The sequence below is a fragment of the Podarcis liolepis genome (genome assembly GCF_965112155.1).
Source record: "Podarcis liolepis genome assembly, chromosome: 14".
In the NCBI taxonomy this organism is placed as follows: Eukaryota; Metazoa; Chordata; class Lepidosauria; order Squamata; family Lacertidae; genus Podarcis; species Podarcis liolepis.
In genome coordinates, this window is record NC_139569.1 from 661330 (window position 1) to 732842 (window position 71513).

The window sequence follows — 71513 nt, forward strand, 5'->3', positions numbered from 1 at the left end:
GATTCTTCTTGCGGCGCCTGGCAGCTCTCTGAGTGTACTAACGGCCAGGCAAACTGGGACAGGGACGGAAGGCTTTCCCGGTCTACCGCTGGAAGGTCTGTCTGCTGCCTGGTCCCCACGACCGGCGTGCGTGTGGGTGGATGGTCCTTCCCAGTCTACATGCCGGAGGACCACCGACCGCCCGGTCTACTGGCGAGGGCTCAGATCTTCCCAGCGGCGGGCGGGACTGCGGACGATGTCCCACAGTCTACCGGCAGGGGAGGCTGGGCCTCGCTGGCCCCCTTCAGAGAATAGGGGACCTCCCGGTCTACCCACCAAAGGGCCAGTATGCTTCTCGCGTCCACGGTCCCCCCGGTCTAGCACGCCACCAAGGGGGCTGGCAGCGGTGCCCGGTCTCCCGACCCTCGGCCCCCCCTCCGGTCTACCGGTGCGCCTGGGAGGGGACACCGCGCCTGGATCGGGTCGCTAAACGAAGGCAACAGAACGCGGGACGGACGCGGGGAAGGGGAGGATTCCACTCCGCCTGAACACCGGTCGCTGGCCGGCCCGCCGAGGGCCCTCCCCGACGCAACCGTGAGGACGGGGGGATAGCGACGTGGGCCCTGTCCCCACTACCAAGCGCGGGGTCCGCCCCACCGCGGGGCAGTCCCCACCCTCACTCCCGCGAGAAGCTGGGAAACGCTGCCGCGGCCACGGGAGCACAGGGGCCGCTCGAGGGTCGCAGGTCCTGGAGCCGGGATCGCAGCCCACCGCCAGCCGCTCTCCCACCTCGCCGCCCCTTTCCCGGCAGAGACCCGAGGGCCAGTGGCACGGGATCGGAGAAGGAGGCTGCTCGCCGCTGCTCCGAGGGAACCGGGTCGGACGCCGCGCCTGCCCCGCGCCGTGGGTCTACACTGACCAGGGAGCGCGGTTGGGTCGTCTTCGGTTCCCCCCGGAAGAACCGCGTCGGACGCCACGCCTACCCCCGCCGTGGGTCCACACTGGCCGGGGAGCGCGGTTGGGTCGTCTTCGGTTCAACCAGAAGTACCGCGTCAGACGCCGCGCCTGCCCCCGCCGTGGGTCCACACTGGCCGGGGAGCGCGGTTGGGTCGTCTGCGGTTCTCCAGAGGGTCCTGAAAACCCTGTCGCCAGAAATCTCCGCGCGCATGCCGTCCTTGCCCGCCGGGAGCGGACGGCGTCTCGGGCACCGGCGCCGGCGCCGCGACAGGCCGGCGTCTCGGAAGCCTCTGGCGGCCAGATGCGGCAGACTCACTCCGGCAAGAGGCTCCGTGGCTCCCCTGTCGTGCCGGTCTACCCATGCGTCGGGGCGGCGGTAAACCGTTCCCGGCGCCCGCCCTTTCTTCTGGGTGACGGACGGAGGCGAGGCGAGAGCGGTTGGCGGAGGGTAGGAAGGACGGAGAAGGGCAGGCTTCCGGGCGTCTGTGTGGGTCTGGCCCCTGCCCGGTCCAGGGGAGGTTGCCGGTGGCCCCAGTCTACCGGCCGGCAAGCGGGGTGGCTCAGCCGGTCTTCCCGGAAGAAGGAGCAAAGCGCTGGCCGTTTTCCTGGGGGGCGGCCGGGTCTAGCTCCCCGCTGGAGGGGCCGGCAGCGTGGCCCGTTCTTCCTGCGGCCGCTGGCGGCTCTCCTCCGGTCCACTACTGGCCAGCAAAGCTGGGACGTGGCGATCCCCTTCCGAGGACGGAAGGCTTTCCCGGTCTACCGCTGGGAGGTCTGTCCGCTGCCCGGTCCCCCCTGAAAGTCAAGCTGACGGCGGGGCTGGAAGCAGCGGCCGTTCTCCGCCTGGCCGAGGCGCCTGGGGCTTTCCGTTCCACTTCGGAGGACGGACGGACTGATGGAAGGCTTACCGGTTCCCCTGGCGGGTGTGGTTGGTCCTCCACGCTCTTCTCGCCGGACGCCCGCCAACCGCCCAGTCTACACGCGAGGGCCCCGGTTTTTCCAGCGGCGGGCCTGCGACCGCTGCCTCCCGGTCTGCCTGCCTCCCTGGAGCCTGCCCGTCACTCCTAAACAAAGGGAAAGGCTTCTGCCCGGTCTACCTGGAAGGAAGGCAGGGGACGGTCGGCCTGCCTGCTCGCCTTCCTGCCTGCCTCCCTGCATGCCTGCTCGCTGGAGGTTCTGGGGCTTCCAGGTCCAGGTCTGCCGGCCGGCCTGCTTCCCGATCTACCCACCTTAAAGCGCGGCTCTGCCGGACTACCTGGGATACGGCGCGGAACCGCTGCCCGGTCTACTGGGCGCCGGCCCTCGGGAAGCCCGGTCTACCCGCCGGAGGGGCTGACAGCGTTGCCCGGTCTCCCTGCCCTTGGCGCCCCTCCGGTCTACTGTCCCGAAGGCTGGGGCTTGCCGGTCTACCTCCGAGATGGGTGGGGGTTTCCGGGTCGGACCAATTTGCTCGCCGGGCCCCCGGTCAACCCGCCGGAGAGGCTGCGGCTTGCCGGTCTACTATGGAGGGCTGAGGGCTTCCCGGTCTACCCGCCCGCGCCCCCATGGGGCCTCCAGGTCTACCCGGTCGCTGTAACCCGACGACATCGCCAAGGGTGGCTGCGGTTCGTGGCGACAGCTGCCGTAGAACTCGGTGACTTTGTAGACCGCCGCTTGGCAGCAGAGCAGCAGGTAGGCGATGGAGGAGACGGGTGAGGGTGTGCGTGCGTTCGTCCTTGCAGGGACGGCAAGGGAGAAAAGTCTTGGCGTGCGTGCGTTCCTTTGCGGGAGGGGGAGCATGCAGAGACATGGGGATACAGAAAGACAAGCACAAAAGCGCTCGTGCGCTCTCACGCACACTTGATTGTTTGGGGGGGAGGGAGGGGGAGAGAGGGGGACAGGCAGGCAGGCGGGCAGGCAGAAACAAAATCTCTATCTCTCTCTCACACACTCAAAAACACTCGTTTGCGGGGGAGGGAGACAGAAGGGCACAAAATTTCTCTCTCACAGTAGCATACACTCAAAGACAGCATGTGCTTGTGTGCAGGGGAGAGAGACAGGGACAGAGAGATGGACACAAAACATCACTCCAAAGCGCACACACGCACACCCAAAAAACCACCCCGCCCCCCCCCAGGTGGGGGAGAGAGACAGACGCATCCCCCATTTCGACCGAACGAACGCACGCACGGACGATAATGACAACAATAGGGATACGACGAAGGAGGAGGAGGAGGAGGAGGAGGAGGAGGAGGAGGAGGAGGAGGAGAAGAAGAAGAAGAAGAAGAAGAAGAAGAAGAAGAAGAAGAAGAAGAAGAAGAAGAAGAAGAAGAAGAAGAAGAAGAAGAAGAAGAAGAAAACGGCTACCCTGCCCTTACCATGCTGACCACACGAGGGCGCTCCTAAAGCAAGGAACCGGCGCCTACCCGGTCTACCTGGGAGAAGGCAGGCAAGGAACGGCCGCCCTGCCCTGCTCCGGCCACACTAAAGAGCTCCTAAAGAGAGGGAGGGGTGCCTAGCCGGTCTACCGGGGGGGGGGTGGAGAGGCAGGCAGCGGACAGCCGCCCTGACGCCCTAGCTGCTGTTCGGCCCTGCTAAACAGGCTCCTGCCCGGTCTACCTGGGGGAAGGCAGGCAGGCAGGCACGGGGGTGCTGCTAAAGCAAGGAACTGCTGGAACTCAAGCTGCCTTTGAGCCAGCACAGACGAGACTCCTCGCATGCTCAGAGACTATTTCTTTTTTGTTACCGGAAACTCAAGTTGTAAAGAGTGGAATGGACACCAGGCTGACCCCTCTCGCCCCCCGATGCATGAGTATCACTTTCGGCCGCCCCGGCTTAACAATGCCTTCATGTGAGAAGCAGCACCGGGCTGCTGGAAGCAGTTCTGCAGACCCTTGCGCTCGTGGCCAGGGGGTGTCAGGAAGGAAACTGTGGAGACTCAGGGACACTGCGAGAGGAGCTGAAATGCAGAACCTAAAGGGATGGAAGTAGGAGCAGCAGTGTCGGCAGAAAAGGAGGTTTGGGGCGGGGGTGGTGGTAGGAGAGACAAACTGATTGGGGAAAACAGGTGCCTTCAGGTGGGGGAATCTTTAGGGATGCAGGAAAGCCTGGAGGCGGAGCTGCAGAGCGGAAGGGAGTTGGGTGAGGAAGGTTCCCTGTCATGTTGGGGGGGTGTATGGCTCTGGAGGGTGCAGACTCCTCCTTCTCCTTAAAGGTTATGGGCCTTAGGACATCTGTTCCTTGCCAGTTTCAGCTCCTTCTGTGCCCCCTCCCTTGCCCTCAGGGCTGCCAAGAGATTAGCAAATCGATTAACAGTCCAGCATCTAACTGATTAATCAATAAACCAACCAACACACTTTAAATGCATTTACATGCTGCAGCACCTCAACTTTATAATGATGCTGTGAGAAAGGAGCGGTTTAGTAACCAACGCTTTCTCTTCTTAAAAAAATCTAACAAAAAACTTTCACTTCTTGTTGTTAGAAATAGTGGTCTCTCCTCGCCTCCCACTTTTTGAATAGAAACCCGGTACTTTCCTGCTATTATCTGAACCGAGTCCCTGGCTGGGATAGAGGAGGCTATGGAGGGAAATAGATGGCTAAGCGGAAGAGGCAACGGAGCCTGCTGGCTACTGCAGACCACGGGTGCCAACTTGAATAAATATGGAGGGGGGGAGGCATGGGCGTGGCCAGGATTTATGTTGGGGGGGGCTGAATCATCTGCGACGCAGTTGGTCAGTTAGTTAAACATTTTTTCTTTTCTTGATTTAGGGGGGCATCTGCTCCCTGTCCTCCCTTGGCTACTCACGGGGACAAGTAAGTCCCGCCCCGCCTAATAGATCACAAGACATGGCGCGCGCGCACCATTGGAACAGCAATGAATGACCATCAACTTTTTGGGACGGGCAGCCCCCGCAAATATTTTACTGGGGGGCGAAGGGACCTCGGTCCCAGGAATTAGCTCCTACTCTGCAGACCGCCCCTCCGACCACCATGATGAAGGTGTCCCTGAGCCCGTGCAGAGTAAATTTCCATTCCATAAATGAAAGGAGACGCCACTCTGTGGAGATTGGTTAATTTTATTTATTCAATTACTGTACGTGTACACCCCGCTTGATTGTAGAAAACCTCGAAGCAGTTTGTAAAAAGAATAAAGCAGTAAGATTATTGGTAAAATCCATTTTTTAAAAACTAAAAGCCAGCGACGAACAAAAAACAGCCTAGCACGGCTACCTCGCTTTAGGAGCGCACCCGTGTGGTCGGCGCAGGGCAGGGCGGCCGTTCCTTGCCTGCCTTCAGTATAACACCACAGCTTCCATTTTTTAAAAAAAAAATCATCATGGGGCGCCACGCCCCTCTGACATTACTTCTGATTATCCGCAGAAGTACGGAATATTTTTTCCTAGCAGTCCCGTGGAAGCCTGGGCAATTTCCTTTGCGCTCACAACACAGCATTAAGGGAAGCCGTTGTTTTGTTAAAGATGTTCTGCCCATAGATTCCTCCGATCAACACCCGCGACGAGAGAACCTTGAGGTCTTGTTTCCGGACAATACCCCGGGCTAACAGGTCCTCCGCCGAGCGATCACTCCACACTCCTCTGCAGGAGAGCGTTGCAGACGTGGTGCTCAGGTCTTCCACTTAGTAGCGCTCTTATTTTTTTATTTTAAATATATCTTTATTAATTTAAAATAAATACATTTATGAGAAAACAGACGTACATACAAGTAAACAAACACAATCAAACAAACAAATAACAGAAAAATCAAACCAACCACCACACTATAAGATACAAGAAGATTAATATAATTATCATCATATATACTCCTGATACTGAACGCAATTATAAAACTTATAGAGAAGAAATTTAAAACTGGCTTCCAATTAATCTCACTGTACTTTATCTATCCATTACTTTATACCGCACAGTTACATATTTCTTATATAATTTCTTTTTACCTCCCTACAAATTTATATTTATACAATACAGGGATCAGTCTAATTCTGTCAAGATGTTTCCTTTTAGTCCATAGTTTTCTAAATTTTCTTTAAAGATTCCCCAATCCTTATAGACTTTTTGTTTTGGTTGGCCTCTTACTCTTCCTGTCGCTTTCGCTACCTGCAGATATTCTACCATTTTTTGTTGTTTAGTCGTGTCCGACTCTTCGTGCCCCATGGACCAGAGCACGCCAGGCACTCCTGTCTTCCACTGCCTCCCACAGTTTGGTCAAACTCATGCTGGTAGCTTTGAGAACAGTGTCCAACCATCTCATCCTCTGTCGTCCCCTTCTCCTTGTGCCCTCCATCTTTCCCAGCATCAGGGTCTTTTCCAGGGAGTCTTCTCTTCTCAAGAGGTGGCCAAAGTATTGGAGCCTCAGCTTCACGATCTGTCCTTCCAATGAGCACTCAGGGCTGATTTCCTTAAGAATGGATAGGTTGAATCCTCTTGCAGTCCATGAGACTCTCAAGAGTCTCCTCCAGCACCAGAATTCAAAAGCATCAGTTCTTCAGCAATCAGCCTTCTTCCAGCTCTCACTTCCATACATCACTACTGGGGAAACCATAGCTTGAACTATAGAGACCTTTGTTGGCAAGGTGATGTCTCTGCTTTTTAAGATGCTGTCTAGGTTTGCCATCGCCTTTCTCCCAAGGAGCAGGCGACTTTTAATTTCGTGACTGCTGTCACCATCTGCAGTGATCATGGAGCCCAAGAAAGTAAAATCTCTCACTGCCTCCATTTCTTCCCATTCTCTTTGCCAGGAGGTGATGGGACCAGTGGCCATGATCTTTGTTTTTTTGATGTTGAGCTTCAGACCATATTTTGCACTCTCCTCTTTCACCCTCATTAAAAGGTTCTTTAATTCCTCCTCACTTTCTGCCAGTTGTTCTGTCAGTTTCTGTCAGTTGTTCCATATCCAGTTCTAACCGTAGCTTCTTGTCCCACATAGAGATTTCTCAGGAGACAGATGAGGTGATCAGACACTCCCATTTCTTTAAGAACTTGCCATAGTTTGCTGTGTTCGACACAGTCAAAGGCTTTTGCATAGTCAATGAAGCAGAAGTAGATTACGATTTGCCAATCTTCCGTGTTGGGTATTATTGTGTTTTTTCAATTTCTTGCTACTAAAATTCTGGCCATTGTTATTCCGTACATGAACAATGTTCTTTTCAGTTTCCCTATTTCTTTTGGCAAAATGCTTAATAAAAATATTTCTGGCCTCTTTTTGAATGTTGATTAAGTTCTTCAGATATATTATTCAAAAAAACACAAATTCCTGTACATTTCTACCACATATGCAAATAAGACCCAATTTCTTTATTAACATCTCCAACATATAGGAGATCTGTTCTTATACATTTTAGCAAGTTTTTCTGGAGTTTGATGCCATCTATACATCATATTAATTGTGTTTTCCCTGAGATTGTAGCAGGCCGTGAATTTTATGTCTTTCCGCTATAATGTTTCCCATTGTTCCACGTAAATATCATAACCCAAATCTTGTGCCCATCTCACCATTACAGCTTTCACTTGTTTTTCCTTTACCTCCCATTCCAATTTGAGGTCATATACCCGTGAGATATATTTTTCCTTTACTTCTTTTTCAAATTTCTAATTTTGATGTTTCTTTTGCAAGTCCTACTTTATCAATGGTTAATCTTTGATGTAATTGAAAATATTGCAGCCAGTCTGTTAAATGCCCTTTAATTTCTTCATATTTTTTTCAGTATATGTTCATCCTGTTGTCCTTCTAATAATAATTGGTATATGACCCATTCCCCTTCCATATTCTTTTTCTTAACTGCCTGTGCTTCTGTAGGTGAGGTCCACAGGGGGTTCTTGGGTTCTAGTATTCCTTTATATTTTGACCAGATCTTATATAATTATTTCCTTATTAAATGATTCAGGAAGCCCCTGCGGACCTTTACCTTCTCATATATTAAATAGGCATGCCACCCATACTGATGATCATATCTTTCCAAATCTAATACATCAAAATCCCTTAATGTTATCCAATCTTTAATCCACAGTAGTGCTGCAGCTGCACGACATAACTCTAGATCAGGGAGCGTGAAGCCTCCTCTCTTTTTTAATCACTTGGTAGCGCTCTTTAACCAACTCCAGGAGACTACTGTTGCCGGTGTAGTAGTGGACTTTCTGAGCATGAGCCCTCCGCAGGTCCACCACAGGTATGTCTGGGCCTAATATCCCCAGGAGGAAAGCCTCCATTTTTTAAAATGAAGGATACCTTAATAATTCTTTTGAGCTCATTATAAATTACATTGCAAAATCCCTTTATTTTCTTACAGGTCCACCACATATGTAACATTGAGCCTTCCGCTTCCCCACATCTCCAGCATTTACTTGAAATGTTCTTAGACATTTTGGATAATTTTAGTGGTGTTAAGTACCAGCGGAATTGCATCTACATAAAATTTTCTTTCAAGGTGTAGCATGCGGTGAACTTCAGAGATTTCCCCAGGCTTTCATTGGGATACTATAGCCAAAATCTTGAGCCCACTTGACCATTACAGATTGTTATCTAATTTCTTCAAAGCTTTTTCCTTCCTCTTCCTTTCATATTTTTTCATTTTCACTGCTCGTGCTTCAAGGGGAGATATCCACCACAGAGTTTTAGGTTCAAGCAAATCTTTGTATGTTCCCAAACCATATAGAGAGGTTTCCTTATAATATGATTGTTGTTGGTTGTTGTTGTTTTTTGTGGATCTTAACTTTATCATAACCTAAGCAGGCATGCCAGCCATAATGGTTGTAATGTCCTTCCAGATCTAGAAGGTCTGTGTTTTGTAGTGTGTGGCGCCTATGGGCTTTTATAGCCTCTGCTGTTCTTTCTGGGAATTTTTCCATCAGGGCTAGGTTCATATGGCATGCCCCAGAGGTTAGGAGTCTAGCCTCCTCTCTAGCCAACAGTGCTGTTTCCTCAGGGGTCCATCTCCTTTTCACCTGATGTGCATTTTGTTGCGCATCATACCAGTCTGGGTGGGCTCGTCGGTGATGAACACCGCGTCTGGTCTTGGTATTGAAGGCTCTCTCGTAATCCTGGCATTCGCACACAAAAACTGGGATTTCCACTGCAGGAACTACACCAGGCCCAGCAGCACAGGAGCTGCTCCTCACCTGGGTGGTACAGTCCGAGGTCCCACCACCTCTCTTTGTGTTTCCACAACGATTCATGTTTGGTTTCCCGAATCTGGGTGAGGATGAACTGAACCTCTCTGGTAAGGACCCAGAGTCTCAGATAAGCCTTCCCTGTTAGCCGCCAGAAGAGTTGCCCAACTCTCACCACGAGGAGGCAGGGATAGGCACGTGGAAAAGACCACTGAAGATCGATCATATAACACCACAGATCATCAGCTTCCTTTTTTATTTTAATCATCATCGGGGCACCACGCCCCTCAGACATTACTTCTGATTATCTGCAGAAGTATGGAATATTTTACTAGCAGCCCTGTGCTATTCCTGGGCAATTTCCTGGGTGCTCACAACCCAGCACTAGTGGAGGACGTTGTTTTATTAAAGATGTTGTGTGCGTAAATTCCTCCAATTTACTACGGGTTTCCCCAGACTCCTTCAATGCACAGCCATCCACCGATTGGTACAGGAAACTGGCCCATCGGCGATCTTGAGCCAGAGCTGTAAACAGGCAGTTTTCCCTCTCTAGTAGCTGCCCTTCTACCAGAGAGAGCTCGCGCCTCAGAAAGGTCCCAGACATAGACTGCTCCATCCTTAGCAGTGGCAGTCGTAGGAGCTGATCCCTACGAAGTTGTGGCATCATCCAGCGCATTGCCGGAATTCCTAGGCCTCCATCACTGACCTTAGTGTGGAAGTACGCCACGGGCGTACTCTCCGGGAGACCTAGCCACTTTCTCACCGCCGTCCTCACACAGCGGTCCACTCTGGGGGTTTTTTGTGTTTTTTAAGATTATTTTTATTGAGATTTTCAGTTAAACAGAAAACAAACCAGAACAAACAATCAAAAACTAAAAGAAACACTCTTGACAATCATTATTTGGTACCATCATCTTATTTACATTGCGTTGGATCACGCCTTGACTTCCTTCCTATCCCCTTGCGGTTTTCTTGGTATACTTCTACTCTTACAGTTTCTGTTCCACTTATGTACACGTCACAAGGTTTATGTTAAGCCTACTGTAGTTTTTAAAGTTCTACAATTACTTTCAATATATGTCACAAATTTACTCCATTCTTCAATAAACTTTGTACCTTCTTGGTGTCTGATTTTATGTGTCATTCTTGCTAATTCTGCGTATTCAAATAATTTTACTTGCTAATCCATAACCGTAGGGATCTCTGCTGATTTCCATTTTTGAGCTATCAATACCCTGGCTGCCACCATCGCATATTGAAACAATATCTGATCTTCCTTTTTAATTTCGTCACCTATTATTCCTAACAAAAATGCCTCCCTTTTTTTGAAAAAGTATATCTGAAAAATTTCTTTAATTCGTTATATATAAGCTCCCATTTTTTTTTCATTTCCTCACAAACCCACCACATATGGTAAAGGTCCCCATCCTTCTGCTTACATTTCCAGCATGCTTTGTTTCCAATTTTATACATTTCCCCCAATTTTACCATTTTCTCCAGGTTTTTCCTTAATGTGACGCATGCCGTGAACTTCATTCCTTTATTCCATAGCCTCACCCACTTGTCGTACTCTATGTTATATCAAAAATAAATTGCCCATTTTACCATCACCTCCTTTATCAACTCATCTTTTGTATCCCATTATAACAAAAAATTATACATCTTAGATAAAAGTTTGGTTTTTCCTTCTAGAATTTCTATCTGATATTTAGATTTTTTCTCATTCATCCCCAATTTTTTATCTTCATTCCAAAGTGCATTTATCTGGTGGTATTGTAGCCAACCTGTCAATCTATCTTTCAAATCCTCATGAGTTCTAATCTTCCAACCTTTTTCTGTTTTTACCAATATATCTTCATATGTTAACCTTTTCCTCTCCATGTTCAAATTTTTTAATTGTTAAAATATCTACCGGGGATAACCACCAGGGGGTGTTTCTTGGTCCACTCTGTTAAGCAATCCTACTGTGCTTGAGCTCATAGAGAGCTGGTGGTACAGCGACGGCAGGAGGACGGTACGCAAGCCAAACATCTGTTGCTCAGGCTTCAAGGCAGCTTTGCCAATGGTGTCCAGAAGCGCCTTCCCTTCAGATAAGCCTTACCTCTTAGCTGCCTAAAGACGTTGCTGCCTAGAGATGTAGCCCGACTCTCACCACGAGGAGGTTGGGATAGGCATGTGGAAAAGACCGCTGAAGATCGATCAGTATAACATCACAGATCATCAGCTGCCATTTTCCTTAAGAGAGTCATAGTTACTCCCGCTGTTTACCCGCGCTTCATTGAATTTCTTCACTTTGACATTCAGAGCACTGGGCAGAAATCACATCCCATCAACACCCGCCGCGGGCCTTTGCGATGCTTTGTTTTAATTAAACAGTCGGATTGCCCTGGTCCGCACCAGTTCTAAGTCAGCTGCTAGGCGCCGGCCGAGGCGGGATGAGGCATTAGGCTATTTTTTAAAAAAAATATTGTTTGGGGAGTTAACTAGTTTATTTTGTATTATGGTGTGTTTTGTAGCACTAGTTTTTACTCCTGCTCTCTTCTATCTGTTTGGGTGGAGGCTGTTTGTTTGACAAATCTGTAAGCATACAGCATACAGTCCTCTGATCACAACCCATGGTGATGGAGCCTGGAGATATTTCTTTCCTATTATTCCTAAAGGCAAGAGTTCTTTTAGGCTCACTCCATGGCAGTCTTACTGAAGTGACATGTAACTTGCACTTTCTGTTGCACAGTGTCTGTAGACTACTGTAACACCCTTGTATTGGTTCAGGGTCTCAGATGTATGGCATCCACCTCTGCAGAGTCTGTCAAGTCTTCTGCCTCTGGCTAGACGTTTTCATACTGGGAGCACATTGATCCAGAGTTTTATGGAATTAAAGTAATCCCCTCCTGACAGAAAACACGTGCAACCATGCCTCTTGGTTTGATGTTTTTTATTCTTCTTCTAACCCCCACCATCAATGTGCTCCCCTGCTTCATCAATCCATCTTTCACTCAGGGCCCCTGTTGTATGCAGGAAGCTTCCTCTGTTTCTGAAGTGACATTCCATTACCGTCAGTTCCTTTGCCAGGAAGTTCCCAGCTAAGGACTGCTCGCCGACCTGCTTAAAGGCAATTTATGAAGGTGTTCTCTATGCAGGCTCCCTATGCTCCATCTCAGCCATTGCAAACAGGGACCTCCATCATTTACCTTGATGTGAAACTACGCCACAAGTCTGGATGCCGGGAGACCAAGCCAGGTTCTAATTGTCCTTGAGCAGTGGTCCATGCAGGTAAGCATTTGCACCCCTCCAACTCTAATGACTAACTCTAACTTGGAGCAGGAACCGGCAAGCCACTCCAGTATCCCTGCCAAGAAAACTCCATGGACAAAGACAACAGGCATATAAAAGTTATGATGCTGGAAGATGAGCCCCTCAGGTCGGAAGGCGTCCAACATGCTACTGAGGAAGAGCGGAGGACAAGTACAAGTAGATTCAGAGCTGATGAAGCAGCTGGGCCAAAGCCGAAAGGACGCTCAGTTGCGGAAATGCCTGGAAGCGAAAGGAAAGTCCAATGCTGTAAAGAAAAATATTGCATAGGAACCTGGAATGTAAGAACCATGAACCTTGGTAAGTTGGATGTGGTCAAAAATGAGGTGACAAGAATAAATATTGACATCCTGGGCATCAGTGAACTAAAATGGACGGGAATGGGCGAATTCAGTTCGGATGACCATCACATCTACTACTGTGGGCAAGAATCCCGTAAAAGAAATGGAGTGGCCCTCATAGTCAACAAAAGAGTGGCAAAAGCTGTACTGGGATGCAATCTCAAAAATGACAGAATGATCTCGATACGAATTCAAGGCAGACCTTTTAACATCATAGTAATCCAAGTTTATGCACCAACTACTGGTGCTGAAGAAACTGAAATTGACCAATTCTATGAAGACTTACAACACCTTATAGAAATGACACCAAAGAAGGATGTTCTTCTCATTATAGGGGATTGGAATGCTAAAGTAGGTAATCAAGAGATAAAAGGAACAACTGGCAAGTTTGGCCTTGGAGTTCAAAACGAAGCAGGGCAAAGGCTAATAGAGTTCTGCCAAGAGAACAAGCTGGTCATCACAAACACGCTTTTCCAACAACACAAGAGACGACTCTACACATGGACATCACCAGATGGGCAGCATCGAAATCAGATTGATTATATTCTCTGCAGCCAAAGATGGAGAAGCTCTATACAGTCAGCAAAAACAAGACCTGGAGCTGACTGTGGCTCAGATCATCAGCTTCTTATAGCAAAATTCAAGCTTAAACTGAAGAAAGTAGGAAAAACCACTGGGCCGGTAAGATACAATCTAAGTCAAATCCCTTATGAATACACAGTGGAAGTGAGGAACAGGTTTAAGGATTTAGATTTGGTGGACAGAGTGCCTGAAGAACTATGGATGGAGGCTCGTAGCATTATACAAGGGGCAGCAACTAAAACCATCCCAATGAAAAGGAAATGCAAGAAAGCAAAGTGGCTGTCCAACGAGGCCTTACAAATAGCGAGGGAGAGAAGGCAAGCAAAATGCGAGGGAGATTGTGAAAGATACAGGAAATTGAATGCAGATTTCCAAAAAATAGCAAGGAGAGACAAGAAGGCCTTCTTAAACGAGCAATGCAAAGAAATAGAAGAAAACAATAGAATGGGAAAAACCAGAGATCTGTTCAAGAAAATTGGAGATATAAAAGGAACATTTCGTACAAAGATTTCCATAATAAAAGACAAAAGTGGAAAGGACCTAACAGAAGCAGAAGACATCAAGAAGAGGTGGCAAGAATACACAGAGGAACTATACCAGAAAGAAATGGATGTCTCGTATACCCCAGGTAGTGTGGTTGCTGACCTTGAGCCAGACATCCTGGAAAGTGAAGTCAAATGGGCCTTAGAAAGCATTGCTAATAACAAGGCCAGTGGAAGTGATGATATTCCAGCTGAACTATTTAAAATTTTAAAAGATGATGCTGTTAAGGTGCTACACTCAATATGCCAGCCAATTTGGAAAACTCAGCAGTGGCCAGAGGATTGGAGAAGATCAGTCTACATCCCAATCCCAAAGAAGGGCAGTGCCAAAGAATGCTCCAACTACCGCACAATTGCACTCATTTCACACGCTAGCAAGGTTATGCTTAAAATTCTACAAGGAAGGCTCAAGCAGTATGTGGACCGAGAACTCCCAGAAGTGCAACCTGGATTTAGAAGAGGCAGAGGAACCAGAGACCAAATTGCAAACATGTGCTGGATTATGGAGAAAGCTAGAGAGTTCCAGAAAGACATCTACTTCTGCTTCATTGACTATGCAAAAGCCTTTGATTGTGTCGACCACAGCAAACTATGGCAAGTTCTTAAAAAAATGGGAGTGCCTGATCACCTCATCTGTCTCCTGAGAAATCTCTATGTGGGACAAGAAGCTACAGTTAGAACAGGATATGGAACAACTGATTGGTTCAAAATTGGGAAAGGAGTACGGCAAGGCTGTATATTGTCCCCCTGATTATTTAATTTATATGCAGAATTCATCATGCGAAAGGCTGGGCTGGATGAATCCCAAGCCAGAATTAAGATCGCCGGAAGAAATACCAACAACCTCAGATATGCAGATGACACAACCTTGATGGCAGAAAGTGAGGAGGAATTAAAGAACCTTTTAATGAGGGTGAAAGAGGAGAGGGCAAAATATGGTCTGAAGCTCAACATCAAAAAACGAAGATCATGGCCACTGGCCCCATCACCTCCTGGCAAATAGAAGGGGAAGAAATGGAGGCAGTGAGAGATTTTACTTTCTTGGGCTCCATGATCACTGCAGATGGTGACAGCAGTCACCTCTGGTCAGTTGACTGGGTGGCCCCACTCCTCAGCTGAGTATACCAGGCAGCCTTTGGCTCTGGGTAGACTGGGTTTTTGATCCCCTTCAGGTAGACCACCTACCAACTAGACCACAAAGCTGTTCAGTCTACCTAGTGGAGAACTGAAGGCTGTCAGCTGTCATGTCTACCAGCTGGAGTGAGAAAGCACCCAGTGCTGAACTCTGCACATGCCCCAAATTGGTAAGACTTTCTTTACGGAAAGGTTCAGCCTTGCTGGTATCCTCTACATATTAACAACCAGCACCCACCTTCCGGCGTGTTGGTGGTCTGGTCGCGGGTGGGGCGGGCTGGGGACGGTGGCGCCTGGGAGCTGCTGTTTCTCACCCAGGAGAGGTTCTGGTTGGCATCCGCTGCCCACCTGCACCAGCCCTCCTCGAAGAAGCATGAGAGGAAGGTCTCTGGGGGAGAAAGGCAGGTGGGGGGGTCCCAGGGGTGCCTTTTCCGCCCTTTCCCCTTCCGGTGGTGCCCACATCCCCTGGCCTCGAATGCCCCCCCCCCCGCCTGCTCACTGCAACCCCATCTGCCGCCGCCATCGCCACAGTCCTTGGTGCCATCACAATGGGGGCAGGGGTCACGCAGCCGCTTGGCAGGCATGGGTGCTCGTCTGGGGCGCAGCTCCGGGGACCTGGAAACGTTGGGACGGTGAATGGGGAGCCTCCAAGCCCAGAGGCAGTCTATCTGGTTGGCTGCGTTAGGGGGGAGGCAGAAAAGAAAGCCTGCCTTTGGGGGCCACAGTTCCTGAACTGCACATCATCCAGCGCCACACTCGCCACTGAGGAGAAGGTCACCTGTGGAGAGGGAGGCAGCGCTCTTGACATGCTCTGGAGAAGGAGCTGGCCAGGGAGAGCGAGGAGCCCAAGACCCACCTGGAAAGTGCCAAGGACTCTTCCAGTGTAGGCCAGCAGGGGGCGCCAGGCGCCAGAGGACGAGGCGGGGCTTCGCCACAGGGGGACAACGTGGCCGCCGTAGCTCAGCTCCAATGTGAAGCTCCCGTTGAGTCCTGCAGGGGAAGGGTGAGGGGTCTGGGGGTCATCTAGTCTGACCTGGCGAATTTTGCAGATTGCCATCTGGTCTCGTTTTTATCAGTCCCCAATGCGGGATGGGAAGCAGGGCACCAGTAAAAGATCAGGATAGTTTTTCTTTACGCCGACCCTACCAGGCGGGTCAGTAGTCTAGAAATCAATCAATAAAAATTATATGATACGATGCGTACTGCAGTTTAGAAACGTATTATGTGATATTGATACGGAATTTATGAGAACCGTGCCAGGGGGCATTTCCTCCACTACATCGGGGAAAAGGACAAGTGGGGGGCTCTGGGCCTGTTGGATTTCCGACCTCCAGCGCCCCAAGCTTACCTGTCTCGGCCATGCTGTACCAGGCTCGGCGCACTCAGGGTCGGGGAGTGGAGTCGGGTGGGGGCGGCAGGCGGCTTGGCTCGCTGCTCTGAGGAGCTCATGTGCCAGCCTGAGAGAAGGTGGGGGGGCGCCAAGCAATGCTTCCCCTCCCTTCAAATAAAGCATTTATCCGGGTCGTTGCCCAGCGTGTGGTCGGGGGGGGGGGGTCGGCGCTGTGCGCCCAGCCTCCGCCACGCCCTGGAGTGCCTGCCTGCCTTCCCTTCCCCCAGGTAGACCGAGTAGGCGCCCCTCCCTTGCTATAGCAGCGCTGGGCACCAGGGACGGAGTCAGGGCGTCCATCCCCTGCCTACCTGCCTTCCCCCAGGTAGACCAGGCAAGAGCCTTTCCCTTTGTTTAGGATCCCCGCTGAATTCCTAATGGTAACATCTAATTTGACTTCTCCAGCATGATGTTGGAGTTTGGTTACACCCATTTTCTTCCAGAAGCAGCCTTCTCTTTCTCAGCGATCTAGTGTCTAGGGGTCCATTCTTTTCCTCCAGCACCATGGTCCCCTCATGTGGGGCAGTGCTGGGGTGGCAGTAGAGCGTTCCCGGCGCCTGCCCTCTTCCTTCTAGGTGACGGACGGAGGCGATTCCAGCCCACTTCGCTTAGGAGGCCGGGTGTAGCTCCATGCCGGAGGCGGCAGCAGCCTGGCCGATACTTCTTGCGGCGGCTGGCGGCTCTCTTCGTGCGTACTACAGCCAAAGAAACTGGGGATTTGCCGGGCCCCTTCAGAGAACGGGGGGGGGGGGCCTCCCGGTCTACCCGTCGAAGCCCAGTCTGCTGCGCGCGTCCCCATTCACCCCGCTCTGAGCGCCCCCAAGGGAGGGGACTGGCAGCGGCGCACGGTTTCCCGGCCCTTGGCTCCCCTCCAGTGTACTCACTGGGGGGGGGCTGGGGGCTGCCGGTCTACCTCCGAGGAGGGAGGCTTTCCGGTCGGCCCGCTGGAGGATCGGTGGGCTCCTAGCATCCCCGGTCACGCCACCCTGCCTGCCTGCCTGCTTGCACGCCGGAGGGTCTGGGGTTTCCAGGTCTACCTCGGAGGACTGACGGCTTCCCGGTCTCCCCTCCTTGTGCCCGGGGGGCGCCAGTCCACTAGGCGGCGGGCCAGGAGCCGCTGCCCGGTCTACTCGCCGGCGGAGGGAGGCTGGGGGGCAGGGTCTTGACGGTCTTCCTCAGAAATCGTGGGACTTCCCGGTCTACTCGCCGGAAAGCGCGGCTCTGCCGGACTACCTGGCGGACGGAGTGGAACCGCTGGCAGGTCTACTTGGCGCCGGACCTCGTTAAGCCCGGTCTGCCTGCCTGCCTGGCGCCTGCCTGGTGCTCCTAAACGAAGAGACAAGCTCCTGCCCGGTCTACCTGGAAGGCAGGCAGGGAACAGTCTGCCTGCCTGCTTCCTGGTCTGCACAGGTGAAAGCGCGGCTCTGTCAGAAATCCTGGGGTACGGAATGGAACCGCTAGCCGGTCTACTCGGTGCCAGCCCGGTGGGCTCCTCGCGTCCACGTTCACCCCGTCCTGCTGCCTGCCACCTGCCCAGGGCTCCTAAGCAATGGAACAGGCTCGTGCCCGGTCTACCTGGAAGGCAGGGAGCGGAGGGACACCCTCCATGCCTGCCTGCATGCCTGCCTGCCCGCCCGCAGGCCGCCTGCCCGGCGCTCCTGAACGAAGGGAAAGGCTCCTGTCCGGTCTACCTGGGGGGAGGCCGGCAGGGGATGGCCACACTGCCTGCATGCCTTCCTTCCTACGTGCCTGCCTGCCGCCTGCCTTGCGCTCCTAAACAAAGGGACAGGCTCCTGCCCGGTCTACCTGGAAGGCAGGCAGCGGACGGCCTGCCTGCCTGCCTGCTCGCTGGAGGTTCCGGGGCTTCCAGGTCCAAGTTTGCCTGCCAGCCGTCCGGCCTGCTTTCCGGTCTACCCACCGTAAAGTGGGCTCTGCCGGACTACCTGGGATACGGAATGGAACCGCTGGCCGGTCTACTGGCCTCCGGACCTCGGTTAGCCCGGTCTACCCGCCGGAGGGGCTGGCAGCGTTGCCCGGTCTCCCTGCCCTTGGCGCCCCTCCGTTCTACACGCTCGAGAGGGTGGCCTGGGGCTTGCCGGTCTACCGCCGAACACGGGGGGCCCCGGTCTACCTGACGGGGAGGCTGCGGCTTGTCGGTCTACTAACGAGGGTGTGGGGCTTCCCGGTCTACCCGCCCGCGCCCCTATGGGGCCTCCAGGTCTACCCGGTCGCTGTAACCCGACGACATCGCCAAGGGTGGCTGGGGTTCGTGGCGACAGCTGCCGTAGAACTCGGTGCCTTTGTAGACGGCCGCTTGGCAGCAGAGCAGCAGGCAGGTGATGGAGGAGATGGGGGGGGCGGGCGGGCGTCCGTCCTTGCAGGGACGGCAAGGGAGAAAAGTCTCGGCGTGCGTGCGTTCCTTTGCGGGAGGGGGAGCATGCAGAGACCCAGGGATACAGAAAGACAAGCACAAAAGCGCTCGTGCGCTCTCACACACATTTGATTGTTTGCTGGGGGGGGGAGGGAGTGAGGGGGGAGAGGGGGGGAGTCAGGCAGGCAGAAACAAAATCTGTCTGTCTCTCACATACACAAACAAAAACTCGTTTGCAGGGAAGGGAGACAGAAGGGCACAAAATTTCTCTCTCACACTAGCATACACTCAAAGACAGCATGTGCTTGTGGGGGGGGGACAGAAAGAGACACAGGAGCCAAGTACACCGCACACACGCCTGTGTGCAGGGGAGACCGACAGGGACAGAGAGATGGACACAAAATATCACTCCAACGCGCACACACGCACACCCAAGAAACCACCCCCGCCCCCCATGTGTTTGCGGGTGGGGGAGAGAGACACACACAAAACAAATCACGGAGAGAGGTCGAAGGCGGGCGGGCAGGCAGGCACACACACACACACGCATCCCCGCCCCGCACGAACGCACTCACTCACGCACGATCATGACAACAAAAGGGATACGACGAAGAAGAAGAAAAAGGGGAGAACGGCTGCCCTGCCCTTACCATGCTGGCCACATGGGGGCACTCCTAAAGAAAGCAACCGGCGCCTACCCGGTCTACCTGGGAGAAGGCAGGTGGCGCTCCTAAAGAGAGGGAGGGGTGCCTAGCCGGTCTACAGGGGGTGGGGAGAGACAGGCGGCGGACAGCCGCCCTCACTCCCTCCCTGCTCCCTGGCGTTCCTAAACGAAGGGACAGGCGCCTACCTGGTCTACCTGGGAGGAGGCAGGTAGGCAAGCAGGCATGCAGGCAGACAGACAGACAGGGGACGGCCACCCTGCCTGCCTGCCCGTCACTCCTAGACAAACGAGCAGGCTCATGCCCGGTCTACCTGGAAGGCAGGCAGGCAGCGGACGGCAGCGAACTTTCCTGCTATTATCTGAACCGAGTCCCTGGCTGGGATAGAGGAGGCTATGGAGGAAAATAGATGGCTAAGCGGAAGAGGCAACGGAGCCTGCTGGCTACTGCTGACCACGGGTGCCAACTTGAATAAATATGGAGGGGGGGAGGCATGGGCGTGGCCAGGATTTATGCTGGGGGGGGGGACTGAATCATCTGCGACGTAGTTAGTTAGTTAAGCATTTTTTCTTTTCTTGATTTAGGGGGGCATCTGCCCCCTGCCCTCCCTTGGCTACTCATGGGGACAGATAAGTCCCGCCCCGCCTAATAGATCACAAGACATGGCGCGCGCGCACCATTGGAACAGCAATGAATGACCAACTTTTTTGGGCGGGCGGCCCCCGCAACTATTTTACTGGGGGGCGAAGAAACCTCCGCCCCAGGAATTGGCTCCTACTCTGCAGACCGCCCCTCCCACCACCATGATGAAAGTGTCCCTGAGCACGTGCAGAGTAAATTTCCATTCCATAAATGAAAGGAGACGCCACTCTGTGGAGATTGGTTAATTTTATTTATTCAATAACTGTACGTGTATACCCCGCTTGATTGTAGAAAACCTCAAAGCAGTTTGTAAAAAGAATAAAACAGTAAGATTATTAGTAAAAAACATTTTTTAAAAACTAAAGCCAGAGACGAACAAAAAACACCCCAGCAACCTGAATAGCAGCAGGGGCCGAAAGGAGCGCAGTGAAAGCGCCTGCTGAAAACATTTTGTTTAGACGAGCCTGTCCAGATATTCAGCTTGCTGGTATGTTTTTTGTTCGCCGCTGGTTTTTAGAGTGCTTGGAGGGAGTTCCAGCGAGTATTGCAGGCACCTGTAACAGCGCCGGTTTCGCATGAAGGGAAGGACGGGACTTCCAGATCGGAGGGTTGCATTTTGCTTCCGATACTCACTGGAGCCCCAGACCCGTCTTCTAGAGTGGCTGGGGAGGGGAGAGAGGGCAAGCAGATTAAACCTCGGGTTGATGCCCCCCCACCGGCGTCCTTCTTCATCTCATTCCTGACTTCAGCTCAGCTTCCTGCCCACCTGCCCGCGCGCCTCCCCACTTGTTGGGACGGAGACTGTATGGGTCTGGCTCCTGCCCGGACCAGTGGAGAGGTTGCTGATGGCCCCGGTCTACCGGCCGGGAAGCGGGGGGGGGGGTGGGTTGGCAGGTCTTCCCAGCGGAAGGCGCGGAAGCGGTGGGCGTTTTCCTGGGGGGCGGGGGCTGGAGCGGCAGCGGCAGCGGAGCTTTGGAAGCCGGGCGGGTGTAGCTCCCCGCGGAAGGGGCTGGCAGCGTGTCCCGTTCTTCCTGCTGGCCGGGGAGGCTGGGTCTTGCCGGTCTACCGCCGAGAACGGGAGGCTTCCCGGTCTTCTGGCCAGAGGCCCCGTCTGCTTCTCGCGTCCACGGTAACCCCTGCCTCCCCGCAGGAAGGGCTTGGGCTTCCAGGTCTCCCTCCGAGGACAGAGCGCTTCCCAGTCTACTCTCCTTGGCGCCGGTCCACCTGACGGCCGGCCTGGAACAGCTGTCCGGTCTACTCGCGGGGGGGGGGAGGCAGAGTCTCTCTCTCTCTCTCTCTCTCTCTCTCTCTCTCTCTCTCTCACACACACACACACACACACACACACACACACACACACACACACATGTGTTTTCGGGGGAGGGAGACAGAAGGGCACAAAATTTCTCTCTCACACAAACATACCCTCAAACACAGCATGTGCTTGTGTGCGGGGGAGACAGACAGAGACACAGGAGCCAAATACACCGCACACACGCCTGTGTGCAGGGGAGACAGACAGGGACAGAGAGGTGGACACAAAACATCACTCCATCGCGCGCACACGCACACCCAAAAACCACTTCCGCCCCCGTGTGCTTGCGTGCGGGGGGGGGGGAGACTTACCCAAAATAGATCACGGAGAGAGGGGGGGGCGGGCGGGCGGGCAGGCGCACACATACACATCCCCCATTTTGACCGCCCGCCCGATCATGACAACAGTAGCGATACGAAGAAGACGAAGGAGAAGAAGAAAGGCAAGGAACGGCCACCCTGCCCTGCGCCGGCCATACGGGGGCGCTCCTAAAGCGAGGGACGGGCGCCTACCCGGTCTACCTGGGGGAAGGCAGGCAGGAATGCAGGCAGGGGACGACCACCCTGCCTGCCTGCCTGCCTGCCCGCCTGACTGCCTGCTGCCTGGCGCTCCTAAACCAAGGGACAGGCTCCTGCCCGGTCTACCTGGGGGAGGGCAGGAAGGCAGGGAAACGGGAACCCTACCCCACAACGGAGCCAAGCAGGGCTATGCTGCCCCACCCGCCTACCTGCCCGCGCAGCCGGGCGCCGGGCCAGTGGACGCAGCACTTGGCTTGGGCATGACCAGAGCCATAGCTAGGTAATCTTGCGCCCCTGGCAGAACCGTCCAGATTGCGCCCCCTAGCCACGGACAAGTTGGCTCTTCTTTCCGCCTCTCCCCTTTATTGCGAGGAGAACGAGGTTCCTAGGCTACCGGGGGCGGGAACCACACACACAGTGGCGGAGGAAGTGGGGTGCGGTGGGGTTTTTCCACCCTGGGTGTCATGGGGGAGTGACATCGCCGCGCCCCCCCACGCTCGCTGCAGGAAGAAGATTAACTGCAGAGTAGAAAGATTGAGAATGAGAGATAGTCATTCTTTATATAAAGATTGTGGCAGAATTAACTCTATAAAGAAAAAATCACACAAAAGAATGCCTGCAGTCTAAATAGGGTTCTCAATATCATGAAGATTTTATATATTTTTAATCAAATGTCGATAATTGACGGCACTAACAGGCTCTAGGTGTACTCTGTATAAGAGAATGAAAACCAGTAATTTTCATAATGATAGGGATTGCAATTTTCCTAGTGTGTTTTTGACTTCTGAATTTGCCTCACACATGAAAAAACTGTTAAGAGTCAACACACACATGTAATTCCTACATTTCTGAGGGATAATAAAATAGCTAGAGGATATATCCCAGTAAGTCCAGGTTAGCTCTGCCAAGAAGTGAAATTATGTTCACCCACAAATCATAACAGAATTGTTAGGAGATCCCTATTCCTCTGTCAGAGCTTCAGTTCCCAGGATGGTTTAGCAATTAATTTCTCTTTATGAGTAACTCCGGGGATTGTAGGTTTCAAATGAAGGGCCAGTTAACACTTGATTTATCCTATACATTTTATAATTAGCAACTTTATCCAATGGTGCTCAAGTAGGTTGGAGCAAAGAATAACTGTTTCCAAAAAGGAAAAAAAATCAAAACCCTGTGCTGCTATTGTAATAAATTTGATTTCATTGAAACAGCAGGATAACTTCCTGGCTAGGAAAGATGATTATGAAGATGATGAAGAAGAGAAAGGCCTCGTTGCCCAATATGCACTAAATTAAGCAGTTGAACCTGCAGTATACTTCATAATAATTTTACTGTTTAGTGACTGCACACCCAAACTTTTTTCCACCTATTTCCTGCTTCTTGGATTTTTATTATATCTTCAAACAGTCTCGTTTCTCCTGAGCACTGAATTGTTTCTGGGGTTCACATGATGTGAATCCAAGCTCCATTAGCACATCAGTTCCCATCACCCTCAAAAGCAACGAAAGGGCAGTATCTGGCAAGAAGGTTAAAAGAGGAATAGTATTTCCTCCAAGTCTTCTGATTTTCCAGGGACAGTTCCCTAATTCCAAAAGCTATCATGGCTTCTGATTTGATCCTGGATTGTCCCTATTTCCCAAGCCAGTTCTGCCAGCACCAACTCAGGGAAGAGGATGAGCCAGGGCTTGTCCTGAGTGGTGGCAACAGTGGAGGTGGCCAGGAAGCCTCCTCTTGCCTCTCCATGGCTGCCGCTGCTGACCTCCTCCCTTGGGCAGCTCATAGCAGCTGCCGGGGAGCAGGTGCGTAGGAGAGGCTGTCACTGCCCAGGCCAACCCCGCAAGACGCACTTACTTTGAGGGGCAAGTAGAAGGCAGGGCTCCCCTGGGTTGGGAGAAAGGGGAAGGGGAGCACAAGGAGTCTTGATTTTTTAAAAATAACAAAAATGCTTTGTTCATCCGCATCTAATCTTGTCCCTTTCTAACATTTATTTTTGGGTGTGTGCTTTGCTTTTGAGGGTGCGCAAGTACCTTGATTCTAAATCTCCATTTTGTCCAGGAAAGCATAGAAAGTGATAAATCTGGAGACCAGGAAATTTGTATTCTATACCAGCTGACTTCATTTTACATTGATCAATCAGAGGGACTCTTGCTCCGTATATAAAAAGTGTAAGAACTCCAGATCCTGGAAATATCTCTCTGACATCATGATCCACTGTCCGATTTAGCCAACCATAGCTACAACTTCAATTTGACTTATTTAGAACCCTGCACTGTGTACCGAAGCAATGGCCGCTACTTAGGGCTGCCATACATCCGGGTTTCCCCAAACTCATCCAGGAATTGGGCAGCAAAATGGCGTCCGGACTGATTTCTACTGAATTGGCAAAAATACCTAGTTGACTTCAACTGACAATTGAGAATATGTATAGTTAATGACTTCACTGTGACTGTGATTTTACTGCATGTAATTGATGTTCATGAAACCAAGGCTTTATGTCTTTATGTCTTAAGATTTTATAGTTTTATGGCAGGATGTGTGGTTGGTTTGAGATGAGAAAGCCTGAGTAACAGAATGCAGGCCTGGCCTCTGATGCTGCCTTCAGGATTTGAGGTGCCTTTCACTCCTAATTTATTCCCAACATGAATTGAGCATTATGAGGATGAGGAAAACCCTGAATAGAAGAATCAGCTTTGGGTCCTATTCCAATCTCTCTGGAAAGCGCCAAAATAGAAGTAGGAATGGGGGTATTTGTGGCACATTGACTGAGTCAAGAACCACGCTGACAGGAGTTTCCCTAAGCAAATACACATAGCCAAATTCTCTCGAGATCTCCACCATCAGCATTTGTCTAGATGCACAATGAAGAGATGGCCATACTCTTTCATTTTGCTTTTCTTATGAGCTGCTCCCTGTCGTTCAGCTCAGGCCTCAGCAGAATGATGTAGCATTTTGGAGAAAAGATGCAACCCAGTAATCCAGCACCGGATGATAAGATGGAGAAGATCTCCACAGCCACCATGTATTTCCCTTTGGTGCTTAGGTAAGTTGGGACAAATGATGACCAAACACTGCAAAATGCCAACATGCTGAAGGTGATGAACTTGGCTTCATTGAAACTATCTGGCAACCTCCTGGCTAGAAAAGCCACAAAGAAGCTGACAAAGGCTAGCCAGCTCATATAGCCCAAGACACAGTAAAACATGGTAACTGAACCCTCATTACATTCCAGGATGATTTTCCCTTTCAATGAGTGTGTGTCCCTATCTGGGAATGGAGGGGAAGTGCTTAACCACACAGCACAAATTACGGTTTGAATGGAGGTGCAGGAAAGGACAAGAGCATTGGCCGGCCCTTTCCCTACCCATCTTCTCACCCTGGATCCTGGTTCCGTTGCCATGAATGCTAGAACCACAGTGATGGTTTTGGCCAAAATGCTGGAAAGGGCCACTGAGAAAATGATGCCAAAGGCTGATTGTCGGAGAAGGCAGACCACCTTTCCGGGCTGACCAATGAAGAGCAAGGAACAGAGGAAGCAGAGAAGGAGGGAGATGAGGAGGAGGTAGGTGAGGGTCTGGTTGTTGGCTTTGACGATGGGAGTGTCCTTGTGCTTCACAAAAGTTCCAAGTACTAAAAGAGTGATTAAAGAGAAAGAAATGGCAAAGATAGCTAAAAGGAATCCTAAAGTTTCTTTGTAAGAGAGGAAACTTGGAACCCTGGGAATGCACTGAGTTTGGCCCTTGTTTGCATACTTGTCATCAGGACAATTGGCACAAACATCCACATCTGAAAAAGAGAAAAAACAATTTTAATACTTCAAGATATTGACAAACATCCATCAAATGGAATCTGTTGTAGCAGCCAATGAAAGAGTGTCTTTAAAAACTTTTTGATGTTTTTAACTTGAGCTGATGGACTGGAGCGACTGATTGATTCTCTGTACACCAGGAAATTCCTGATTAAATCATGGTTTATACTTTCCGTTTAAATAGTAGTTTCCTTAAATGCAATGCAATGAATATTATTATAATTCAGACGGTTTCCATTTGATTTGTTTTGAAGAACCTTGATCTGAATGCCCACAAGGTGGCTGCAAACATTCCAGTCTTGGTTCAGGCCTGGTTTAAACAATTCTTTTTTTTTTTTTTTGTTAAATAAAATAAATAAAAAGAACTGTCATCTTGCTGAAGCTACAGAAGTCCATATCTTGATAGTTCTAGGAACCTGACCATTTGAAAGTCCCATTAGCCTTAAACACTCAAACAGCCTCTTACTGCCCCATTCACTTGCAAACCTTTACATATGTTTTAAACTTCAATGCATACAAGCATTGCATCCTGTGCATATTAAGTTTATATCTTTAACATCATGCTCCCTACCCTTTTTGTCAGAAATCATCCCTTCTGGACATGGAGCACAATCATAGCAGCAGAACTTCTCTCCCTCCTTCTTTTTCCTGCTGTAACCAGGATTGCAGTTGTCATTGCACACAGAAAGAGGCAACACCTGCATGAAATAATAAAAGAGAGATTAGCAATAAGAGGGTAAGGCTGGATCTTGACACATCCAAGAAGCATTTCAGTTAAACATGTTGCAAACTTTGTATGAGAAATCGGGTTGGCAAAAACAGAACTCCACAGCGCCATCTGGTGCCACAGTTTTAGAATGTATTAAAAAGCATATAAAGCACTTTTTCTTTGCCAATGTAGCTAAGTCCTAAGAGAGGATGTTGAGAATAGCGATGCCAAGAAATTTCTCCCCCACTAAGGCAAGATCTTCCAGCAAGGGCAGCGTAGGATGAAGCAGGTCTTGGCTTCAGACGATGCTCAGTCCCCAAACCCTCGGCCAAATATACAAGTAACTTTCTTAGCCAAGGCTCAGAGAACTGAAGCTGACTGAGTCCAAAGAAGTGTTGTCCCCTAAAAGGGCATTCTGGGGGCAATGGATGGGTAGGAACAGGCAGACAGGACTTAGGCTGAGTCCTAAGCTCAGTCTCAGAGTAGTGAAACCCTGTCCAAGGGAATGGGAATCCTGCCTAAACAGTACTCCATCTTCCCTTCTTAAAGTTCATTCGTTTGGTCTTCCATGAATAGCACAGAGGACCAAGCCAAGCTCAGGGAACCCCCATAGGATTGCTGCCATGGGACAAAATAAAACCTCTCCACATTAGATGCTCAACAATTCAAGATGTTTGGTGGGGGGCACAAAGCCTAAATGTTTTGGAACCAGGAGATCTCAAAGATGGTCTCATCCCTTAAATACCCAGCTGATCACTGCACTCGGGGGGAGAGGGTCTCCTGCAGATCCCATTTCTCGACAGGTCCATTTCTGTTGGCACCCTTTGACATCTCTCTTCTCTATTGAAGACCTTCCTTTTTCAACAGACCTTTTCAGTGGGGATATTCATGTCAGTTTGCATTTCTTGGTACAGAAAGTACTGATCTGATGTGTAGAGACATTTCCTATTCTAATTAATTCAAGAGGGTTCTGGAAGCTTCTCTGTGTGAAAGAAACTGGTGCAAACTGGAAGTTTCTAGCTGACACGTAAGTTTCTATTCTGCCTAGAAACAAGCAGAAGATTCATGATGTTTGGGTTATTCCTTCAGAGAAGCTGAGTACAGCTGCCTTTATGTGGTTCTGTTATCTCTTTCTGTCACGGTCATGCTGACTATAATAATAAGGCCAGAAGGAGCCTCGGTTTCACTTTTCCATCTTTCTTTCCTTCTGGTGTTCTGTACACAGTATGCTTAGTGTTAAGGTTTTAGTCTTATTATAAGTTATTGCAAGTTTACATTAAGTCTGTTGCAACTGGATTCCTTATGGACAGGGCCAATCCTGAATGTATTGGATTTGTGACCATTATGCTCATTTGCCTTCAGTAGCAGTAGCAAACTGCTATTAATTGCCTCTGGTCTATTTTTTGGGGAATCCTGCAACATGTTTTAAGTTTTATTCAGCTAACTATATGTTAGAATCCACTCTGGATCGATATGAGTAGAATACATGGCAATTCATCCCAGGCTGCAGTTCTCTGTGTATTGAATTTGACATTGTTTTTACATACAAAAGTGTTCCTTGCTGTTTTTACACATAAAAGCATTTTTATTATTTATTTAAACAATGTTATTATCATTGTTTTTATGCAGGCAGGGCTTTTATCAGCCGGAATTCAATGCAACTCAGTTCCGACACCTCTCATGTGGGCAACATTGTCATTGTAAGAGAACAAGGGAGGTGTTCCTGGCGAGTTCTGGCACCTCTTTTTCTAGGAAAATAGCACTGTATGCAGGAAACTGTGTGATGATTTTTAATGTGATGTTTTTATGGTGAAATCACTTTAAGACATTTTATGAGAGACTAGTCAGAAAAGGATCAGAATGGACTGATCAGTGATGATTTCTTTGGCCATAGCAAGCCCCTAACCCCACCCCAGACACACAAGTCTTTGTTGTTGTTGTTGCAGCAAGCACCAAAAAGGACACAACTGGGAGAAATTAAGCACCCTTATTTTTCAGAATTCACTTCATGAAATAACTGGAGAGACTGTGGTATTTTAGCAGAATCAAGGCTAGGGTGCAATAAGATATTTAAATTGCATTAAAATTTGCTTATATGACAAAGTTTTGACTCAAGATACTCCAAATGATGTTACTCTGGAGGCAGATATTCTTATGCTTTGTTTTAAAGAAGAATTAAGGATTTACAATGATATCTCACCTGATTAAATCTTTGATGCCAGACAATTTGGCCATCATAAATGGTTAACTGTTTGCCTGGAGGAGCCCGAGGTTCCAGTCTTCCAATTTTGACTCTGACCACCGACCCATTAGGGAACATTTTCCAGTTTGTAACATCAAAGCCTGTAACTAATTCTCCATTGTCACTGAAGCACACAGTGTCTCCAACGCTGTTATTGAATACAATACGCCGTAGAAAGTGATGGACCTGGATTCAAAGAGAAGGGAAAAGTAGACATGAAAACATCCCTTTTTTAAGCTGTCATTTCACTACATTTGTCTTTGATTCTGAATAATTTTTAAAACCCACTATATCATTATGTGGTTATTACTAACCTAAGCAAATTTGAAAAGAACAGCACCACAAAAAGAATTTTTTTGGTATGGAATTGTTTTATAGAATCTTAGATATCATTTTCACCTCTGCATGGAAACCTACCATACTTTTAAATGAATGATATATATATATATATATATATATATATATATATATATATATATATGCTTTCGTAGACCCTCTCCACAGATAAATTACAGACACCATCCAGTAGCCAAACCATAGTGGCACCTCCGGATGCTGCACCCCCCTGCAATCCCTACACAGATCTGGCTGGCACAGGGCACAAAACCACAGCTCGCCCCTATACACGAAGCCAAGCCAGAGCACAACTAAGTGCAGTACAGCCATCTTCTCAGAAAAACTCTTCACAAGTTCAAGTGGTCAAGACACGAAAGCTTTAACAACTAATCCACACTTAATGACCCACCTAAGTGGTACTCAGAATATCACTCAAGAAATCACTCAAGATATCCCTCAAGTAATTAAGGAACAAAAGAAGAAAAGGCACACTAACCTGGGAACTTCCTCTCTGCCCAGAACGTTGGAGGCTATACACCACACCCCCTCAACAGTATTTATAGGAACTCAAACACTGAGATCCTGCTCTGTTCCAGTAACAAGAAGCCGAAAGCACCAGCCTGAAGATGACGAGTGAGACCTCGTCGAAACGTCGCCTAGACACCCCAACTCTTACACGGGAAGACACCCGAAGACACCAATATATATATATATATATATATATATATATATATATATATATATATATAAAAATTGTAATTACCTGCCATGGCTGCACATTCTGAAATTTCAATCTCCTGCCTTCTGCCATTTTTCTATGCTTGGAACAGGATTCATATATGGCATGCAAAGCATGGGCCACAGCATGGACCGCATTGTAAACACTGTAGCTGTGGCCTGTCATTTCCATTTCAAATAAGATTCCAGGAATGTTCTCCAGCTTCTCCTCCCCAGTGCAGGTTTTCTCCTCCTTTTTTTCTACCTCCTTAGACATTTTTAATGAACAGCTGAATGCCTGTTCCCAGAAGTCCCGAATAAAACCATCCCTTTTGTTCCAGGAAGGTCTGATCTTTTGAATGAACTCTTGGAATCCTAATGGCTGATTTGAGTGAACTGTGAAGGATATGGAACCATGGAAAGTTTGCATTTCCCAAATCTTCTGAACAGACAGTGATTCAAAATCCCAGTGGGATGTAACAACCCACACTTTCCCTAGAGGAGGCAGTGCCATAAAGGGTGCTAGAAAGAGTAATACTCTCAATACTTGAAAGGATGGAGGCTCTCCATAAACAAATAACACGTTGGCATTTCTCTGGATGATAGTTACGTAGGTTTCCCAGTGTTGTACAAGCAAACGTATCAGCTCATCCACATAATTCCATTTTGGTATTCTTATGGTGAAGGCATAACAGATGCCATTTTCATCAAGCATTGGCACCATGGTCTGCAAAAACTGGTCCCCTTTGTCATTATCCACAGCAAAGAGCCCAACCCATGTCCATTTGAAATGCTGAAATAACTGCACAGCTCCCATGTATTGTTTGGCTTCATTTGGGACCATATGGTACAAAAAAGGGAAATGTGTTCTATCATCATGTGATGGTAAAAATGACCCATAAGTGAGCTGAAATGAAAATGGTAATAATTTTGCTGATTAAGATATTTTATTCTGGAATTACAGAATTGCAATGGGCCCGGCAACTCATGTAACCCGACACTGTGTTTGATGCTAGAGATTCAAAATTTCCCAACCCACCATTAAGCCTGCATTTATCCAATTTGCATATCAACATAGCAGGAGGAACTTGGTCAAAAGCACTTCTAAAATCAAGATTAAATTATGCCTAAAGTGTGAAAAATTTATACAGTGGTACCTCAGGTGACAGACGCTTCAGGATGAGAACAGAAATTGTGTGGCGGCAGCAGGAGGCCCCATTAGCTAAAGTGGTGCTTCAGGTTAAGAACAGTTTCAGGTTAAGAACGGCCCTCCAGAATGAATTCAGTTCTTAACCCGAGGTACCACTGTACATCATGCACATAGCTTACCTGTGGAGTTTTCTTGCTTGCTGAAATGATGGCCACATTGGCAGAGATCTCAGAAATGTATCCTCCAATGAGAGTTATCAAGATGTTCTGGTTGTGACATCTGTAGTTGGGGACAAACATCTGTTGTGTGGAAAGCAGACTGAGTGTGGCCTTATAAGTCGTTCGTGCAGTATAGTAGCTGTCCAGGATGCGGAAGCCCAGAGAGATATTTGACAAGATTGCAGGATTTTCATTGATCTCTTTGAGAGCGAATGTTAAGGCCAGGATGTGCTGGTAGTTCTTAGGCACTGAACTAGGAAAGGATTACAACTACTTAATAAAAAAGCAATATCTGTACCAACAACAACAACAAAATGCATTCTACTCATTGTCATTGTTCAGCTGAGTGTTTTCAAGACTGAGGTTTACCTTAAACCCTAAAAGATAATGACATAAATAAAAATTGACAATTGAAATAGACATTCTTCCCATTAAGAACGAAATGGTCTAAATAAATTGGGATCATTCTCATGCTCAAAGATTCTTCCCTGAAAATGTTTTTGTCATTCTCTTACATCCAACACCAATGATCAGTTCATGGTATATTGGAAAATGTGTGTTAGGGTTATATCAAACGTTAACATACTCAGATTAAATGCTTTCAGAACAACAAGGTTTATTAATTTCAACAAGTCTAACAATGGATACAGCTTGGGGTGGCTGGGTGTGCATTGGATTAGGATGACTCCTGTATCCCAGGCCATATCGTGCTGATGGACAAAGCCAGGCTGCTTGCCACTTCCGTGTCCAATCCTGAGGTGTAGCAGCATGGAATCCTGCAGTGTATTGCTGTATATAAGTTTCCTGATATATCTCTGTAATAAAGCACTAGAACTGATCGCTCTGGAATTTTGTGCATTTTTCTTTGCAATCCCTGCAAGTGGCTCCTTCAGAGCATCAGTCAATATCTCTCCCTGGTCTGTATTTGGACCCGCGGGACAGAGCAGACCCCTTCAGTCAAACCAGGTGTCCCCCATCCTATATTTGTGTTGCTGTGTATTCCTGCCTAAGTGTAGAACTTTACATTTGTCCTTACTGAAATTCATTTTGTTAGTCTTGGTACATTTCTGCAATCTGTTAATGTAACCTTGAGTAGCACTTCTTTCTGCTGACATACTAGCTACCCCCCTAGTTTGGTGTCATCTGCAAATTTGATTAGCATCCCCTCTATTCCTTCATCCAAGTCATTCATAAAGCTGTTAAGCAACACTGGGCCCAGGACACCACCCTGCAACATCACACTTGTCACCTTTTCCCAGAAGGATGAGGAACCATCAGTGAGCACTCTTCAGGAATGGTAAGCAACCAGCTAGGAATCTACCTAACGTTGTCTAGCCCACTTTCACCAGCTTCTCCACAAGAATGTCATGGAAGACATTGTCAAAAGCCTTATTGAAATCAAGATATGCTACATCCACAGCATTCCTGCTGATCCACCAAGCTTGTAATGTTAATAAAAAAAGGTAAATAAGATTTGCCTGGAAGGTCTTAGTTTTGAGAAACCCATGCTGGCTGTTAATAATCACAGCATCCTTTTCAAAGTGCTCAGAACAGACAATAAATGAATTCTTACTGAAGCACAGTGTTGCTTTATAATGTGTGCTCCATTGCTATGGCCTGAACATTTTATAGGAGAAGAATAAAATCAATGAAATCATGCCTTACATGGGTTCATCAATCATTATCTGTGTAGGCTGTTCTGTGAAAGAGAGGTTATTGTAGAGGAAAAAGACCTGAGAAACAATTCCCCCAATGACCAGGTCGCCTGGCTGGTAAAAATTATGAGGAATAGGAAGAGGATCATCAAAGGTGCTGCAGTTAATAGAATGTGTCTTGCACACAGCATGACAAAGCAGTAACAGCAGAAACACCATAACCAACACAATCCTGTGGAAAAAACTTTGCCTCCCAACATAGACTGCCATGTTTCGCCTCAACCTTCTTATCTGTTTTGCTACAAACACTATTGAATGGTGGCAAATGGTGGTGTTACACTGATTTACACCAGAGCCTGGCATTTTAGGGACTGCATGAACTATAGCCTGGTCTTTGTATTTAGTAATGGCTCTGTGATCATCAATGTTCCTGAAGAGGGTGTTCTATTTCTCCCTTCACTCCCCCTCCCCCCCAAAACCCCCCTGCTGAGTGCCAGGTATGTAAAAAATGATGAAGAACAGCGTATACTTTGGGGGTTAAAATCACGACAGAATCATCTGGTGGGAAGCAGACCCTAACCTGCACAGGGAAAGTGATGATGCAGGTGAATGACAGAGCCCTACCTGTGTCCAGATCCACTGGTCAACAACACGAGGGTTTTATATCTTTCTTTCTTGTTCAGATTCTGACTGATGGTCTTGCCAATGACATACATTGTGTACGAGGATGGAAACCAGTAATTTTGACAATGAGAGGTGTAACGGTAATTTCCCCTGAGTGTTGATGTTCCTTGAAATTGCATCATGAGCAATTGAAGTAGTAGGGGGTTTTCTACCTGAACTCTACAACTATTTTTTCTTCCTTGAATGAAATGCAGTTGGTTGCAATTAGCTAGGAAGGCTGCTTTGTCCCTGACTAGAGATAAATTATCACACATGGCTCACACACACTTGGCATACACCAACATCATCATCATCTTTACCCAGCTTCTCCATAAAGTTCCCAGGTGAGTTGTACACACACACTGTCAAAAGTCTGAGCTTAAAGCTATGGGCACCCAAGTGGTGGCTGCAGACACCCAGGGTGTCATCAGTGCCTCCCATGGAGCCCATAAGGGATATTGTTTGTCCAGTTCTGATGGTTTATGACATTTGTTTGCATAATGCGCAAGAATATCTAAACTGGTAATTTTGGCATGGATAGGTGTTATTATAATTTCCCTTGTGTGCTGATGACATTTGAAGTTGCATAATGAATGGCAAAAGTTTTCCTTTCTTTTCTGTTTTGAACAATTATTTTCTTCTTTGAGATATATGTAGTCAGTGGCACTTGATGAGGAAGTTGAAGGCCGCTTTTGTCCTAGAGAGAGGTTGTTGTTATTACTAAATTTGTTGCCTGCATCACACCCTAAATTCCAGGGGTGCCAACTTGAATAAAATAGGGGGGCAGGTAAGCCTCACCCCACATAATTGATCACAAGATGTGGTGCGCTCACTGCATTTGAATGGCAGTGCCCATTGTCCTGAGGGGGCCTGGACCCCTCAGATATTTTTTGATCAATCTATGTTTTGGGCAGTTATGCACAGTTTCTGGCCCAGATTTATAAATCTGGATTTATAAATCAGACTCCATAGGGTCCAAACTAACCCAAACCTGATTTGCCCTCCCCTGCATCCACATCCAGATCATGATAATGATCCAGAAAATATAGTTCCCCAGTCTGGAGCTGGTCAAGAATAAGAAAAAAACACAGAGGAAACTGATGAGACACAAATTTATTCAAAGATCAAGATCAGAGGTCAGAGTGAATGATATCCCAGGACTACTCAAGCTCTAAGATATGGACACACACACACACACACACACACACACACACACACTATTTTCTTCCCCTTATTAGGCTTTCCTTGTTGTTCAGGTCAGACCTCAGCACAATGATGTAGCATTTAGGGAAAAAGATGCAACCCAGTAACCCAGCACTGGAGGACAAGATGGAGAAGACCTCCACGGCTACCATGTATTTCCCTTTGGTGCTCAGGTAGGTTGGAACAAAGGTCAGCCAAACACTGCAGAAAACCAACATGCTAAACGTGATGAATTTGGCCTCGTTAAAACTGTCAGGTAACTTTCTGGCCAGGAAAGCCACAAGGAAACTCACAATGGCCAGAAAACCCATATAGCCCAAAGCACAATAGAACATGGCAGCTGAACCCTCATTGCATTCCAGGATGATCTCACTCTTCAGTGACTGCATGTCTGTATCTGGGAATGGAGGGGAAGCACTTAGCCAAAGGGTGCAAATGCCAGCTTGAAGGAAAGAGCAGGAAAAGACCACGCAATTGGCCAGCCCCTTCCCCACCCATCTCCTCATTCTGGATCCGGGCTTGGTTGCCATGAATGCTAGAACCACGGTGATGGTTTTGGCCAGAATACTGGAAAGGGCCACCGAGAAGACGATGCTGAAAGTCATTTGTCGGAAGAGGCAGGTCCCTTTTCCAGGCTGACCAATGAAGAGCAAGGAGCAGAGGAAGCAGAGGAGGAGGGAGAGGAGGAGGAGGTAGGTGAGGCTGCGGTTGTTGGCTTTGACGATGGGCGTGTCCTTGTGCTTCAGAAAAGTCGCCAGCACGAAGGTGGTGATCAGGGAGAAAGCCAGAGCGGAGACAGCTAAGCTGAGCCCTAACTTTTCTTGGTAGGAGAGGTAGCTCAGCCCCCTTGGAACACACCCTGTTTGGTCCTGGTTTGGGTAGTTTTCTTCTGCGCACTTGACACAGGCATCCATATCTGGAGGGTGGAGGAACAATTAAAAATGTCAAGATGATGACCTACATTTACCTGAAAGAATCAGTTATGGCAGGCAGTGAAAGTGGTCTGGTTTGCCAGAGCTTGAATTTGGATGCTAAATAACCTTTATTATATGTAAATTTACATATAACTTAGACAATACATACAATACACACCACAACATAGACACACCATAGACACTAACTTCTGATTCCTCTCATTGTGCTATTTTACATTTTGTTTGTTATTGTTTTACTTTCCCATTTATTATCAAGAAAAAATTACTATGTACTTTCTCTATAATTCAAGATTCATTCTAAGTCTGTCAGGAGATTAACATCGTCACAGTAGTTTTTAAGATATTCTTTAAATATTATCCAATCTTTATTAACTTTTTCTATTGAGTTTCCTCTTATTCTCCCTGTCATTTGGGCAAGTTGTAAATATTCTATCATTTTCTCTTGCCAATCCGTTTTTGTGGGGCTGTTATCACCTTCCCAGATCCTTGTTCTCCAATTTTCAGCCACTGTGGTTTCATACATAAAAAGAGGTCTAGGATTTTTCTTAATCTCCATGGACATGATACCTAACCGCAAGGCTTCAGGTTTTTTTGAAACTGAGAATTTGAAAATCTTTTTGAGTTCATTATATATAACATCCCAAATTTCTCTTATCCTATTACACTCCTACCACATGTGCATAAAGGTACCTACCCCATTTTTACACCTCCAACAAGCATTTGAACTATTCTTATACATCTTGGCCAATTTGGCCGGGGTTAGGCACCATCTGTATAACATCTTCATCACATTTTCTCTAAGATTGTAACGTGCATTGAACCTGATGTCCTCCTTCCACAGCCTTTCCCATTCGTTTGTATATATATTGTGTCCAATATCTTGGGCCCACCATACCATAACCAATTTCACCTCCTCCTCCAAGTCTGGACTAAGACTTCTGAGCTCCTGTGTTCTGATTCAATACATGATATCCAATCACAGAACATTTCAGGATTTGGGCTACTGCCATTGGCCCTTAAACTCTAAGTTTAATGCATAGCTTGGGAGTTTAGACAGCCAATCACATTGAGAGTGGGAGTGGCCTAGCTCTTCAGAAATGTATAAAAGCAGTTGCTATGCCCCTGTTGGCCAGTTCTGTTAGTTCAATAAGGTTTCTTGGTGTTACCATTGCGTCTTACTTTGTGGGAACCCAGCTACACTTCAAGGGCCTCCTTGCCACCTGAATCTATTTATGGCCTGAGGTTTCAGTAAAGAGCTTTTCTTTAGGTATGGAACTCCCTGAGAATGAATCCCGCTTTCACATTTTTAAAATATTCATCTCATTGATCACATTGCTGATGTGTGTGATTTAATGACCCCTTAATAGTCAGTGTTTTAATGGAAAATATATTGTTATTTAATCCTATCTTTCTTCCAATTATTTCAATGCAGCATATATCTCTCCCCTCATTAGATCTTCACAATATAAAGGTCTGGTGACTTCTGTTTCAGTGTATCTGAAGAAGTTTGCATGCACACAAAAGCTCATACCAAGAACAAACTTAGTTGGTCTCAAAGGTGCTACTGGACATTTCCCGCCCCTCCTGTTTGGTAAGATAGTGACTGGCATAAGGTCAAAATGTCCTTGTTTGTTTGAAACATAATTTTAAAAATAAAGTTGCTTGTTTAGTTTTCTAATGTATGTTTAGTTTTCATATGTATTGCAGAATACATTCAAGGGGACATACATTTTCCAAAAAAAGGAGGAGCAAGCATATTATGCTAAGTGAGTGTCTCGATATCTCTGTCCATGTTGCCTCTTACCCTTCTGATTAGAGATCGTCCCTTCTGGACATGGAAAACAATCATAGCAGCAGAATTTCTCTCCCTCCTTCTTTTTCCTACTGGAGCCGGGATAGCAGTTGTCGTTGCACACAGAAACTGGCAGCCCCTGCACAGAAACATGAGCAGGAGATTAGTAGGAATATATGAACCCTCATGATGAAGAGAGTGTGCATGGGCCAGCTGGGTCTGTGGACATTTGTTAGACCCTAAATCAGCGTTTCTCAACCAGGGGCCATATAGCCCCTTGGAGGCCCCCAGGATATTCCAAAGGAGCCGCAGGTGGAAACCGCATAAATAGGGGGCCATGACAAGAGACTAGGGGGCCAGGTTTCAGTCGTGTAAATTATTTACTCTGCCTAACATGGAATGGATTACTGTCATCATGCCCAGAATATGGAAATATGAAGCAGAGATAAAGTAATTAAACAAGAAAAGAGGAAGCAGAGATAAAGTAATTAAACAAGAAAAGAGATAATGCAGGATTTGACCAAAACAAATTCTGGAAAAAGAAAGAAACTTTCAAAAGTATTGAAACTTGTTTGCCTCTCTGTCATTCAATCTCCATTCTCCAGATGTTGGCAGATTATACTACGCCTCCCATCATCCTTGATCATTGGCTATCCTGCCTGATGGTGATGGGAATCATAGAATCATAGAGTTGGAAGAGACCACAAGGGCCATCGAGTCCAACCCCCTGCCAAGCAGGAAACACCATCAGAGCACTCCTGACATATGGTTGTCAAGCCTCTGCTTAAAGACCTCCAAAGAAGGAGACTCCACCACACTCCTTGGCAGCAAATTCCACTGTCGAACAGCTCTTACTGTCAGGAAGTTCTTCCTAATGTTTAGGTGGAATCTTCTTTCTTGTAGTTTGGATCCATTGCTCCGTGTTCGCTTCTCTGGAGCAGCAGAAAACAACCTTTCTCCCTCCTCTATGTGACATCCTAATGTTGTCGTAGTCCAACAACATTAGGGGACCCAACGTTGATTTTTTTTTTTTTTACAATATCTGGGATGGATCTACACTCATGATTTATAAGATTAAGAAAGGGTTAAGGAAAGATTTTCAAAACGTAAGAGCCACATTACGTTTAGCTTAGAACGTTGATCATGCATTATTAAAATGGGACACCAGATGGTGCTGCAGAGCAACCAGGAAGCAGGCAGTGAGGGGAACAGCTCTTTTGTAAGTAATGAACGCTTTTTTAAGCAATTATGTTTTAGAACGATATAGTTAAAATCATTCTAATGACATTAAAAAGGTCAGTGTACATGCAGCTCTGGTCTCACACTGCTACATCTCACCTGATTAAAGCTTTTATGCCACACAATCTGATCATCATAAATGGTTAACTCTTTGCCGAAAGGAGCCTGAGGGTTCAGTTTTCCAACTTTGGCTCTAATCACTGAACCATTGGGGTAAATTCTCCAGTTTGTAACATCAAAACCTACAACTAATTCTGCATTTTCATTAAAGTATACAATATCTCCAGCACTGTTGTTGAATACAATGCTCCGTAGAAATTGATGGACCTGGATTGAAGAAAAAACAGTCTATGGTAGAAAATCTTAAATTAACTGATATTTGGAGATTTAAACATCCATTGGATAGAGAATTTACTTTTTTCTCAGAGCCAAATTGATCTGCAAGAAGAATCAACTCGGTATGGATATGTAATCAGTATGGATATCTAATGAACTAACATTAAGAACTAAAAAAGTGGAAACACAACCTAGGACACTCTTGGAGCATAATTCATTACTGATGGAATTAAGAAGAGTAGAAAACTCACCTTACAGATGGAGACTAAATGAAGGCTTATTAGACAATAAAAATTACCTTGCAGAAAGCAGGGCAAAACCCTGAGAGATTATTTTGAACTAAACTTGAAGCAGTGTATGGATATAAATGTGGTTTGGGGAACATGTAAAGAAGTAATGAGAGGTTTTTTTATGCAACAAAATAATCTGCAAAAATAAAAAAAGATAAGAGAGAAGAAAAAGAAAGAGTTACTAGATGAACTGATTAAACACGAAAAACAAATAATTTAAAAACCAGGAAATGAATCAACAAAACAGAATATAGAGATGTTACAAACCTAATTTTCAATGTTGGTAAATCAAGAAATTGAATGGAAAATAAAATTGATAAAACAGACAAATTTTGAGTTTGCAAACAAACCAGGAAAATTGCTAGCATGGCAGTTTTAAAAAAAAGCAAGGAAGTTGGATGGGAAAATGAAGATAATATAAGGAATATAAGATACATAAAAGAGTATCTGGAGGCCAGGAATGAAAAGCAAGCAGATTTGATGTTTATTGATGCAGAGAAGGCCTTTGATAATGTTTCTTGGACTTTTATGAAACAAGACAATAGAAATGATGGAATTTGGAGAGCCATTCCTTAGAGGAATTGACGCTATATATTCTGAGCAGAAAGCCATGCTGATTGTGAATAATGTAGTAACTGAAAAATGTGGAATTACAAAGGGAACAAGACAGAGTTGTCCCATGTCACCATTACTGCTTATACTAGTCTAAGAGATCCTGGCGAGAAATATAAGAGCAGATGAAGGAATAAAAGGAATTACGGTGGGGAGTAAAGCATATAAACTGAAAGCTTTTGCAGACAACCTTGTGATAACAGTTGAAGAACCCCTGGTCAACATATCAAGGCTGTTAGATAAGATTCAGGAATTTGGGCAAGTAGCCGGTATTAAACTAAATAAAACAAAAATTAAAATGTTGGTGAAAAATATGACAGAACAATCTAAAGAATCATTACAACAGATCATAGAATGATTTATAGAAAAGAAGGTTAAATATTTAGGGGTATGGTTAACCGCAAAAAAACTTAAACATATTCAAAGATAATTATGAATTCAATTTTTCTGTCTGTCTGTCTTTCCTCTGTCTATATCTATCTATCATCTATCTATCTATCTATCTATCTATCTATCTATCTATCTATCTATCTATCTCAGTGTTTCCCAACCGGTGTTCCGCGGCACACTAGTGTGCCGCGGGACGTTGCCTGGTGTGCCGTGGGAGGGAGGCGGGCGAGGCGGGCGGCGAGAGGCGGGGCGGCGGCGGCGAGGATCCGCGTCGAGCCAGGGGCGGCTCCGCGGTGGTGGTGCCGAGGTTTCTCTCTCCATTCTCCCCTCACACACACAGAGGAAATAACACAGGATCAGCTGACAGGACCCGGCCAATGGGGCGGCGGCGGGGCAGCGCGCGCAAAAGGGAGCGCGAGACAGCGGACGAGGAGGAGGCCGGCATGTCCGGGCAGCAGCAGCAACAACAGCAGCAGCAACTCCCGGCGACGGCTCCTCAAGCCCCGGGCAACCCTACTCCCTCACCGGCCTCGGCCGCCCTCCTGCTCCACCCGCCGCCGCCTCCCCCGCCGCCGCCCCCTCCTCCGCACGCTATTGCCGCCACCACCACAACAGCCGCCGCCGCCTCAGCTGGGCCTATGCCTGCCGGGAGCGGCGGCGGCAGCAGCAGCAGCAGTGCCCCGGCGCCCTTCCCTCACGGCGACGACCCGGGCCTGAACGAGCAGGAGAAGGAGCTCAAGCGGCGCCTCAAGCAGCTCTACCCGGCCGTGGACGAGCAGGAGACACCGCTGCCGCGCTCCTGGAGCCCGAAGGACAAATTCAGCTACATCGGCCTCTCGCAGAACAACCTGCGCGTCCACTACAAAGGTAGAGGGACGGAGGGAGGGCGAGGCCGAGGCCACCGCCATCCCCAGACCCCCTCCGCCTCTTCCTCCGAAAGGCAGGCTGAGAAACTCCCAGGGAAGCTCTGAACGTCTCCCCCGAAACCGTCGGGAGGCTTCAGTTGTTGCCTTTCTCCGCCGAGGTCGGTGGACCCCGAGCCTAGGCTTCCTTCCCGCACCCCGCTTTCCGAAGACCGCACACCAGTTGGGCCAGTACATATTCCCCTCCCGTGACTGGAGTGGAATAGCCCTTTCTCTTCTTCCCCAACCCTTGTCGTTGGAGGAGTCCCTCAGTCCCTCGCTTTGCTGCCTGAGGAGCTTGAGGAGCCGTCGCCGGGCTTGAGGAGCCGTCGCCGGGAGTTGCTGCTGCTGATGTTGCTGCTGCTGCCCGGACATGCCGGCCTCCTCCTCGTCCGCTGTCTCGTGCTCCTCCCTTTTGCGCGCGCTGCCCCGCCGCCGCCCCATTGGCCGGGTCCTCTCAGCTGATCCTGTGTTATTTCCTGTGTGTGTGTGTGAGGGGAGAATGGAGAGAGAAACCTCGGCACCACCACCGCGGAGCCGCCCCCGGCTCGACGCGGATCCTCGCCGCCGCCGCCCCGCCTCTCGCCGCCCGCCTCGCCCGCCTCCCTCCCACGGCACACCAGGCAACGTCCCGCGGCACACTAGTGTGCCACGGAACACCGGTTGGGAAACACTGCTCTAGAGCAGGGGAAAGCAAGGTTGTGTCAGGAGTCCAAGTTTCCGACTTGATAACACAGCAAGCGTGGTTAATTAAAAGGTAAGATTTATTGCAAAAACAGAGTTCTCCAGACGTCTCTAACATGCCGCCAGCCTCATCAATCATGATGACCCTTCTGACTGCTTCCTGCAAGACCAGAAGCAGCTGAACTTTCGCTTATGACATCTTGTTTTGGTTCCTGTCTTGTAGCCCTCCCATTCGCCAAGACTGTGGAGAGAGAGGGTCAGCTCCCGCCTCTTCCCCACTCTCTGAGAGACTGTCTCTTAATTCTTTACCACTTGCTAAACTGCTTCCTTCTCTGTTCACAGCATTTTGTACTTCCCAAGAGCATTGGCAGGGTTCCGGCTGGCAACCCTCTCTGTTCCTGGCTGTTTCCTTTAGCTGGTTGCAAACTTTCCCTGGGGGCTGGCTCATTCATGATATCTTGCTCCATCTTCCGTGGGACAGCCTATGGATACTTGAAGATAGTTATCTCATTCCATGTCAGTCTCTCCCATCTCTGCCAAGTGTTCCTCATATGGCTTGGTATCCCTCCTCTGCACGCATTGCGCCATCTGCTGGCAGGAATTTCAAAAAGCCAAATGTGTAGCTCAGCTCTCTTCCCTCCATTCCTCCTGTCCACCACTGCACCTCTCTCCTCCTTTCTTACAAAAATATGCTTTCTTGAACTTGACCCCTTTGGTTTGGATCCTACCCTCCAGAGCAGGAGAACACAAACGTGCTCCATCTTCCAGTGTGGGGCCAGGGTGGTGTAGTGGTTAAGAGCAGTAGATTTGTAATCTGGGGAACCTGGTTCGCATCTCCGCTCCTCCACATGCAGCTGCTGGGTGACCTTGGGCTAGTCACACTTCTTTGAAGTCTCTCAGCCCCACTCATCTCACAGAGTGTTTGTTGTGGGGGAGGAAGGGAAAGGAGAATGTTAGCTGCTTTGAGACTTCTTAGGGTAGTGATAAAGCGGGATATCAAATTCAAACTCCTCCTCCTCCTCCTCCTCCTCCTCCTCCTCCTCCTCCTCTTCCATTAGACAGCTCTTAAGATACCTGAAAATGGCTATCACATATCCTCTCAGTCTTCTCTTATCCTGACTGTAGGGAGGCAGCCATGGGGTGGGAACATGGCTACCTAAAAAAATTATCTGGTTTAATTACCTGCCATGGTTCCACATTCTGAAATGCTGTTTTTCTTCCTTCTTCCAATCTTCTATGCATGGATTTGAATTTGAATATAGCATTCAGAGCATGTGCCACAGTATAGATAGCATTGTAGACATTGTAGCTGTGGCCAGTCATTTTCATTTCAAACAAACCTCCAGGAAGACTCTCCAGATTCTCTTCCCCAGTGCAGGTTTTATTCTCCTCTCCTTCCCACTCCTTGGACGTTGTTAGCAAACAGTCAAAAGCCTGTTCCCAGAAGTCTTGAATAAAGCCATCTCTTTTGAACCATGAAGGTCTTACCATCTGAAGGAACTTTTGGAAACCCTCAGGCTGATTTGAGTGAACTGTGAAAGATATGGTACCATGGAAGGTTTGCAAATCCCAGTTCTTTTGAATAGAGTGTGATGCAAAATCCCAGTGAGATGTAACAACCCAGACTTTTCCAAGAGGTGGCAATTCTATGAATGGTGCTACAAAAAACAACATTCTCAAAACCTGAAAGGATGGAGGTTCTCCATATACAAAAAACACATTGGCTTTCTCCTTGAAGACAGTTACATAGTGTTCTATGCGTTGTGAAACATATTCTATCATCTCATCCACATAATTCCATTTTGGTATTCTCATGATGAAGGCATAACAGATGCCATTTTCATCAAGCATTGGGACCACTGTCAGCAAAAACTGATCCCCTTTGTCATCATCCACAGCCCAGAGCCCTATCCATGTCCATCCAAAATGTTTGAGTAACTGCACAACCCCGATGTGCTGTTGGGCTTCATTTGGTACCATCTGGTACAAAAAGGGGTATAAAGTGTTGGCATGTTGTATTGGCAAAAATGATCCATAAGTGAGCTGAAATAAAATGCACAAGTATTCTTCACATGGTCTTCTCTGTTTTGCCACCAAACCATTTAGCCACTGCCATGTCACCCCCCAGAAGATTATATACAATCGAACAAATGTTCCAGAGCATGACCAGACCCATCTCTGGCAGTCAGAGCTGAAAGAGGGAATTGGTGAGCCCCCACCCACCATCTCCTGAAACACTTTTTTTGCATCTGGATTTTTGTCATGCTCTGGGGTAGACACTTCCCTGCCTTCCTCGCTTGATACTGCCTTCTGGTAGCAAGGAGATTCGGTTTCCCACAGATTTGGCTACGGTAGGAATAGGGCTCCCTGCTATGTCTCTGCTCATTTAGTGCCCACGGTTTTCATTATGCTGGTTTGCTTCTTGTAGATACTTCAGCTTAGCCCTTAGTGGGTACGATGGCCATGGATGTTGTTCGACTATATGTCACCTATCATAGCTACAGGGGTGGTATGGGCTTTAAAATGGAAAGTTACTTTTCTCATTTCCTGGAAAGAATGGTTTGATAAAGTTTTGGGATTTGATAAGAATGGCCCAAAAAATACATTTTATTTAATCTCAAAAGTGGCAATTAATATAGAAATAGATGATGGGAAAACTGGAGGCCCTCTATACAAAATTGCCATGGAAATAATTATCTCGTGCAAAAACAACTTCAAGTACATTTTTAATTTTTCTCTGAATAAATATTATACTGACATTTACTTATGTAACATTGTGATACAAAGTTATTTAGGGGGTAGTTTTGTTGATTATTGATAATAATTCTTAAATAAATAAGATTTATTTTTTTTAAAAAAAGTATTAAAAGTTATTCTCTAACTTTGTTTTTTAATGCCAGTGCAGGGAACAGAATAATAAAAAAAAACCCATCACTTAAATATGCTAGAAAGGGCACAGATAGTTATAATAATAATAATAATAATAATAATAATAATAATAATAATAATAATAATTTTTATTTATATCCCGTCCTCCCTAGTCAAAGCCGGGCCCAGAGCGGCTAACATCAAATGTATAATACATTAACATAAAATCAGACAATCAATTAAAATATACAACAATCATCTTGGATAGAATGGGAACTGCAAACACGGTGAGAGTGAGCTGAGCAGAGCTATGAGGTTCACATCAAAGATTGAAAAACCTGAAGAGAACTCTGGAGTGAGAAGTTTATTGAAAGATCAGTATTGAAGACTGTTCACAAGCTCTTGCCTGTGAGGCATGAGATCGGCTTCTGCAAAAAAAGTGTGCAACTTCCTCAAACCTCCCTCTTCTGATTGATTTTAAGAAGTTTTCCATCTCTAGCTGCCACTATCCAACTTTAGGTCCATGAGACAAAGGGGGAAATTGGGGAATAAGACAAGGCTTTAATATTGGGAAGGAGGTGATTAGTGGGCCAAGTGAGTCATTGATGTGAAGAGGGACTTGAGGTGGCCTTAGGACCATTGCTGATTCCTCCAGATCCTTGGTTGTCCTGGATTTCTCTACAGGGCCCCACATCTTTCCCTCAGAAGACTTCTCCCCAGCCTCTGTGTCCCACAGCATCCTGAGAGTTCCCAACTCTGGAATAAATCATGGATAAAAATGTTGATCTGAGAAATGACAAAGCCCTGAGTCACTTCACTGCAAATTTATCTCAAGTCTGATTTACCTCCAGGATCAGCCCTGTTTCCAATGAGCTGTAAATAAACCTGATAGTATTATCACTTGGACTGCATTTAACCAGTTGGCTATCCAAAATATCACAGGCCATGTTTTTGAAATCATGATATTGTGCCACAACTCTGAACTATCTGTACTTGCTTGCACACAGCTTACCTGTGGAGTCTTGTAGATGGCTGAAATGACGGCCACGTTGGCAGAGATTTCAGAGATGCACCCTCCAATGAGAGCTATCAGGTTGTTGTGGTTGTGACACTTGAAGTTGGGGACAAAGCGACGCTGTGCAGAAAAGAGGCTGAGGGTGGCCTTGTAGGTCGTCTTTGCAGTGTAGTAGCTATTGAGGGTGTGAAATCCCAGAGAGAAATTTGATAAAATGTTGGGATTTTCATTGATCTCTTTGACAGCAAATGCTAAGGCCAGGATGTGCTGGTAGTTCTTTGGCACTGAACTGTAATAAAAGTAGTAGATGACACAAATACTGAGAGAAGCAAGAAAAATATGTGTGTCCTCTTCATCTCTCAGCTCTTCTTTCAGTTATTACAATCAAACAATAAATAAGATGAAATTGCATCAAGTAAGTAAGAAGGAATTATTTATTATCTGGAAATAGCAAGGTAACGGAAGAGCGTCTCCCACTTAGTTATGAAATCAGAGAAGACAGCAAGTGAGAGGTACAACTGGAAGCCTCTTCTTAGTCTATATATATTTGCAAAAAGTGTAATACAATATGTCTTATGACCAATTTAAAAATTACACGCACCCCCCCCTAATATATTACCTCTACCTATCTAAATGTACCAGAAGAGGCATATCAAGAGAATATTTCAAATGCTCCTCTCATATGCATACTCTCATCAGATTTGATTGTGGGTTCAATATATTTATAGTTGCAGCAACTGAGTGGAACTGGTCACATGAAATCTGGAGTAGGCTGAAGGAAGGGCAGGATGAAATCAAGAGGAAGGATGGAATATGGTGGTATGCCTAGACCAAAATAATATGAAATGAAAGTTTAAAATACCAGATGACTGAAAGACAATGGGATGGGATACAGATGAAGGCCAATTGATGGTAGGGAACGAAGAGTAAGAAGGAGTAGTGTGGAGAAAAACAAATACATGCAAATTCCTCCACCTAGAGTCTGCGAAAGCCCAGTGGAAGTACTGAAGATCCTTACACTTCAATGACACTTGTGTGAGAAAACTTACTAATGCTTTGTGCTAACAGTATAATGCGGAAGGCTAAATAGATATGAACAAGCTTCTGACATGACACTTTTCTCACTCCGAAAATGAACTGCTTTTCTTAAGGACATATTCCCAGTAATTATATTCTCAACATACGTTGCAACAAGTGTGTGTGTGTTTAAGAGAGAGAGAGAGAGAGAGAGAGAGAGAGTTACATTGGCTCATCAATCACAATCTGTGTCGGCTGTTCCATGAAAGAGAGGAGATTGTAGAGGAAGAAGACCTGAGAAACAATTTCACTGATGACCAGGTCTCCTGGCAGGTAAAACGCATGAGGAATAGGGAGGGGATCGCCACGTATGCTGCAATTCATGGAATATGCCTGGCAAACACTATGACACAGCAGCACAAGCAGCAACATCACAACCAGCAGGATCCTTCGGTGAAAAGGGTCTTCCCACGAAAAGCAGCTTCCCATGTTTCCCTCTGCAGAATTGCATGTGGCTTTGATCAGGACTGATTTCAGCAGGAGCTAGCTTTCATGAAAATAATCTGGATCAAATCATTTTTCTGTTGACTTTATTCTTTAGGGGTGAGTGGTAATTACTTTTAAAAAAGGGAAAATACCTCATACACAGCTAAAGTTATCAACGCCCTGATGTAATAGCAGGCAGAAAGGGTGAAACTCTGCAAATCAGTTTGTGCAAAGGAACAGAAATAATGCCAAAACAGGATTTCAAATAAAATCTGGGAAGTGGAAGATACAGCAGCCAAAGAGAAATATGAAGCGGGAATGATGATTAACGAATGATACAGACTCTTGCCTATCTCTTGCTCTAAAATAATATGAGGCTTTTGTAACTTCTTTCAGAAACTGATGGTTGATGTGCTAAAGATCCCTGAAAGCACTTTTTGTTGTCAGTCGGATGGAAACCAGCAATTCTGGTAATGATAGGGGTGACTACCTATTCCCCAAGGAGCCCCTTGTTTTTGAAGTTGCATTCTTTTTGAACCTGTGAGGAGTCCACCCACTTCGCCTCCCTGGAGTCCTACAACTCATATTTTCTCTTTTAAAGAGTAGTTAGGAATATGTGACACGTAGCTCAGTAGGTCCAAGCTGCCTCTGCTCATGTTAGAGTAAATATAACTACACATCCCTGATATTAGGCATTGCCCAACAAGTCTTCATTTTTGCTATAATGTGAAAGCCCAGATTTCAAGGTAGAATCATAATCTGGGGAAATTTGAGGTTCAGTTCAATGGGGAAATTTGAGGCCCAGTTTCATCATGATGATGGGAACATCTCCTTTAACAAATCTGTTCTAATATTGTTTGCCTATAATATCTTATGGTCAAAAGAATTCATTTATGCAGTATTAGTAATATGAATGATGTAATAAAAATGGGGGTCAAAAGGTCTGGGGCCCAAGCATCTTCGAATTTATTTTGACCATATGCAGGTGTCTGGAAAGGGCTTTATCAACGGGATTTTCAAAACCCATTAAAAAATATTTTCAGGACCTACAAAACTCAATATAGTGACAAGTGATGGCTCTATTAGTTTTTCAGTCTAGATTCTTTCTCAACTTTGCTACTCCAAATCCCCTGGGAGGTCATAGGAGAGCCTGCATATGCCAGGGGAACAAGAATGACTTCCCTAGAAAACTCTTTCTCTGAGACTGAAGTCTACCTATCAAGACCTTCTGATGGGTCCCTGACTGTAAGAAGTGAGGTTACAGAGAAGCAGGCAGAGGACCTTCTTGGCAGTGGCGCCCCCTGTGGAACACCCTCCCATCAGATGTCAAGGAGATAAACAAGTACCTGACTCTTCTAAAAGTCAGCCCTGTTAAGGGATGTTTTTTAAGGTGGATGTTTCATTGTATTTCTTGGGAGCTGCCCATTATGGCTGAGGCAGCTCATTCAGATGGAGGGCATATATGATGATGATGATGATGATGATGATGATGATGATGATGAAACAAGGAAGCCATCCAGGCTGGTGTTTCATTGTAGGGGTATTTTGTGACACGTTCTTAATGTAATGGTGCATTATTTGTATCTCTGTTCTGCTTCAGTGTGTTCTGGGATACTTTGCCTGTTCAACTACATTATTGCACTAGTGCAAGCAAAGCAGGACACAAATATACCAAAGCATTTATGGTATAATAAGTTGCAGAAAATTATGTGTTATGTGACTGGAAGTGAAACTATGACCACCTGAAAGATTTTGTGGACATGATGAACATGTTGAACATGTTCATGAACATGATCAAGATGTGGAGAGGGGGCCTATAAATATGAATACAATAGAGAGGAAACATTGTCAGGATTTACGATCTCCCTCTCACACCAAGAGAAGGCAGGCTGGCAGTTTTACAATGTTCAGATTTACTGGTATTTACACAGTAGTTCAGTCTGAGCACACAGATCAATATTCCTCACTAGATGGGTTAGTTGAACCCACTGGAGGCTGAACTCTTTTCTAACAGGCTGCCCCTCCTTCTGTAGACTTGATACCAAGCCTGGACTCTGTCCAGCTTCCTAGTACAAGGAGACTCAGGAGCAGCTTGCCCCTCCTCCCCTGAGAGCATGTCTGAGAAACGCAACCCCTCTGCCTTCCTTATGCTGTCCTGAAAATTTAAGACCTGTATTCCATAATAGGAGGGGCTCATTTCACTCTCCGCATGTAAAGAAAGCAAGCCTCTTTCTCTTTTTGCCTGCAACTCCCCATAGTCGTCGGAGCCCTTGCTGTCACTCTGGGAAGGAATATTCCTCACACAGATGAAACACAAATTTATCAAAGATCAAGATACTTCTCAATTTAAGGTCAGTGAAGGATATGCCCATTATTTATTTTCTTCCCCTTATTAGGCTTTCCTTGTTGTTTAGGTCAGACCTCAGCACAATGATGTAGCATTTAGGGAAAAAGATGCAACCCAGTAACCCAGCACTGGAGGACAAGATGGAGAAGACCTCCACGGCTACCATGTATTTCCCTTTGGTGCTCAGGTAGGTTGGAACAAAGGTCAGCCAAACACTGCAGAAAACCAACATGCTAAACGTGATGAATTTGGCCTCGTTGAAACTGTCAGGTAACTTTCTGGCCAGGAAAGCCACAAGGAAACTCACAATGGCCAGAAAACCCATATAGCCCAAAGCACAATAGAACATGGCAGCTGAACCCTCATTGCATTCCAGGATGATCTCACTCTTCAGTGACTGCATGTCTGTATCTGGGAATGGAGGGGAAGCACTTAGCCAAAGGGTGCAAATGCCAGCTTGAAGGAAAGAGCAGGAAAAGACCACACAATTGGCCAGCCCCTTCCCCACCCATCTCCTCATTCTGGATCCGGGCTTGGTTGCCATGAATGCTAGAACCACGGTGATGGTTTTGGCCAGAATACTGGAAAGGGCCACCGAGAAGACGATGCTGAAAGTCATTTGTCGGAAGAGGCAGGTCCCTTTTCCAGGCTGACCAATGAAGAGCAAGGAGCAGAGGAAGCAGAGGAGGAGGGAGAGGAGGAGGAGGTAGGTGAGGCTGCGGTTGTTGGCTTTGACGATGGGCGTGTCCTTGTGCTTCACAAAAGTCGCCAGCACGAAGGTGGTGATCAGGGAGAAAGCCAGAGCGGAGACAGCTAAGCTGAGCCCTAACTTTTCTTGGTAGGAGAGGTAGCTCAGCCCCCTTGGAATACATCCTGTTTGGTCCTGGTTTGGGTAGTTTTCTTCTGCACACTTGACACAGGCATCCATATCTGGAGGGTAGAGGAACAATTAAAAATGTCAAGATGATGACCTACATCTACATGAAAGAATCAGTTATGGCAGGCAGTGAAAGTGGTCTGGTTTGCCAGAGCTTGAATCTGGATTCTAAATAACCTTTATTATATGTAAATTTACATATAACTTAGACAATACATACAATACACACCACAACATAGACACACCATAGACACTAACTTCTGATTCCTCTCATTGTGCTATTTTACATTTTGTTAGTCTATACACATTTCATTGTTATTGTTTTACTTTCCCATTTATTATCAAGAAAAATTTACTATGTACTTTCTCTATAATTCAAGATTCATTCTAAGTCTGTCAGGAGATTAACATCGTCACAGTAGTTTTTAAGATATTCTTTAAATATTATCCAATCTTTATTAACTTTCTGTATTGAGTTATGGCAGGCAGTGAAATTCCTCTCCTCCCTCTCCCTTTCCCCTTTCTTTTGCTTTCTGTTATGTATTGGGTTTAACACATTTTATGTTAGAAGGCCCGTTCTAACCAATCGTATAAGCGTTGGTAGACGAACGGTCTAATGGCATGTAAACGCATGCACTTTCAACTGTCAACTGTCAACAGTCAGTTCATGCTCAGCACTATTATTGTGTTGTCCAGTCAGTTTGGTTCTTGTTTTCCTATGAGTGAGCTGTTGTCATTGACAAATGTTAAATAAACATAGCTGAGGAACTTATACTGCCTTGGGCTTCTGACTTTTTCCAAACATTTAACACTTTCTTTGGGTTTCCTTTGCTCTGGGCTGTTGTTGGGGGATTGTGCACACATGGGGGGCAAATAGTTGGTGGGAGGACCCTGAGTGAGAGGCAGGGAAGGGAAAACCTCCCAAGGTGAGGGACTGGGAAAACCAAAGCTTCCAGGTGAGAGCTAGAAGGGTCCCCACTTCCTGAGTGAGACCAGAGTCAAGAGCAGCTTTGGAGGGAGGACTCTGGTTTCTATCTCTAGCTCTTTGTTTTCATGTAGAGTGGCTTATTTTGACTTGTTGTATTGTGAAAAAGCCTTGATAAAATCTTATTTTAAAAAGAAATGAAAGTCCCTTTTGTGTCCATGCAGTTGCATGTCACAGCCCCAAGCCCTCCCCCATTTCTTGTATAATGAAACACACGGACACCAATATTTTGGGTTGATGGGATAATTAAGGCCACAACTTTATTGGTTACAGATGTGAGCAGTATTGGAAGGCACTGGAACGGAACTGACTATATCTGACTCCTGCCCACCATGCAGGTAGTCAGTCTCCTAAGGGTCAACCACCAGTAGGGGGAGCCCTGTTGATGTACATCAGCTACGAGCTCCCCCAGGGTTCCCGCTGGGGTTTTGGCATGGCCCTAGCCACTATCTGGGCTTCAGATAAGATCCACACCCCAGGATCCCTTTAATGGAATACCCTTAAAGAGGAGGAGCAGGTGAAGGCTACAACCTCCCCTCCATAAACCAGGTTTTACCAATGCCTAACTGCCAAACCTTACAAAGTTGTGACAATTGCTATGAGGCAGGCAAAAAACACATGTCAGGTGCCAATTCGCCAAGTGGAAAAATTCCTATCTGGCACCCTCAACAGGTGACCAACCATGGTCCATAGCAAGGCCAAATGGTGAACGAATGAAAATAGGGCGGGAGGGCGGCAGATCCGACAAAGGAGGAGGTAAGGAGAGGGAGTTCCCTGGCCATATGGCGGTTCAAATAGGGTAAGCCATGCCCCAATGCCGACTGGATTGGTCGGCCGGGGGGCATGACGCAGCCGGGACTCCCAGTGATGCGGGCGGCTTTGTCATGCCCCCCGCTGTTCACAGGGAGTACACAAGGCCTGCCTCTGGCAAGAGTAGCAGCCATCTTTGACCAACAGAACAACAGAGGACACTCGTGATTTCAGTGAGAAAGTTTGGATGATGCTGAACTGGTCTACTAGATTGTTTTTCCGTGAGATAGTAAATTCTGCTCTCATTGAAAACCATGATTACACTAGGCAGTTATCTATTCCAGTACTACTTCTTCTTCTTCTTCTTCTTCTTCTTCTTCTTCTTCTTCTTCTTCTTCTTCTTCTTCTTCTTCTTACTACTACTACTACTACTACTACTACTACTACTAACGGAACGGATTATTTTCGTCTTGCGAGGCACCACTGTATTCCAAAGGGGAAAGGAAAGTTTGGTGAAATTTCTGGAGATGTTGTGCAGAGCTTTTGTTGCACTTATTTATTTTTCTGGTTACTGGGGTTTTTAGATGTACTCTCCTTTATTCTACAACCCTTCCCACACACTCATGCTTCCTGAATACCCATGATACCCTCAGCTGAGCTTTGTTTGAGATACTCCATGATTCACCTGACAGCTGTTCATTTTGACTCAAATATTTTTACTTCCAAAGAAACCAGAGCTGAAATACATTTCTTAAGGTAAAAGGAAGAACTTGTTTTTAGCATACAGCCTGTTAACATTTTCAACATTTTCAAGCACTTCAATTAAAGCCAGGAGAAGATGTCATGACAAAAGATCTTTTCAAATAAGGAATTGAGAGCAACCAGGAAGACTGAAGGAAATGGTAGAAATATTTAATGGACTTAAAATAAGACCTTAAAAAAAGAACACCCCAAACCCATGGAAGGTGGGAACTAGCATCATAATTTCTCTTCCTGGATTTTCCTATGATTTATTGGGGTAAACAATACTTGCCAAGTATAATTTGTTAAATGTGTTCATGTTGAGTAGCGTCACCTATTTTTCTAGAAAAAAAGTATTGCTCCTACCCTTCTGGTTAGAGATGGTCCCTTCTGGACATGGAACACAATCATAGCAGCAGAATTTCTCTCCCTCCTTCTTTTTCCTGCTGTAGCCAGGATAGCAGTTATCATTGCATAGAGAAACAGGCAGCATCTGCACCAAAACAAGAAAGGAAGATTAGCAAGAGCATATTATCCATCATTCGAATGTCGCATGATTAGGATTATGTGCTGAGAATAGTGAGCATGGAGCAGTCAGCTGTCCCAGCTTTCCTCCACATGTTGAGGGCTGGATATCTGTAGCAGGGAGTGTCCTCTACATTTATCCATCTTCAGAACAGTTTTAGGACCCTGCATTCAGAGCTCAAAACCCGGAGGGAGACAGGGATGGTCCTGATGGAGAGGCGACAGTCAATAGCTCCCCCTGTCAGATCACCCCACTTGTGTGAGGAGCGAACGCCTGAAGAGGGCTGGACTACCCTAAGAATGAAAGATAGTGGCATGCTGAGTCCCAAGGATGTGGAATCCTAGCTGGCTTCAGAAGGAAGCTTGGACTGATCTGAATAAAGCATTGCAGAATGGTTTATGGAGGCGAATCATATTCTCTGCCTCTTTCCAATGCCGTAGCTCAGCTGCCACCTGTGCACTGAACAAATGCCACCCCAGAGTGAGATGTGAAGGACTGCCATCCTCTCTCCATCACATTATTCTCCAGTATCCCTGCCCTTGTCTTCATAGCCGGTTAAGGAGCCAATGGCCTATAGATAGCAGATGCTCATGGAGCCTGGCAGCTGTGAGCCCAGAACCATGAGAGACAGCCAGGAAGTCATGGGCCCTCACATCATCTGGGCTGTGGACAGATATAGCCTTTCTGACCACCCCTCAGCATCCCTGAACAGAATCCCTTGGTGGCTCTGTGGGGCTCAGATACTTTGGCACCCAGAGGCCCCTTGATCTGATGGAGATGGTGCAGAGGACCAATCCTACCTGCCAAAGCAACCAGTCCATGTTTTGCATCTATACTAGGGGAAATTGAGGAAAGGGGTAGGGTTTTCTTTTTTTAATGATAATAAAAATATTTTTGGTAACAGGGAAATATTCCTCAATTGAACCATGTTGCTTCTGTCCAGAGAGAGTTTAAATAGAACAAATGCATCTGAATTGATAAGGCCCAAAGCTTAGCAAATATCTTTTTATTGACACCTAATAAGAATTAAAGATGGGCAGATTAAGGTGGTGCTTCCGCTGTATCTTACTCACTTTGGGTTGGGTTGGGCCGGGGGGGGTATTGTTTTTGCTTGTTACTTTGGTGTTACAAAAGAAGGGCAGTATAGAAATGTAACAAATAATAATAATCATTCCTGGGGAGAAATGTCAGGATGGGAGGCGGGGGGATGTGGCCATGTAGGTGCTTCTCTTCATGCCTCAGGTTTCATCCCAAGTCATGCTTTCCATGTTCCTCCCACCAGGCCTGCTCTGCACCTCTTCAAGCTCTTCTGCTTGGCTAGAATGTGGCCCTGCACAGCGATCATCCATATTGCTTGCCTCTGTGGAGAACAGAGAGAACTACTGGGATGCATCCAGAAGCCTCTGTGTTTGGAGTTTCTGGAATGTAGCCTATTCAACACAGGCCAGAGTCATGCCTGCTGCTTCACCCTCTTTGGGCGCAGTCACTTCCCTCTTCCCCACCCACCACTGGCATACGATCTCTGGATGGTTTCCCCTAAGAGAATGGGGGCAAAGGGCTGAAAAAGATTCTGAGCTCCTGGTTTAACTGGCTTTCTTAATAAGGAGATAGACTTCAGTATGACCGTGAGTGAATATGGAAAATGGATTACTAGCATCATGCCCAGAATATGGAAATACCCAGCAAATGGACATTCTCTCTGGATACCCCACACCAGAAATCAAGCAACTGAAAGAAAAAAAAAAAGACTATGTGGGATTTTACCAAAATTAAATCTGGAACACAATAAGGAATTTCCAAAATTTTTGAAGCCGATCTCAATACCCGTCCTTCAGGCTTCAGCTCCCAGATACTGGTGCATTTTATTACACTTCCCATCCTCCTTGATTATTGGCTAACCCGCCTGATGATAATGAGAGTTGTAGTCCAACAACCTTTGGGACCCAAGGTTGATTTTCATGGCAATATCTGATCTCACACACAGCTATGTCTCACCTGATTAAAGCTTTTATGCCACGCAATCTGATCATCATGAATGGTTAACTCCTTGCCGAAAGGAGCCTGAGGGTCCAGTTTTCCAACTTTGGCTCTAATCACCGAACCATTGGGGTAAATCCTCCAGTTTGTAACATCGAAACCTACAACTAATTCTGCATTTTCACTGAAGTGCACATGATCTCCAGCACTGTTATTGAAAACGATGCTCCGTAGAAAACGATGGACCTGGATTGAAGGAGAAGAAAAAAGGACAAGCATTTCACAAAGGGACATATGTTGCTGCACAAAACTTCTATAAGCCGCAATTGATTGAGTTGCAATTCAGCAACACATGGAGAGCTGGGTGTTTCCCACACCTGGCATAGGTGAGGGCTTCATCCATCGGCCTACTCTTGAATTGTACATGATATGGGATCATTTGATTTTTCTTTTCCTTTCCCTGCCTCCACATGGGTGGGAGATTATGAATTACAAACAATTCACTAGACTGCCATTGCTTATCCAAGTGGATTTGCAAAAAGAAACCAAAAGAAAACTGCTCCCACATGCCTCATCGATAGCACCCCCAGAGTTCTGCTCCCAGGTCAACGTAAAACTCAGTTTGCTACCAACTTTGTGTTCAACAAGCTTTCTATAGATTTGTGAGGCCATGCCTCTAGCACACTCTGCACTTAAGAGTATAAACTGTTCCCACATTGATCACACTGGCCTTTATAACTTGGTTTCCAATTCAGGCATCATCCCATCTTTTACAACAAGAACAGGCTGCATGAGATCATGAAGGGAACTGGAGGGGTGATGGCTCTGGGGCTAACAGTACTGCTCTGGGTATCCGCACCTTAAACATAGTTATAGTAAATCTCAACTTACGTTTCTTTAATTTTATTACCTGCCATGGTTCCACATTCTGAAATGCCATTTTTCGTCCTTCTTTCAATCTTCTATGCATGGATTTGAACTGGAATATAGCATTCAGAGCATGTGCCACAGCATAGATAGCATTGTAGACATTGTAGCTGTGGCCAGTCATTTTCATTTCAAACAAACCTCCAGGAAGACTCTCCAGATTCTCTTCCCCAGTGCAGGTTTTATTCCCCTCTCCTTCCCACTCCTTGGACGTTGTTAGCAAACAGTCAAAAGCCTGTTCCCAGAAGTCTTGAATAAAGCCATCTCTTTTGAACCACAAAGGTCTTACCATCTGAAGGAACTTTTGGAAACCCTCAGGCTGATTTGAGTGAACTGTGAAAGATATGGAACCATGGAAGGTTTGCAAATCCCAGTTCTTTTGAATAGAGAATGATGCAAAATCCCAGTGAGATGTAACAATCCAGACTTTTCCAAGAGGTGGCAATTCTATGAATGGTGCTACAAAGAACAGCACTCTCAAAGCCTGAAAGGATGGAGGTTCTCCATATACAAAAAACACATTGGCTTTCTCCCTGAAGACAATTGAATAGAATTCTACACGTTGTAAAACATATTTTATCATCTCATCCACATAATTCCATTTTGGTATTCTCATGATGAAGGCATAACAGATGCCATTTTCATCAAGCATTGGGGCCATTGTCTGCAAAAACTGGTCCCCTTTATCATCATCCACAGCACCAAGCCCAATCCATGTCCATCCAAAATGTTTGAGTAACTGCACAACCCCGATGTGCTGTTGGGCTTCATTTGGGACCATCTGGTACAAAAAGGGGAATAAAGTGTTGGCATGTTGTATTGGCAAAAATGATCCATAAATGAGCTGAAATAAAATGCATAAATATTACTCAAATGAGAATGTTCAATGAATCTATTCCAGTAGACTTGTATGCCATTTTATCTGTGGAATATCAGAATAACACCATCTGCAAGTAATTGCATTGCTAGGTTTAAGTACTCTTACTCCCAATACTAGTCCTTACTTCTGGGAGTGTAGAAAAGGGGGTCTCTGCTATGAAGTATTTTAATGTGTTGCTTCAGGTCGGTCATATGCTGCCATCATCTGTAACAGAAGATCTACAGGAATCCAGAATCATGTCAAAGGGGTGGATCCAGGCAACAAAAAAAGAAAAGGGGGCTTTTTGTGTGCATTCTGTAAATCCGTTGTTTAATGCCAATGGAGGACACAGGGTATTAACAAATCATCACCTAAATATGCCAGGTAGACCACAGAGAGCTGGTACACATTCGGGCTCATGCAAGTAAGGTGTCAGATTGCTTTGTGTGCAAACATGCAAGCTTGATCCCAGCTCCCTCTTCTCACTTTTAACACATTTTGTCACCATCCCGATCTGCCACCCTCAGTCTTCAGAAGAAGAAGAAGAGTTTGGATTTGATATCCCGCCTTTCACTCCCTTTAAGGAGTCTCAAAGCGGCTAACATTCTCCTTTCCCTTCCATCCCCACAACAAACACTCTGTGAGGTGAGTGGGGCTGAGAGACTTCAAAGAAGTGTGACTGGCCCAAGGTCACCCAGCAGCTGCATGTGGAGGAGCGGAGACACGAACCCGGTTCCCCAGATTAGGAGACTACCGCTCTTAACCACTACACCACACTGGCTCTCAGGGGGAATCAGGGATGAAAGCAGGACTTTCAGATTGTGAGAGAGGCTATGAGGGAGATCAGGAGAGTCCTATATGTTAAAAGGCACTTCAGGTGGCCTTGGGACAGGACTGGTTCCTCCAGATCCTCGGTGCTTCTGATCTCCTCTACAGGCCCCACATCTTTCCCTCTGAGGATGTCGCCCCATTGTCTATGTCAGACAATGTTCATAGCATACAGCTCCCAACTAGAGATCGAAGTCATGGATGAAAAGGTTGAACAGGATCCAGGAAAGAACAAAGCTCTGCTTAAAACTTGTTGATCCGCACAGTTTGCCAAGGAACTGTCGATAAACCTGATAGCAGTATCATTAAACCTGCATTTATCCAAAGGAGGACAGGAAATTTTTCTGAAATCATGATGATCCCACCATGATGTGTTCTCTCTATACTCTCAGAAACAGGCTTACCTGTGGAGTCTTGTACATTGCTGAAATGACGGCCACATTCGCAGAGATTTCGGAGATGCATCCTCCGATCAGAGCTATCACTTTCTTCTGGTTGTGACTCTGGAAGTTGGGGACAAACCTCCGTTGTGCAGAAAAGAGGCTGAGGCTGGCCTTATAGGTCATCCTGGCAGTGTAGTAGCTGTTGAGGATGTGAAATCCCAGAGAGACGTTGGATAAAATGTCAGGGTTTTCATTGATCTCTTTGACAGCAAATGCCAAGGCCAGGATGTGCTGGTAGTTCTTTGGCACCGAACTGTCATGGAAACTACAGGTGTTATAGCTGTTGACAAACAACAGTAACAGAAGCAACCAAAGGACATCCATACTCTTCTTCTCTCATCTGCTTGTTTCCAAGATTGACTTGCAGTTTGAACCTCAGTTGAGTCATTCCCTTTGCCAATCAACTGAGTATAAAAAGTAAGATTTTCTTTGCATGTTTTCATAAGGTACATAAAATATTTTGTTTAGTTTTAATCTTATTTCTTCTGGATCAGTATGTTTATTCATTATTAGTTATTAAATGTATAACCTGCCTTTTCTCCCTGAGTTTTATATACCTAACCTTTCTCCCAGTTTCTTTCATTATTCATCTTGCTAATCAGCCACATGATTACAATTTTCATCCTTTTTCTGGCATTTCCCAAAATCACTTTAATTCCTATTTATTCGATTTATTATTGTTTTAACTCATTGCACCGTTAACTTAGCACAATTTCCCCTTAAATTCGTGCATAGAGAGAACCTATGTGATTCCTCTATCCTAACTTTTCTCATGCCACTATGGGCACACACTTTCCCAGGTCCCCCCCCCCCCATTTGATCATTATTTCCTTCCTCAGTTCCAGTTTAGGACTGTGTTTCAGGGATGATGTGCTTCCTAGTATTTTAAAAGGAAACTCTAAGAAGAGAAGTAATATAGAATCAGACCCTTTTGCCAACTCTCCGCTGACAATCTCGTTACTTCATTCTATACAGAGGGGTCCAGACTATATTTCCAAATGCATCTAGCCAAGACATTCTCTCATCATATTTGATTGCTGGTTCATCTCCAGTGTACTTAAAGCAATAAAATATTTGACAGTGGGAGGGAATAACTAGCTTTAATATCACCCAGATTTAGTCATGCTTCCTCACTCCTGTCTTCATTGAAGGAGCTTGCTGGAGCAAAATCCTCCATGTAGATATTCTGTGCAAGGCTGGTGGAAGTGCTCTTGTGGGACCCGGCCACATTGAGATTTGTTGTGTGGCAGAGACTATCACAGGCAATGGGTAGCAAAGCAAAAACGCTTTATTCTTATGCAAGAATGGTGGCTCATCCATCTCATGGCGCAGACAAGAGACTACGGGGGCTGCAGGTTACACATATGGTTTTATACTGTCACATATGCAGCTTGATGACCTGTTTGCTCCCAGCTTGACTCACCTTTATGTAGGAGCTAACCATAACCTTTGATAAGCCGCCTTCATTATGCATTTTGGGGGGGATTTCCACTGCCCCTTTGTTCCCTCTATTATTTCTGGTTTTGCTCATTTCTCTTGAGCAGAGTGCCTCAATTTCCCAGCACAAACACCAACCTAATTCCAATACAGTGCACAACTTCCATACATTTCAAGAACACTTTTGAGAGAAAACTATGAATGCTTTCTGCCACCAATATGCTGTAGGTGCCACTTTTCTCACTCCAGAAATGAACAAACACAATTGTTCCTTAAATATAAGTTCTCAGTAACTATACTTGGAACTTATTAAATAAGCAGCATGAGTGAGAGGGAGAGATGGTGCCTTACATGGGCTCATTAATCACAATCTGTGTCGGCTGTTTCAGGAAAGAGAGGAGATTATGGAGGAAGAAGACCTGAGAAACAATCTCTCCAATGACCAGGTCTCCAGGATGGTAAAATTCATGAGGGATCGGGAGGGGATCATCTTGTATGCTACAGTTAATGGAATGTTTCTGGCCCACAACATGACACAGCAATACAAGCAGAAGCATTGCAACCAGCATGATTCTGTTGGAAGAATAGAGCCATGAAACGCAGCCTCCCATCTTTGCCTCTGCAGCATCACATACCACGTTCATCAGGATTGACCTCAACAACATCTAAAATAATTCTTTTTGTTTTAAAAATCCTCATACAGAGCAACGGTTATCACAGCACTAGTGTATAAAGATGGGGAAATGGTGCAACCTTGCAAATCAGTTTGTCCAAAAGAAAGTGAGGTCAGTTAGGATGAAGCAGTTAGCTTGGATATGTGTGTTAATTAAGAGCCATAGAATGAGGTCCAATTTTCCAGTGGCCAAAGACGAATGCCCTAACAAACAGAGGGGAAATGATCATAACAGGAATGATACAGAGTCCTGCCTAGACCCAAATCTAGTTCTAAATAATGTGAGATCTTTATAACTTCAGATGGTGATTGTTGATGTAGCTGAAGAGCTCTAGAAGCACTTTGTGTTTTTCAGGATGGAAACTAGCAATTCTGCTAATGATGGGGAGGATTATCTGTTCCCCAGGGTGTTCCTTGCTTTGGAAGTTGCATCATGCATGATGAACCTGTGAGGAGTCATCCTCCCAACTTGGAATCCTATGAATCTTATTATCTCTTTTGAAGAGTAATTAGCAGGAGGTGGCACTTAGCTCAGTAGGTCCAAACTTCACCTGCCCAGAACTAGAGGAAATTCATCTACACATCCCTGATATTGGCCATAACCCAGCAAGCCTTCATTTCCCCCCAAAATGTGAAGGCCTAGAGCTAAAGGTACAAACACAGCCTAGGGAAATTCAAGGTTCAGATGCATCGTGATTATGGGTTCATCTCTTTAAGTTGTTTGCCCCATTCATTGTTATTTGTGTATTGTGTTATTATCAAAAGTATTTGCTTATGCAGTATTATCAACATGAATGTCATGACATAAGAACAAAAAACTGTCAAATGATTAGAATTATGTGTTGAGGAGAGTACGCAAGGGCCATTTGGGTCCATGGGCATTTGTCACACCCGAGTCACTTGTTCCAGGTTTCCTCCACATATTCTGGGTTGGATACCTGTAAGAGGGAGCCTTCTCTACTTCTGTCACATTTCAGTACAGCTTAGAGCACTTCATTCAGACCCCAAAATCTGGAGGGAGACACAGGTGGCCCAAAAGGTCAAAATGCAGAGGATGGAGCCACCAGCTCCCCCTGTCAGATCACTCCTGTTGTGTGAGGAATGAGCACCTGAAATAAGCTAGCCTAGTCCTAAGCGTGAAAAAGGTGTAGAACTTGGGGATTCTAGCCTAGTTCAGAAGGAAGCCTTGAAGAAAATGTTCATGGTTTGAAGAAATGTTTCTGGAAGCCAATCCTTTGCTGAAGTCATCTCCTTCTCTGCCTCCTCTTCCCAAGGTTGCAGCTCAGCTGCTACTTCTGCACTGAACTGATCAAGGAACAAGAAAGGAAGGTGACATTCCCTCTTGCTCTCAGAATGAAACATTAGGGGCTGGGATCTCCAACTTTTCCATCTCCAGTATGCTCCCCTGCAACCTCTTAACATCTGCAGGCTGAGGAGCCACTGAGATGTAAATGAGTGACACTGTTCTATAATATGACCCACTTTGCTCAAAGTGTAAATAGTTGATAAATGTCCTGCTTGCAATAAATTCAAATTAAGAGAACAAATATGGATTGTGTTTGCCTTTTGCTGCTCTTACCAGGCATGTTAGTTTCTCACCCAATGCTATTGACCATACTCTGTTATACCAAGAATCACTGTTTGGCCCATCACTGGTTTTCCAACATGTGGCTATCTCCATATGAGCAGCAGTCAATAGAAAGGCTAAGAGGTCATCTTTAGGGAAATCATCAGCAGACTGGATCCGAAGCCCAAGTAGTGCTAGTGCAGGGGATATTTCAATCGTTTTATTGTATATCAATCTTATTTCTTTGACAACAGCATTCCAGAAGGGTTTGATGATGCCACAACACCACTACATATGGAAATATGAACCCTTGACTGCGCTTCCCCTCCAATAATTGGGACTGACATCCTTACATATTCAGGATAGCCTCACCGGTGTATAATGCTATCTATGCAGAAGTTTTAATGAGGCTTCCCTTATTTTTACAAATCTAGGTCCATTTCCATGGCATTTTTGTGTACAACATTCTAGTGTTCCTAGAGCTTTATAAATTGAGGAAGCTATTCATGGAACTTTGAAGTGTCAGGCATAGCCCTATTGGCTTTAGCCCAAACGTAGCAGAGTTTTCCTGCACAGCGAGGAAGCTAGTTGCGGCAGTAATGACTAGTCAGCTAGACTCAGAATAACTATTTACAGGATTTATTAAAAGGAAAAAATAAAACCAGCAGAGTTTCTGCATACAAATAAAAGCAAAATAAATCCTTCCTTTCTCTCTCTCTCTCAAAACCATACACAGCACTTCTAACTCCTAACACACCTCACATCAAACTGAGCTAACAATCCCTTGATAACAGAGTTGAGTGCTGGTCGTTAACCAATCAGAGTGAGTAGTTTCTAGGTCAAGCAGACCTGGGCTTTCTGCCAAGAGTAAATTGACACCAGCTTGAGTTAATTGGTGAAGCTAGAATCTGCAAGTTTCCCACGAGAACCAATTAACAGAAACTGAACACCCCCTCACAGATTCTGCTGAACAATTAACATCAAATACACCTATGTAGGAGATTATTTTTCCAGCAAACCTAAACCCTTGCACATTCGCTTGTTCTTTATCTTTGCCAATGGTTTAGTTAACACATCTGCTACATTTTCTTCACTTGATACATAAGTACAGGTGATTACATTGTCTTGTACACAGCAACGTACATTTTGGTATTTTACAGAGATATGTTTGGAACGCGATTTGAAACCCTCTGTTTTACTTAAGGTTATACAAGCTTGATTATCAATGTAAACTTGTACTGGTTCTCCACAATTTACATTTAAATCTGCTAACAAATGCTTGAAATAAATCACCTCGTTGCACAATTCACTCAATGCGGCGTACTCTGATTCCGTTGATGACACACTTACAATGTCTTGCTTGCGTGACCGCCAGCTGATTAAAGCTCCACCGACCATTATGACTAGTCCTGTGACAGATTTTCTATCCGGCAAATTTCCCCAATCACTATCACTGTAGCAACTCAACATTTCATCCTCGGAAGAATTTAATTGTAACATATAGCCAATTGTCTGTTTGAGATACCTCAGAACTTGTTTTACCCCTTTCCAGGCATTTAGTGTGGGTTTTGAGACCAATCTACTTAATATGCCTACTGCATAGCTAATATCAGGTCTGGACCACTGTGCTATATACAATAAACTTCCAATTACAGAGTGATATACATCAGGATGTTCAAATTCAGGACTCTCATCTATATGAAGTGTTTTTATGAAACCTGGATCCATAGGCACCACTGCCCCTTTGCAATCCTGCATCCTGTACGTAGTCAGTAGTTGTTTAACTTTGTTCTGCTGACTAATTAGGCAGCTGCCATCTTGGGCCCAGCACACTTCCAACCCTAGATATGTCCTAACCGGGCCTAAGTCTTTCACTTTGAACTTACTGGACAATTGCTTGGCAAACCTTTTAGTTTGTTTATCTGTTTTGCAGGCATACAATACATCATCTACATAAATCAGACAAAACTCTTGATCACTGCCTGTACCACGTACATAAACACAATTGTCAGCTGTACTCTGCTTGAAACCAAATGACACTAAGGCCTCATGGAAACATTTGTTCCAAGATCTTGCAGCCTGTTTGAGACCATATAGAGCTTTGTTTAATTTCAACACTCTATTGGAACCTGTCTCATAACCAGGCGGTTCGGCTAGATACAGGTCTTCTGATATTGATGCATGTAAATATGCAGTCTGAATGTCAAAATGGTTTAACAGGAGTTTTCTCTTTGCTCCAAGCGTTAGAATCAGCCTTACACTGTCCCCCTTAGCAGTAGGGGAAAAAGTTTCGTCATAATCTTTTCCAGGCCTCTGAGAATATCCTTGAGCCACTAAACGAGCTTTGTATTTGTACTCTCCTGTCACCAGAGGTTTAAGTTTGTACACCCACCTGCAGCCTACAATCTTTGCCCCCTCAGGCGCTGCTACTGGTGTAAAAACCTTGTGCTCATTCAGAGAGGACATCTCTTCCTCCATTGCCTGTTTCCAGTGCTCTGCCTCCTCTTTTGGTAACTTTAACACCTCCTGAAAACTCTTGGGCTCTGCAATTACACTAAACACATTTGCAGTATCTGGAGAAAAACGCACCGGAGGCACTCCTTTGTTTTGTCTTTTAGATCTTCTGGGAGAAAATTTTTCTTCTGACCCACTTTCCTCCTCAGAACTACGACCTCTCTTTTGTTGCTTAGCAACTGGTCTTTGGCTAACTCCACTTTCTTGAGAGCTCTTATCTGAACTTTCCTCCCCCTCAGACTCTGATTCTCTGTGTTTACCTTCAGAGTCATGAAGCTCCTGGGAAGGTTCAAACCAAACCTCAGTATTGGCATGTAGTCTCTCCCAGCCACTATGTTCACAAAAACTGGCATTCCTGGAGATCACAATGCCATTTGTCCCTTCAGCAAAGCGGAAACCTTTTCCCAGCTCCTGGTAACCCACAAACACTAGCTGTTTGGTCTTAGGATCTCCCTTCTTTCTCATTTGCTTCGGAATTAATACCCAGGCTTTTGATCCAAACACATGCAAATGGTCAATTTTGGGTTTTTTCTGAAACAATTTAAAGTACGGGGTTGTACCTATTGTTTGATGAAAGAGCCTATTTTGGAGATAACACGCGGTGAGCATGCTCTCCCCCCAATAAGACATGGGCAAATCAGCATCATCAAGCATGGCAAACATCATATCCTGTAAAGATCTGTTTTTTCGCTCTGCAACACCATTCTCCTCTGGGGAAAAAACGTTCGTTTTTCTATGCCCAATGCCACGCTTTTGTAACCAATCTTTAAAGGCATTTGACATAAATTCACCACCTCTGTCCGTCTGAATCCTTTTGAGTTTAATGGACAGAAATCTTTCCACAGATGCCACCCAGCCTTTAAACTTAGTGAACACGTCACCCTTATTCTTCATGGGAAAAACCCAAGAGTAACGCGTGGCGTCATCCACAATTGTTAGTGAAAAGCGCGATCCACCCCTGCTTACAGCAAATGGACCAATTACGTCCATGTGAACCAGCTGTAGCGGTGACTCACTAACTCTGTCACTTCTGGGGTAAGAGACTCTGTGGGTTTTAACCTTTTTACACACATTACAATCAAGGTACTTGTTACAACTCTTTAAATTACCCCCATCAGCCAATTCAGACATTTTTAGTACACTTTTCCAGCAAGCATGCCCCATTTTCCTATGCAATAAGTGCACACAGTTGTCATGTATAGCTTTGTTATTCACTGCAGGCTGAGATTTACTGACTACTGCTGCAACTTGGGATCCTGCTTTAAGCCAAAACAAGCCTCCCTCTGACTTAGCAGTGCCTAAAATCTCACCAGCCTTCTTAATAATGCAACTGTCTCCTTCAAAATACACTTTAAACCCAGCTTTTAGCAAACAATCTACAGACATCAGATTGCTCCTTAATGAAGGCACACAAAGTACATTTTGCAGGCATTCACGAAGACAAGGAACAAAAACTGCACCCCCCGAAATCACTTCGGAAGTACTTCCGTCTGCTAGAGCCACCTGGCTGCGCTGTGCTGAGTTCTTGGAAACAAACAATTCATCTGAATTCACGATGTGGCGAGACGCTCCCGAATCGACCACCCAGACCGCTTGTTTCTCATCAGCAATCTTGACCTTGGTGGTCACCAGCTGAGCCGACTGTTTTTGTTTGAAGAATTTCTTTTTTACGCTGCTGCTGCTGCTGCTGCTGCTGCTGCTGATCTCGTCTCTGCTCCTGCACTGGCAACTGAGACTTGACCAACTCTGGACATTGTCGTTTTAGATGCGCTGAAGACCCACATCGGAAACAACGCCTAACAGCAAACGCTGACTCCTCACCAGTACGCTGCTTTTGCTTCACCTCTGGCACGGCATGAGAACTCCTTCCAAACCGCCCACCTGTAGAAGTCTCTGCAGCCAACGCCCTTTCTTGCCTCTTCTGCCATTCTTCAATCAAACGCCCAGTAACGTAACTGACTGATAAATCACGCTCGTGTATGCCTTCTAGAGACAAAACTAAATTATCCCAGCTTTCCGGGAGAGAACTCAAAATAATAGCCACCTTCTCCTGCTGGTCTAATGCACAGTCTCTTTCCTGTAGCGCAGCAAACTTTAACTGTAAACTGTGTAGGTGTTCCTGCATTGTAACCCCAGGCTGTAACATTGCCTTGTACAATGCCTTGCGAATGAACAGCTTGGAAACCGCTGTCTCACGCACATGGAGTTCTTTAAGTGCTTGCCACACACCTCTAGCTGTCTTGATTCCCCTCACATACGGCAACTGGGAATCTTCCAGCCCCAAGACAATTGTGGCCCTTGCTCTTTGGTCTTTATCGAGGTCTTCATCATCAGGCTTCGTAGGAAACTTACTCACCACTTGCCAGAGACGATCCCTCTGCAGCACTGCCTGCATGCGTTCCGACCACAGCAAGTAATTGGAGTCATTCAGATGCTCAAAAGCCATCTGAACTGGTTGTGAGGTCATCTTGAGAGCGATGTCCCTGGAACCCGGAACCAGCTACTCACGACCACCGAGAGAGAAAACAGGAACCACAGCACCCAGCACTCACACGCTGCAGCTGTTGTCCTTGTATCCGCTGCGTCACCAGCTCACCACGGTCAGGAACCAGCCAGAGAACAACAACAACTTCTGGAACTACTGGAACCAACGCCGTTGATGCTGACACCACCGCAACTCAGGCTGGCAGCACAATGCCCATAACCTCATGGAACTTTGAAGTGTCAGGCATAGCCCTATTGGCTTTAGCCCAAACGTAGCAGAGTTTTCCTGCACAGCGAGGAAGCTAGTTGCGGCAGTAATGACTAGTCAGCTAGACTCAGAATAACTATTTACAGGATTTATTAAAAGGAAAAAATAAAACCAGCAGAGTTTCTGCATACAAATAAAAGCAAAATAAATCCTTCCTTTCTCTCTCTCTCTCAAAACCATACACAGCACTTCTAACTCCTAACACACCTCACATCAAACTGAGCTAACAATCCCTTGATAACAGAGTTGAGTGCTGGTCGTTAACCAATCAGAGTGAGTAGTTTCTAGGTCAAGCAGACCTGGGCTTTCTGCCAAGAGTAAATTGACACCAGCTTGAGTTAATTGGTGAAGCTAGAATCTGCAAGTTTCCCACGAGAACCAATTAACAGAAACTGAACAGCTATGCCCTTGGAGAGTGGAGAGAAGTTAACAAAGATGTGCTCTATTGCAGTTAGTTTGCTTGAGTAGAAATGTCTGGGATTAACAGGAATCTTAACAGCTGGCTGAAATGGTACCATGACCATTTAAGGTTTTGTATGGCAGCTATGAATTCTTCTTTTTGTAGGGGGATACTGTTTGCATGAAGACAGGAGTGCCTGGCGTGCTCTGGTCCATGGGGTTAAGAGCCGGACACGACTAAACGACTAAACAACTAAACAACACTGTTTGCATAGAAATCTTTTAATCTATGAAGACGCACTTGTTCCCAGTCACATTGCCCTGCTTCTTTAATTGATGGGTGAAAGTGAAGAGGGATAAGGGGAGATATTGGGGAAACTAGTTTTTTAAAACTTTGATTTCCACACCTTTAGAGTGGTGTGGAAAAATTGTTCACCTTTTTGTATGGGTTTTAGTGAGTGAGGAGGGTAGAAAGGGATATGCTCTATGTACATGATCTGAAAAACTTGTTTTATGCATTTCTTTTTTTAATTTCTGCTCCTTTTATCTCCAAATTGTTTCCAGTGGAGATGGCTAGTGGTGCAACTGAGAGGGCTAACAAGAGGGGTGACAGAGGGCATCTCTTTCACACCCCTCTTGCAACAGAGAAAGCTTTAGAATCTATACCATTTACCCTAACCTGAGCATATGAGTTTTTGTATAGACTCACAATAGAATTCATAAAATGTTGTCCCATATTCATTTTTGACAAGAACCCTTTTAGGAACTGCCAGTTGAGTCTATCAAAGGCTTTACACACATCTTGTGATATGACTGCTAGTCATGGCTTTTGCTATGATGGATAGCATTACTTTCATCCTGATCCCCTTCAAAAGAGAGGATTATAATTAATAAACATTTGATAAAAGAAAACAATTCCACTCATCATATTCTCATGTGTGACGCCATCTCACAGGCCAAGACACCAGGGAGGTGATTATCTTCCCAACCATTTTTAAATAATATGTTATCTTCTTGTCATTCAATGGATAGCCTTGCAAGATCAACCATAAGAAAAACCAGATGTTTAAAAACACAAACATGTAGGTCATTGCTGGAGATCTCAGGACAGGCAGGGCATATTTCAGGTTACCTTCAAAGAACACCTATTATAATATAGTCCTCCACTTCCATATTTCAAAGTGTGAAAAACTGGATTCCATAACATGGGCAGAAGGAAATAAATCTGCTTCACTGCAATATCTGTTTGTGAGCTTTCAGGGTAAAGATTTTACAGCGCATTTCCTGTTGTCAATGATTCTGTCTGATTTAGTACCATAGGACCCCCCCCCCCATATGTGAAATTGTCTATTTACAAGCTTTAAGGTTTCATTCATTTTCACCCTCAAGCTGTGCAGCTGCCTCTGAGTCTTTTTAAAAGAAAACCACCTTGAGTCCAGCGAGAGGAGAAAGTGAGGATTCAGACAGAAGATGCTGTGGAAAGAACAGGGTGAGGTCCACAGGATCATGCTGCCAGTCCTCCTCTCCCTTGTGCTGCTGCCTTACTCCGTATGCCAAACCCATTCCATTAATTGCAGTATATCTGACGATCTTCTTCCTATACCTCATCAATTTTATCAGCCAGGAGACTTTGTAATCGGAGAGATTGCTTCCCAGGTGTTTGTCTTTCACCGCAGTCCCTCTTTCATGGAACGGCCGACCCAGACATTGATTGGCAAACCAGTGTAAGGAAGACTCTTTCCCTTTCAGTATTACGACAAGTTCAGATCATTCAGCAGAGCAACAGCAGAGGAAGGTGGAATTCCAGCAGTCATGGGAGCTTGCTCATAGCTCTGCTCAGGAAACGCAGGGTTCTCCAGTGAAGGGGGTTGCTAACAGGGAAAGCATTCATGAATACAGACGGTTCTAACTCAAGGTGCAGTTGAGGGCATGGAGGGAAGTGGAGCCAACACATTTGCTCCTGCTAGTGCCCTCGTAAGCTCCAAAAGGAGCACATACACCCATTTATTATTCTGTTTTTTTTTAAGTTCTGCCATAATCATCCATGTAGGCCATGAAAGGAGAAATCCTTTTTTGCTTGTTTGATTAAATAGCCAGTAACTCTCTTTACAATTACCTGAGAAATAAATGCCGGCACTATTTTCTTTGGTTAATAGTCAACCATTCCCATTGCAGTTCCGTGCCAAAGAACTACCAGCATATTCTGGCCTTGGTTTTTGCCATCAAAGAGATTAATGAGAACCCCCAAATCCTTCCAAATATATCCTTGGGATTCCACATTCTCAACAGCTACTATGTAGCAAGAATGACTTATAAGGCCACCTTGAACCTGCTTACCAGACAGTATAGGCTTGTTCCCAACTTCCAGTGTGATGCCCAGAGCAACCTCATTGCTCTCATTGGGGCGCTGGCTTCTGAAACTTCTGCCAATGTGGCCACCATTTCCGCCATCTACAAGATGCCACAGGTGAGACCCAAGCATTGAGATATGGACATTTTAGAAGGATGGCTGATATTGTAATGCTCTATATTCCATGTGATGAATTGTTATATATTTCTTTTCAGCTTACCTATGGGTCAATTTCCCCAGTGCAGGATGACAAAGTCCTGTTCTCTTCCTTGTACAAGATGGTTCCACATGAAGCCCATCAGTACAAGGGGGTTGTCCGATTACTTCGCCATTTCGTATGGACATGGATTGGGCTTGTTGCTGTGGATGATGACAATGGGGATCAGTTTTTGCAAACAATGGAGTCAATGTTATCCCAAAACGGCATCTGTTGTGCCTTCACATTTAGAACAGCAAAGAGGACTTATATGGAAGAGTTGATAGACATGGTTTTAAAACAGCTGGATAAATATCAAGTTTTAATGGATGGAAAAACCAATGCATGTGTTGTATATGGAGAAAATCCCTCCCTCCAAGTTTTAAGAATGTTACTGTTTTTTGCAACAATGCATGGATTGCCACCTGTGGGTAAAGTCTGGATTGTTACATCCCAATGGGATTTCCCTTCAATATCAATTCAAAGACTTTGGGATATAGAAAGCTTTCATGGTGCCCTATCCTTCACAGTTCATTCAAAGGAGCCCCCTGGATTCCAAACATTTGTTGGGAGCATAAAACCTTTTTGGGCAAAAGGAGATGGTTTCATTCAGAATTTCTGGGAGCAGGCATTCAGCTGCTCATTAAGAGGTTCCACTGGGAATGTGGAAAGCATGGAGACCTGCACAGGCCAAGAGAAGTTGGAGAGCCTTCTTCATACTTTCTTTGAAATGCGTATGACCGGCCACAGCTACAATATCTACAATGCTGCTTATGCTGTGGCGCATGCTTTGCATGCCACGTATATGTTCACATCCAAATATGATATATTAGTAAAAGGAGAGAGGGTGGCATTTCACAATATACAGCCATGGCAGGTAATTCCACCTCTTTGCTGAGATCTAGCAACTTCTGAATGCAATTTCTCATGTGTTTTACCCAAATGGAATCTGGGTGTTTCCTTTTGGTGGTTGGAGTGTGGGTGGAGAAATGACTATATTTGTAGAAGATAATTGGAATGAACAACAACCGATTCCCCCCAGTTCCCAGGTACCTGTGGTATTCTGAATCTATGTGCCCATTAAAAAGATGGATTCCTCCTTAGGCCCTGACTGGGGGCCACCATTATATTAGGCAACAGTTGAGAAAATAATCCACATGTACAGAGTCAGCAGATCGTTCCTTCAGCAGGTTAGGAAGGATGCAATACAGTCAAATAATCCTCCTATAAGGGAACAGTGAGCTAAACATCTAAGGTAAAA

General features: G+C 46.0%; 4 protein-coding genes and 2 long non-coding RNA genes across 6 annotated transcripts in view; 1 reads left to right on the forward strand and 5 right to left on the reverse strand.

Annotated features, from left to right (window-relative positions):
• Window positions 1-11722: 11722 nt before the first annotated feature.
• LOC310693039 lies at window positions 11723-46072 on the reverse strand. The gene is made up of 2 exons (XR_014518972.1): window positions 46062-46072; window positions 11723-14434 (listed from the first exon to the last, which is right to left on the reverse strand). It is a non-coding gene; the product is annotated as an uncharacterized lncRNA (long non-coding RNA).
• Window positions 15658-16335, reverse strand: LOC310693037. The gene is made up of 3 exons (XR_014518970.1): window positions 16297-16335; window positions 15805-15938; window positions 15658-15726 (listed from the first exon to the last, which is right to left on the reverse strand). It is a non-coding gene; the product is annotated as an uncharacterized lncRNA (long non-coding RNA).
• LOC310693734 (vomeronasal type-2 receptor 26-like) lies at window positions 24630-45957 on the reverse strand (the record flags this gene model as incomplete). Its single annotated transcript, XM_083476082.1, has 7 exons — window positions 24630-25623; window positions 26217-26343; window positions 28555-28782; window positions 29696-30223; window positions 43429-43761; window positions 45599-45721; window positions 45922-45957. 7 exons carry the CDS (start codon window positions 45955-45957, stop codon window positions 24722-24724), a joined length of 2277 nt encoding a protein of 758 aa, XP_083332208.1. The 3' UTR covers window positions 24630-24721.
• LOC310693033 (vomeronasal type-2 receptor 26-like) lies at window positions 34513-46869 on the reverse strand. Its single transcript, XM_083474633.1, has 4 exons — window positions 46845-46869; window positions 45599-45890; window positions 37278-37404; window positions 34513-35454 (listed from the first exon to the last, which is right to left on the reverse strand). The coding sequence occupies exon 4, from the start codon at window positions 35450-35452 to the stop codon at window positions 34553-34555; it is 900 nt and encodes a 299-aa protein (XP_083330759.1). The 5' UTR covers window positions 35453-35454; window positions 37278-37404; window positions 45599-45890; window positions 46845-46869; the 3' UTR covers window positions 34513-34552.
• A 1967-nt stretch (window positions 46870-48836) lies between these two features.
• LOC310693804 (vomeronasal type-2 receptor 26-like) lies at window positions 48837-58545 on the reverse strand (the record flags this gene model as incomplete). Its single annotated transcript, XM_083476182.1, has 6 exons — window positions 58326-58545; window positions 56218-57078; window positions 55326-55553; window positions 53171-53297; window positions 49526-50381; window positions 48837-48918 (listed from the first exon to the last, which is right to left on the reverse strand). The coding sequence occupies exons 1-6, from the start codon at window positions 58485-58487 to the stop codon at window positions 48837-48839; spliced, it is 2316 nt and encodes a 771-aa protein (XP_083332308.1). The 5' UTR covers window positions 58488-58545.
• Window positions 58546-70011: 11466 nt separating this feature from the next.
• The window catches only part of LOC310693805 (vomeronasal type-2 receptor 26-like), a gene marked incomplete at both ends in the record, with an annotated part of 6695 nt that continues 5193 nt past the window's right edge, over window positions 70012-71513 (forward strand). Inside the window, one exon of the mRNA XM_083476183.1 lies at window positions 70012-70173. Within this exon, the coding sequence (XP_083332309.1) occupies window positions 70012-70173 (162 nt within the window). The remainder of the gene's footprint in view (window positions 70174-71513) is intronic.

What these genes read in the sequence shown, in the direction of transcription:
- LOC310693033 (XM_083474633.1), bottom strand. Translation starts at nt 35,452, where the DNA reads ATGGATGCCTGTGTCAAGTGCGCAGAAGAAAACTACCCAAACCAGGAC.